At 43.2% G+C, this 72089-nt stretch overlaps 4 protein-coding genes across 6 annotated transcripts; 1 reads left to right on the forward strand and 3 right to left on the reverse strand.

Annotated features, from left to right (window-relative positions):
* Positions 1-1386: 1386 nt before the first annotated feature.
* Positions 1387-4853, reverse strand: LOC308088822 (proliferating cell nuclear antigen). The gene is made up of 6 exons (XM_080433405.1): positions 4429-4853; positions 3379-3476; positions 3171-3238; positions 2509-2703; positions 2281-2404; positions 1387-2149 (listed from the first exon to the last, which is right to left on the reverse strand). Exons 1-6 carry the CDS (start codon positions 4647-4649, stop codon positions 2073-2075), a joined length of 783 nt encoding a protein of 260 aa, XP_080289531.1. The 5' UTR covers positions 4650-4853; the 3' UTR covers positions 1387-2072.
* A 1396-nt stretch (positions 4854-6249) lies between these two features.
* LOC308088710 (putative aminopeptidase W07G4.4) lies at positions 6250-11945 on the reverse strand. Its single transcript, XM_080433267.1, has 16 exons — positions 11858-11945; positions 10489-10530; positions 10283-10373; positions 9680-9828; positions 9433-9541; positions 9211-9338; positions 9017-9116; positions 8781-8856; positions 8610-8695; positions 8379-8483; positions 8051-8126; positions 7701-7819; positions 7506-7589; positions 7292-7349; positions 6957-7138; positions 6250-6829 (listed from the first exon to the last, which is right to left on the reverse strand). The coding sequence occupies exons 1-16, from the start codon at positions 11866-11868 to the stop codon at positions 6698-6700; spliced, it is 1548 nt and encodes a 515-aa protein (XP_080289393.1). The 5' UTR covers positions 11869-11945; the 3' UTR covers positions 6250-6697.
* Positions 11946-12693: 748 nt separating this feature from the next.
* Positions 12694-18132, forward strand: fahd2a (fumarylacetoacetate hydrolase domain containing 2A). Of its 3 annotated transcripts, none has more exons than XM_080433862.1 (8): positions 12694-12783; positions 13415-13677; positions 14311-14527; positions 15532-15591; positions 15720-15882; positions 16858-16966; positions 17185-17272; positions 17788-18132. In XM_080433862.1, exons 2-8 carry the CDS (start codon positions 13415-13417, stop codon positions 17848-17850), a joined length of 963 nt encoding a protein of 320 aa, XP_080289988.1. In that variant the 5' UTR covers positions 12694-12783; the 3' UTR covers positions 17851-18132. The 3 variants fall into 3 exon arrangements, with proteins under 3 accessions (XP_080289988.1, XP_080289989.1, XP_080289987.1); XM_080433863.1 differs by having other exon boundaries at positions 12695-12749; XM_080433861.1 differs by having other exon boundaries at positions 12699-12745.
* Positions 18133-18261: 129 nt separating this feature from the next.
* On the reverse strand, positions 18262-58481 carry gpat2 (glycerol-3-phosphate acyltransferase 2, mitochondrial; the record flags this gene model as incomplete). The annotated part of the gene is made up of 22 exons (XM_080433528.1): positions 18262-19184; positions 20142-20197; positions 20953-21021; positions 21516-21636; positions 21869-21991; positions 22078-22155; positions 22837-23021; positions 24397-24500; positions 24616-24776; positions 25397-25467; positions 31884-32002; positions 33320-33402; positions 34408-34506; positions 35506-35685; positions 38671-38770; positions 38914-39047; positions 48311-48410; positions 49110-49223; positions 55572-55682; positions 56677-56846; positions 57483-57593; positions 58464-58481. The coding sequence occupies 22 exons, from the start codon at positions 58479-58481 to the stop codon at positions 19068-19070; spliced, it is 2424 nt and encodes an 807-aa protein (XP_080289654.1). The 3' UTR covers positions 18262-19067.
* Positions 58482-72089: the final 13608 nt, after the last annotated feature.

Genomic DNA, 72089 nt, shown 5'->3' on the forward strand with positions numbered 1-72089 from the left:
AATATCGAGGCAGCTTTAAGAGCGTAAATGTAATGACCTTCTCTTTTCTTTATCGGCCCCCTCCACAGATGACAGCTCTATCTCTCCTCCTTCTGCCCCTTACTCTGAATGTGAAGTCTCCCTCGCCTCACGGGAAGAATCTCTTAGATGAATTCAAGTTTAAAATACATGTCAGAAATTGCTTCAATAGACCCATGCCCACTACTTGTGTCATCATTTCACAGAGGCATATTTCATTAGTGGTAGTAGTAGCCTGCCAAGATTGAACCTAAGCAATAGAACAGTGGTTCTCAAAGTGTGGTCCAGGGACCCACAGGGGTCTAAAAATGTTTAACACCACAAATCTTGAATGGCCAAAAATATTTGCAGATGGGGGTCCGTGGCCAAATACACATTCATTTAGGGGTCCTTGATAAACTGTATTTAAAATGATTAAAAGAAAAACTATCAATGAAACCCCTCTTTTAGTACTATATGGGAAACCAGCTCAGCACTTACACAGGAGTTTTGAGATCCTAAGTGAAGCTGTGATTACACTGGTGGGCAGTCTGCTTTGAGGTCATCTGTTCTGCAAATGTGATCCGCTTTCAAACTGTATTTAACTTTCATTTTAGCAGGCAGATGAATTAATAAAACAATGTATTGTTGTATTTCTTATTAAGGGTTCAAAGTGCTTCTCTGTGGGTTTAGGGGCCAGAGAATAAATACATCATAGGCAGAGAAAAAGACAACAAATCAAGGAGTGAATAATACAGAGGGCAAATGGCAGAAAAGACAGCCCGCTTGATGCAATACCTAACAAATGCATTTCCTTTAAGTGAAACATTAGAGGTAAGGTACACCCATTCAACCTCTGCTCTGTGCTTGCCCTATTTAAAGCAGGGGGGAAGAGTCCTTACCACAGATGGACATGCCTGCCTATCAGATTATGGTTTTGCAAATCCCTGACTGTTCAGCTATACATCCTATAGAGGCCAGCCAGAAGATCAACTAGCATTTAATGTTTGCCATTTCATTTACTGTCCACTGAACTACATTACACAAACACACACCTTTGCTACCACACTGGAATTAGAATTCCCTTTCTCAACCAGATTAAAATCCGACTCATGAAATATAATGGGTTTAGAACTAACTGAGATGCCCTGGTCTAGAAAATGCCATTATGCTCAAATGTGTTACTTAAAACACTTTCCATGTGGGCACAAAATAATGAATTTAATCCTTGAACAATTTCCTATCAAACACCATGTTTATATTGCACTAGTGCTGAGCTATGGCCTGGCACATTAAGTATGAGAGCACCACCTTGTGGTTATATATGGCAATTAAAGCTGCTTCACTCAGATTACTTTTAATCAACAAAACCCACAATACATATCCTGAAACAATCCAAATTATTTATTTGATCACTTTTTCAATGAATAGAAAACAAAAGAACTGCAGTTGGATGATGTGAGACAACACAAAGTATTTACAGATATATCTACAAGTAGGAATGGGCGATATGAAATTGAATATTCATTAACAGGGAAGAGGAGGGGAAAACAGGAGGAGTGAACAAGTGCTTAAAACCTGATTTATACTTGGATCCATGCAGGTGTAGCTCACCAAAAATAGCAGATCTAAATTGAGCTTGTAGATTTGCCATTTGGGACACCCAATCACCAAGCTTGTACATCTGCCATTTTCAGTATGGGACACACATGCACAACCAAGTATAACTCAGGCTTAAGATTCCCCCAGGGCTGTGCATTTGACAACCAACCATTCTGAACAATACACTTTTGAGTTAAATCACAAAAGCTCAAACAATACGATGCTTTGGTTTGGCAAAAAAAAGCTAAGCCTAAAATAAGTGCCTGTGATCCCCCACGAGCTAACTCCTGACTGTATCGTTCACAATGCTGATTATATGACGTGGGTATACAGCACGACTCCCATGCAACATCTGCTCATGTGACGAAGAACCAAAGCAAACAGATGTCAAGTGAACATGCTGAGCGTTCTTTGCTGAAATCCCTCGGCCCTGCTCCCTCCACTGTCCCCTTTTGGCGAGCTGTAAACCACATTTAAGAAGCCTCTTCGTCGATCTTGGGTGCCAGGTAATACTTGACGTGGCCCATGTCGGCTATCTTGTATTCCACCACTGGAAACGGAAAATAAAATGTACAAATAAGTTGAATGGTGAAAAAATGCAATGAGGGGGGATTAATCCCAACACTGAATAAGGTGTGGTAAAGCTACAGCAAACAGTAGGTGTTAAACGGACATGCTTACCCAGGGGGATATCTGCAGACATGCTGAGAATGACTGTCTTGGACAGAGGTGTGGCCTTTGTGAAGAAGTTCAGGTAGTTCAGAGCAAAGATAAGCTGGACAGGTTCATTCATCTCAATGGTCACCTAAAAACAGGACAAAGGGAAAAAAAGGTTCCATATCTGAGTTCAGAACGGCTACAGTTAACCCATCAACCTTGCTGTGTGAATGCGAAGCCAGTGAGACTCACTGCCTCTTCCTCCTTGTCCACATTGCTGGTCTGGGACAGCTTGACGTTTCCGGTGCCCAACTCTCCAGTGGCAGAGAACTTGACTCCGTCCTTGGCACAGGAGATCATGACGGCGTCACCGATCTGCGACAGGTCACGGCAGATACGGGCAAACTCTCCCGAGGGCATCTTCACCACACAGCTGTATTCCTGCTCCTAGAGGGTTAACACAGAAAGGTACAGGGATTAAAGCAAAAACACATCTAATGACTGAAATATGTGTTTCCAACCAAGCCCCAATCTGTGATTTGTGAAACGGCATGAAAGAAGTCCTTCACACTAGTGCTGCGCTTCCTAATCAATTTGCACAATAACTAAAATTGTTATGTTTAGGTATTATTCATCTTGCTGTTCTGCATATAGCCAACCAGTTGAAGAAATCACAGATTGAGACGTTAACCGTTGCTTTCATTTATCCGAGACCATTTTTTTGGAAGATGCTTTTCTGAGCATGTATTCTATTGCTAGTTTGAACTATTCTAATACTCTTTAATCTAAATAAAAATGACTGAAATCAGTCATGGTGACTGAGAACTTTAATCCATGCAGATAGATGCATATGGTGGATGAGAAAAGCCGGTCTGTCCACATATGCTTTATGAACAATGAGACAAAATACTTACTGGAATTCCTAACTGTTCTACATCCAGGTCCATCAATTTCATCTCATAATCTGAGACTTTCTCCTGGTCTGAAAGAACATAGTGAATGGGAGTGTAAGTAACCAGAACATCACTTAATTCCAGTTGACAAATCAAGTAGTAGAGTAGACACTACATATTGTTAAGACAAATCAATAATAATGTGGTTTACGAGTTGTCAATGACTCACTGAGTGTCTCGAACACAAGGGCAAGTGTGTCTGCATTGTCTTCTGCTCGGAGGGTGATGATATCTTCATTCCCTGCACACTTCAAGATTTTGGACATACTGTATGGGAGAAGAGGGCAAATATTAGGAATGCATGCCAAGTAATCTACTCTACCAGCAAACAGTTTTACAATAAATAAACATGCAACAAGACAAACAGCATATAGAAACTATAAAACTGTAAGTAAATTAAAAAAAAGGCATTGCTATGGGCAATGTAGGACAAGCAAAGCCAGACTTGACATAAAAGTGCTGACATGTGAAAATATAATCAAAACGAATCCATAAGAGAGCGTTAGTAGTGTAGTACTAATAGCAAAAACACAACTACTGCCAACTGTGCCAAGTCAATTCAAATCCACTGACAACATGGCGTTAATGGAAGTTCCCGCAACAAAGCAACAATTCGCGCCATCGTCGCTGCAATGAATTTGGCGCTCAAGTGACGTCACCTAGTAATGTTTTGGCGCCCCGCGCGCGTATTGTGCTGCAAATATGACCATGGGTTAAAACAAATCGCACATTAAAAGAAGTGGATTAGACCTCAGTCAAGTGAATAAACTATTTACCCCCTCAACAACATTCTTTAACGCAATGTCGGGGAAATAGATCTGTAATGTTCAGTTACTGAACTTCAGTAACCAACATCCATTGCGGTTATACATATGGATGAAAACAGGACAAGCCCGGGCAACTCTGCCCGAGCAAGATGGAGTTTTCTTTGTAAGATTCACTTTCAGACCAAACTTGGACGAGACATAATATAATGATTGTTGTCTAAACGTCTTCTTTAATACACAATCGACTCAAAGTAGCATTTAATACAAGCTTTTACCCATTAGAAAACTGACTTAACCCGTAACATAAAACGACAACTTGGCAGCCAAGCGCTAGCGTTTATCAACTAAATAATATAGCTAGTCGTTAACTGTTCTGTGTTCTACAAAGTGACTCGTGCTACTTTTCGGTGGCTGTCAAATCTTTCTACGTTAATGTGTCGATTGTGCCCCACCTGCTGAGGTTGACCCCCATGGCGAGGTTCCTGTCGCAGCGGTACGAGTCGAAGCCATCGCTCCGGAGCGTCAGCTGCACCAGAGAGACGTGAGACGAGTCCATGCTCTGCAGGGAGATGCCGGACGAGCTGACATCCCAGCACGCCTCTGTGATCAGGTCCTTCAGAGCCTCCAGCACCTTCTTCAGGATGGAGCCCTGCACCAAGCGAGCCTCAAACATGGTCTCTCAAAGTTGTGTTGTTGTGTCGACCGTGAAAGAAATTAAAGTTGTCTGTTGATGATCCTCCGAACAGCGGCTTCAAAGTTACAGCTGGTCTAGATACGTTTGGTAAAGAGAGACGTCTCTGTGTTGTATTAGAGAAGAGAGAGCGCTAAAGCTACCTGCGTCAGACTCTTCTGAAGAGAGAAATAAGAAGACGTTTGGCGCGCGTTAACGTGTGTTTTTAGTGATTCTCATTCTGCGTCATTCCGTCATTTCCGCCATTCCGTCATTTCCGTCAGTGTTGCCAGGTTTTATGAGACAAATAAGCAACCAGGTCTAGGAAAGAAAGCCCAAAAGAAGCAACTTAACTTAAGGCCACATGAGCGCTTTATAAACCGATATGCTGTCGGTTATTTTCAAAAGCTATTGCACTAAAATGTGGAATATTTGGATTTTTTTTTGGGAAACATTCTAACAACACAAATGCTACCAAAACCACACATTTTTACAAGAAACTTTACAGAAAAAGAAGCCCAAATTCGCTTATAATTAATGAAGCGACATGGCAACACTAATTTCCGTGTTTAGTTTGTAGATGCCATAGCCGGGGCGGGGGACGCTCATTCACGCTCTGATTGGCTAGTTGGTTTGGAATTCATTGACGTTATAAGGAATTGCCATTGGCCAGCTAAAATAATGCATGAAAGTAGGCCGTCGGCCATCACGCTTGCACCCGGCATGCTACGTATCCAATCACATTGCTTCTGTTCATCCCGGCTATGGGATCCAAACGATTGAGTTCTCCCTTCGTTAACAGGATAACTCATAGATATCTATGGGATAACTGGGCACTAGGGACATCTGGGCAGCTCGATATAAAATTTGCTATTTTGTGTCCAAAATGTAAAAATATTATAACATATATATTTGGATTTAAAAAAAAAGTAAAGTATACATGATTAGAACATGCTTAAACACTCGACAATTAAGGCCTAATATTTCTACAATTGCTATAAATAGCTGCGAAACTTCTATATCCAGTCATTTTGGGGCATAAACAAGAAGTTGAAGGATAAAATTAAGCCTGATAATGATGTGCCGTGCATGGTCCCTTGCAATTTTTTCATAAGTCTGCCATGAAGTTGTGCGTGCAATATCAGTTATGCTGTCATTGCAGACAATCATATGCATATTATTTGTGATATACATAGGTCAGTGTTGTTTAACTTAAACCTGCAAGTTTCCAGCATGTTAATTTCCCTGTCTGGCCTTAACATATTTACTTTGATTTGTGTACAACAGTGATACATTTCCTGATGAATATTAACTATTTCATTGCTATAATAAAAACTGCAGTTCTCTACTCACAGTATTAAGCTAATGGTACATTCTTCAACACAATATATTTTTGTAATATCTATGCTTTAATTGTGTATACTGCTTCAACTAATGGATAAGGGAAAAAAATCCATTTCCACTACACAGATGTGACCTGTAGGAATTATGATTTTGTTGTTGTTTTTATATCCCCAAATGTAACATATATTTATTTGACTGATGAAAATGAGCTTTTTAATAATTTTCAAACTTTGGTCCAAGGTGTCATAAAAAAAACACGTTTTGAAAATGTATTTTATTGATCAAAGAGGCATTTATTTTTATCTGACTGGCACACAACATTAATCACACAACCAAGTCCTCGGTTCACACGTAAAAAAAGGATGGCATTTTTTAATACCGCCATTTCACCCCTGAGTATATCAATACAGGCCACTCAAGTTAGAAATGGGAACACAGAACACTGGACACAAGTGGTGTAGATTGGACGGACGTTGCAGAATCTTATCAAAATAACTCAATGAATAAACTACTTTCTCACAGAACAATGTTACTCTGAGGTATTCTGGAATGTTGAGACAAAAAGGAAAAATGCATATTTGTATCCTGTGTGTTGAGCATGATGTCATTTCTGTTGGGACGGCTGTGCAATTTTTGTTGTGACTAAGCATACAAGAGAAACAATTTGAACATTTATGTTGGTACGCCGACAGAAAATGTCCAACTAGTTACTTAGACAGGATGTAGTGGGTAGCCATGGCAAGGATGGGAGCGCCTGTGGGCACTCCGGGGAAAGGACCACTGGACCCAGCAATATCGACATGGGAGTATGGCAGAGGGTTGGCAGAGTCAACACCAAACTAAATTCAAAGAGATAATAAAAAGAACATGGGTTATGATTTTACTGGTCACTTTTTGTAATCTTGCCATCATACTGTACATGTGGCAGTTAAAAATCTTCTGTAAGTCTTAGAATAATCTGCGTACCTTATCAAGCCCAGAGGCCATGATGAGGAAAGCTGCTGGGGTCTGGTGTCCTCGGGGAGTACCAGAGGATGGCAGGTTGTTGCTCTGGAGAATATCCTCATACTCAGACTTCCCTTTGTGGGCCTCGTAGTCCTCTCGCCTAATGTTGGACACTTCAAACACGTCCCCCAAAACTTCTCCAGCTACACATGAGACACCAGACACAGGTTATTAAAAACAAATCAACGGATGAGATTCAAGTTGAGGTGTGATTCATACAAAAATAAACTGGGAATTTCTGATGAGGTTCCTTTGGCACTTTGTGACGTGACCTAGAGTGTTGTTGTCCCTTTTACCTTTCTGCCACTGCGCAGCGTTTCCCGAGCGATGGGCTGGGCCGTTATCCATGATAATCTACACAAGGACAGATTCAAAAGATCAACAGCCTGCACACATAATGTCTGAATAATTTAATTCTTTACATTTGAATGCTCAGATGTTTGAATTGATCAACACAGAGGCGAGTGCCCATTTAAGTTGCAGTAGCGTTTGCGTCTCAGCAGTACTCACAGAGTAGTTGGGTCCCATGGCCCGGATGGCATGGCCAGTCAGAGTAGCGATAGTAAACAGCTGGGGAGATACCTCACGCACGGCCTGCAGAGAAGAAATGAGAATATTGTGAAGAGGAGGAACGCCGGTGTATGAACAGGAAGGAGGACAACTGGGATAGGTATGGGAATCTACAGTAAAACACTATGTTCTGACCTTCTCCTTCATCTCACATAGAAGGTCCACCATCACCATGCGTCCCTCTGCATCAGTGTTGCCCACTCTCACTCTGCGACCAGCACGGGACACCACTAGCTCGTCAGCCACGTAGCAGTCTGAGTATACACACACACACACAAACACACACACACAGATTAGTGTCCTGAGGGAAGGAGCTACATAATACATAACTCACTGAGAGGGACAAAGATGTGTAGGAAACCAGAAATAGCCAATCTATAAGCTTACAACGCATTGCGCTGCGACACGTTGTACGTTTGTAGACCTGCTATTTTTCAGTCACAGACAAACAGTATAAATCAGGCTTAAGAGTGAACTACACTAACCTGAACCCACACTGTTCCTCACCATCGCCAAGGAGCCCACCACTTTCAGATGCTGTGGCCTCAGCTTGGCCAGGATCTAATGAGAGAGAGAGGGGAGGGAGGTGTTGTTGTACTACTTTGGACACTTTATAAAGTAATACTGGAATGAAGGCAGCTAGGTTGTGAACCCTTACTACTGGTTGTCATAATACATTAAGGAGTTCTACAAGCCCAAAACATGCGACACGTCGGGGTAGGTTTGAAGCCTGGGCTTGAGTTTGCCAACCAAAAAGGAGCAGTGGTAGTACTACTCGATTTTGTCCCTTATCCAATTGATTGATCCGTTTACCTGGAAGAAACCAGCGACGGCAGCGGCTCCACACTTGTCCCTGTGCATCCCAGCCATGAAACCTCCAGCTTTGATGTCTGCTCCACCAGTGTCATAAGTGATACCCTGGAAACATGACAAAGGGACTGTCTGTCACCTATCCAGACATTACGGTCACTAATAAGTGCACACTTAATTGAAGAGGTACTGTACATGTAAAACTTATTAATGTAATTAGAGGTCCCTTCTCACCTTGCCCACCAGCATCAGAGTTTTTTGGATGGGTCCCTCTCCAGAGTACTGGAGCTTGATTACTCTGGCCTGGTGACGAGGTACAGCTGTATGGGAAATACGCAACACAATTATGGATACGTCTTCGAACGTTAGAGATATTTCCCTGCCAGTCTAACTTGATTCTCCTACCATTGGCACAGCGGTTGACTGCAGCCAGACAGGGGTACTCCTTCTCCAGGACACGTACATCTTTCAACACTTCCACCTAGAAAACAGTCAACAGAGCAATTGGTCTCACTAATTCCACAGGTAATTCTAACAAAGCAGTAACTTATCATGATATGATATACAGCAATGCATCAAACCACTGCTACTGAGCTACTTTACTGCCTATAAGCTGTATATAAAGTAAAATAAATAAATACCTGCACAGGGCTGTCCTTGAAGAGTTCCTGGACATACTCTGCCACACGGGGAGCAGCCATACGCTCAGGGTCGGAGCCACCAATGTCACGGTACACCAGTCTGAAGGAGGGCGGTGAAGACAGGTACAGCATGAGCGAATGAGCAAGAGAATGTCAAAGGGTCCTGCCCGGGTCAGATTTTGTGCTGTGCTCACCTCCCACTCTCCATTGCATTGGCCATTTCCACCAGTTTTGGCCCCAGGGCCTGCTGTGTTACCCACAGGCCCAGAACGCACACCTTGTATGGGCTGGGCTTCATGTTGGCCTCCCTCACCTCCAGGGGCTTCAAGCGGGGGGAGATAACAAGAGGATTTATTCATTCATTTGTTTATTACACTTTCATCTACTCACACTGTGATGACAACATGTTTTCTCACCATGTAGAGCGCGTGAAGTGCCCCAAGGGCTGCCACCAGAGTGCTCTTCTCGTAGTCACCGTGAGGAGGACAGACCAGCAAGGGCCGCTGCATACCTGCTTTCATGGCCCTAAGGGGAGACAAGAGAGAGTGAGACAGCACGGAACCAACCAGATGTAGTGAGGGTGGATGAGGTGGGGTATATGTATATGGACTTTCAGTACAAATGTTGACCGTTTCCATCACTGTTCAAGGTGCTAAGACTGACCGCTTGATGCCGTTGACGGCGGCATCACTGAAGCGCCTGACATCATCGTAGTCACGGTTCACCGGGCCGGTGGAGGCAAACACCAGCCGATTACCAGGGGCACCAGGTACCTTCAACAGCACCACCTCCTCCCCAAGACCAGTGTCTACCTAGAGTGATAGGCAGAGGGAGAGAGAGAGAGAGAAGACAGCACCGAGACAGTGAAACATTACAGTTTGTGTTAGGGTTGGGTGATATGACTTCAAATGAATATCACGATTATTTCAAACATTTTCCTCGATTACGATTATTGAACGATTATAAAAAATACCAAAAAAAATAGTAAATGATAAAACAAAAAAATCTATTAGAACGTTTTTGGGTCGATCTGTTGATACTGTATATAGGGGGGGTGGATGAGGTGGGGATATGGATTTTCAGTATAAATGTTGACCGTTTCCATCACTGTTCAAGGTGCTGAGGAAAATAAAATGCAAAAAAATCTTGCTTCTCCATTATCCGGTTGGAAGTCGGTTATTGGTTTCGATACATTTTCGCTTAATTGCCCAGCACTAGTTTGTGTGTCGGAGAGAGAGAGAGAGAGAAAGGCAGAGATCAACTTACAGAGCTGTAGTCCAGCAGTGGTGCTTTCAGACATTCCAGCTGTGGGGGCAGCGTGTCATGGCTCTGGGCCACCAAGACAATGCCATCGAAACTAGTGAGAAGAGGAAAAGCGCTGTCTGTTAAAGAGGCACAAAGAAAACTGAAGTGAAAATGCTTTGTGTGCAAAACCCCCCCCCCCCCACAAAAAAAAAACATTATGTACTCACTTCTGGTCTTTACAGTCAGTGGTCCACTCAATGGGTTGGATGCTGAATAAAGTAATGAACAGGGTTATCACAACATCATAATTATCAAGTAGTAAAGGCCCAATCCAATTGCCCTGAACTTAACATTTGGGTTATATTCACAACGTTCTCAGAGTTTGATTTGTAAATGGAAAAATATAGCTATTTGAACTTTCTTACTCAATTATCTAAATCAAAATATAGGTCAGTTTACTCAGATGTTTAGAAACATTACCTGATGTTTGATAGATGGAATCTCTTGAGATCTTATTATTAGCCTGTGCTACAGTTTATCCCTACTAAATAATGCAGGGCTAGAGATAACACACTGGGGCAAAGTCTGGGGCTATGACAGGACCTTTGAGACGTTTACTTTACTTAACTATATGAGGTCACTGAGTTTTCCTTCTTGATGCAAGAGGATCATACTTGGCTTTCATACAGAGGGGTTGGTTACAATGTGTTCTTAAAAGGCAATGAATATCATGCAAAATTAATCCATTCACACTGTAGGCCTACTCAAACAGAATCAATATGCAAAGTAAACATCATCTCTTTACATATTATTAGGGTGTTCACGGTTCACGTTATGCCACCAAAGCCGCATTTATATTTTGTCAAATTATTTCGCCTATTACATGCTTACTGTATATACAGCACACCGCCTTCAGGCGTTTGGGCGTGTTGCCATGGTACCTCGAGGTTTTGGATGGGACAATAATTTACTTTGATTGTTTGGCAAATCCACTCTGTCATCACTTTTCTTCCATGAGAGGTTCGCATTTTGCACTGTGAGAAACCTCAGAAATGAGCGAAACCAAAACTGAAACAATGGCGAAAAAACATCAACTTGTTTTTGAATAAAGGGCATCACGCACTGCCTTCTTCGTGTCAATTTACCCAATAATAGCAAAAGTATTCAAATGAACATCAAACTAACTAGTGCAGTGACTTGCTATTCGTTCGAATTGTCAGCCCGTTCTGAGGAACCCAATGTACAACGACGATCATGCAAGGAACGGGATGTCCAAGACAGCAGATTTTCCCCCCCTACATCTATAGTTTGATTGCATAACGGTTTAAAGTCATTTCATCACGTGATCATATTAGGTGCACATAAATGAATGTCTTCAAAAATCAAATAAAAACACAAAAAGTGTTAAGCATTAGCATAGATTCATGATCTCCATCTGTGCTGTAACAAAACAATACTGGACCAAATATAAATTTGGCAAGTCATTAAAGCGATTGGTCCTCATTCATTCGTGCACACACATTGCAACATACAGATCAGAAAATACTTATTGATCGTAATTTCGAAAGAATGACTTATTAAATGGATGAAGATTACCTGGTGCACATTATTGTCCTCCTCCTCCGACGTCTTCAGAGAGAAAGAGACAGCTGACCACCGGTTCCACAAATACTCCTCCCATTGGTCACATGACTTGAGATCATTGTTCACGCCATGTTGTTGGGAATTGTAGTTTTATCAAAACTGCTTCGAACGAGCAAGTACAATCCTGGGAAATAGTTTTCACAAAACGACTTATTTTCATGGTATGCATGGTCATGGATACCAGCCAGACGTGAGCGTTGGCTGCAATTCCTTTCTAGCCATGGCCCATGGATCACACGACGGTCGTCTGTCACGACCGTCATGGATGAACTTCAACCTGGACTTTGCACGTTCTTCATTTACGGCCCGTACATCTATATAAACGTTCAAATTTAAAATATAAAGTGCTTACCCCATAGCCACGGATGTTAAAATGATGTTCGGGTCCACAGAAGTACCCATTTCTTCCGTATTGTTCAATAAAAAACATTTTGATCGGATCGGTGGCCATTTTCTCATAGTTATCACAGTGCAGTACACCTCCCAACCAATGGGTTCGCGAATTTGAAAGCGGATATGTTAATACGGATAAAATGGCCACCGATCGGAATAAAATGCTTTTTTATTGAACAATAAGGAAGATACACGTACTTTTGAGGGTCCGAACAGAATTGTAACATCCACGACCATGGGGTAAGCACTTTATATTTGAAATCTGAACGTTTATGTAGTGTACGGGCCGTTAATGGAGAATGTGCAAACACCAGGTTGAAGTTCATGTTTCAGGGCTGCTCCCTTTCATAACTTTGAAGCCGACCCGAATGCGACCATGAACTACAAACCCAAACCCGGAAGCAGGTTAATGGTTAGTGGTTAGGGGAGTCACGTCCAAAGGGCATGGTAGGTAAGAACACTTCTCACATGATTCTTGATAGCAGGTTAGTGGTCATATTTTGCACTATACAAAATTGCACAAATTAAAAATAATTGTCATAAAACACCTCTAGACGCCAACTGCAGATAGAGGCAGAACGCAGGCAGGCAGTCGTTATTCTTTTTGTTCGTTTTTGTTTTTAACTTTTCTTTCAGAAAATGTGATCTCTTGTCTTCACCAGCAGACCGTTTTCTTATCGTGATCATGAGTCATAAATCATAAGCAAGTATAGGGTAGTTTCAGCTACTGATAATTGCACAAACAAGGTGTCAGATATGACATATATTTGGACACGTACCCTTTCAACAGATTGTGGGCAGTTAACTGACCCATACTGTTTTATATCGAGACCCCAAAGAGAATATGCTCAGATGTAACATAGAAGACCACATTTTACAATTTGTCTTTTTAGTCAAAGGCTACTATGATGTCTAGCTACCTTTATTATTGTATGTCTTTATGAATTGAATACACAGGACCACAATGCCCTATAGGGCTTTCTGTGTTATCCTTTTAACAATCATTGTAAATAGTACCTCTGTACTAATTGCAAACATTGCAAACAGTTAAAGTATTCTATCAATCAATCTTCACCCTCCTTTCTCGCAGTAGTTTGACTCTTTTGTTCTCAACAGATGATACTTCCTCCTCGCTCCTTGTTGATCTTGAGGAGTTTCTCCAGTAAGTTACCAGTAAACCCAGGGAGACGTGGATTGTGCAGTGCAGCAATGCGGTTGGTGCAGTTTCATCATCACGGAGATGAAGGGGGGATAAGAGTGGGAATTGAACAAGGTGAGGGTCTCGGAGTAGTGGACTTGAAGGCTTTTGACCCCTCCATGCCCTCAACCATGAGACAGCTGCTGGAGATGGGTGACAAAGGGCTGGAGGGTGCACACAGGTACAGTATTTAACATGTCAGAATGGTACTGCCACATCAGGCCATACTTCTTAAAAGAAGTACAACAAGTATCATAGTATCACAAAACGTCCCGATGCATTGCATTGTGAGCTTGTAGATCGGCTATTTTAGCTAGTTTCGAACATCTTTTAGAAGAATTAGAAACATTTGAAAACATTACAAAGGGTTTGAAGGTCTGCTCTACATAAGGACTTAAAGGAGGAGTTCACCCCAAAAATGACTTATTTTCTATCAATTGCACACCCTATGAAGCCTTGAATCCATGGATTCTTTTTTGTTTTTGTCGCATTCCTAAGCTAATAATTTGATTCCCGTCTCCTACCGGCTAATGTATCCGGTAGGAGACACAAAGTAGATTATTTGTGTCTCCTACCGGAAATACACACGGTCATCAAATTATTGTTTTAGGAATGCCACAAAAACAAAAATAAATCCATGAAATCAAGGCTTCATGGGGTGTGTAATTGTTAGAAAATAAGTAATTTTTTGGGTGAACTCCTCCTTTAAGGGTTTATTGAACCCCATTCTCAATCCCACCATAGATCTCCATCCTATGTGCGGACAGCACCAATTAACATCTTCCTACATTCTCCTCTGCTCCCCCCCTCCCAGGGCCCTGTCCTCTGGTCAGTGTGTGGTGGCACGGTCAGACATCAAGCTGCTGTCTCCTGTGCTGGCCCCAGAGAAGGTCATATGTGTGGGTATGAACTACCGCGACCACTGCTTGGAACAGAACGCCCCCATCCCCGAAGAACCAATCATCTTCAGCAAGTTCCCCAGTGCCATCACCGGACCGTACTGTGACATCACTCTACCATCAGAGAGCCAGGTGAGGCACAGACATGAAACTAATAATACACGGTCAAATCCTGAGTGTTCATTTAATTCTGACAGTGTGATACTATGATACTTTACCAAATAGACCCATAATGGTCCATTTGGTTCCATTTGTACACCCTCAGTCAGATTAATGTTGCGTTCACACTAGCGGAGACAAAAGCTACAAAACGTCCAAGCATGGCCAGTTACATTGCTGCAGAGTTCCCTGTGCTGTAAATAGCACAGGCAGGGAACTGGTTACCAGCCAGAATGAGTTTTTCTTCCTTTTACGGAACAGAGCATGAATTGTAGGGAGAGTGAAGGGGAGTGGAAATGATGAAAAACATGACTGTTTGACACTCTACTGCATCATTGATGATCATCTGAAAAGAGCTGAAAAGAGTTGAAGCCAGAGTTAATTGTGACAGGCCATACCTGCCAACACTAGGCTGTGAAATGTTTCTGGTGTATCAGCAAATGTTAGAAAGGTTAAGGTTGGGGTGCCCGATAGCGGAGTGGTTGGCATATACGTGTAGGCTCTGATGCCTGACAGTGAGTCCCCAGTTTCACTCCCAGCCATGGTGGACTATTTGCTACATGTCACTCCACTACTCTCTCCTTGTTTCCCGTCTCTCTCCACTGATACTATCAATAAAGCCAGAACATTTTACTTTCAAAAAGTAAGGGGAAGGTCTCAGACCAAGTGGACTGAATTTTTGTTGTATAGTACTTCTTGACTTGGGAACTGTTTCATCCATTTTAACTTGTGTCTTTGAGCAAGCGCAATGACGAGCTACAAAGGCCAGGCAGGGTTGAACTTGTTTGCGTATGCATTGCACATCGGGAGATTAGCGGCAGCAATAACAAATTCGGAGCACAGCAAGAGAAAGGGTTAAAAAGTGAGAATCCTACTAGAATTGTGAGTGTTGTGACAGGTCTACCCCTGCCTATACCTTTAGATGTACAGTATGTTGCAGAGGTTAAGTTGTCAAACTGTGTGCTGTCTGATTGAAGGAGGTGGACTGGGAGGTGGAGCTAGCCTTTGTGATTGGACGAAGGGGTAAACACATCAAGGTGAAGCATCACATCAACCACAGAAATATAGAAAGTAAAATACGACAAACAGGACATTTGAAACCCACAGATAACCCATTCTGACACATTGCCATCTGCCCTAATCTGGGCATCTGAATCTTATTCAGGAGGAAGACGCTCTATCATACGTGGCAGGGTTCACTGTAGCCAATGACGTCAGCGCACGTGATTGGCAAATGAAGCGCAATGGGAAGCAGTGGCTGCTGGGAAAAACATTTGACAGCTTCTGTCCACTCGGCCCTGCCTTAGTGACCACTGATTCTGTGAAAGGTGAGAGGGACAGCAAATGACACCAGCTGACAAATGGGGGAGATATTTTAAAGTTACTGTTGCTGTAAAGGAATTATTAGTTTATTACTATTATACCATTTCAGCACTGTTGGGCAGAAACCTTGTATTTCCAAAACTACTACAGGCAATTACTTCAGGAAATGGAAAAAGCACCTGTGTCCCAATGGGTCCAATGTAGTATTATTTAGACATAAGCTCTTTTTAATCCTTGTCATTGGTTAAATATTTACAAAACCCACATACACTTTAAGTTCCAGTTCAGACAAAGCAATCTCTGATCAACAAATGTTCATGTCAAGTATTTTTCTCACTCAAAAATAAATTACTCATCCATAAAGGAGCTCTATAGTACTGTACCTCAAACTTGGCTCTATATTTGCCTTCATGATCTATTAATTATTACAATATGCCACGCTTGTACTGTAGGCTCAACCCCTCATTAATATGCTAATATGACATGCCCCTGGAATCATGTCGAATTCAAACTTTTTCAGTAGGCTACATTGATTCAATCTAAATATCTGAGTACCAGCAGTGTGTTCTGACTTTTCTCCTCAACTTACCAGCAACACACAAATGCAAAATAGTATAGATCTACAAGCATGTCATGCAAATGTACATGTGCATGTAAAAGGACCGCAATGGAAATCAAATAAGCCATTGAGTTAATAGCGTTTTTATCCTTTTGATAGTGGTGGACCAAAGTATTTTTTTAACATGTTTACATTATCATTAAAGATGTCAAAAAACTAAACTGTGTAGATCAGCTATTTATATTTTTTTGTGTGACATTGTCGTATGATTAAGTATAGAATAGGGCGTTAATTTATGAAAAAGTATGAAACAGATGCAAGGTTTCTGCCTGACAGCAACACTTTGTTTCTCGGATGATCAGTACAGCTAATTTATAGCATTCGTTGAGGACTTTAATGGAACAAATTACTGTGCTTCCAGATCCCCACAACTTGGGCATTCGCTGTTTAGTTAATGGAGACACGGTCCAAAACAGCAGCACTGATCAGATGATCTTCAAGACAGAGGAACTGGTTGCGTGGGTCTCAAAGTAAGTCAAGTTGGTATTCAATCACTGCTCACAGTATCTATACATTTAGATTTAACTTTGTTACAGAGCATAGCTTCTGTGACTGAGGACTTCGCCATTTATGCCTGTTTGTCTCCTGTTAGATTTGTGACTATAACTGTGTCCTGTGTTAGATTCATGACCGTAACTCTGATTGTCTCCCGTTAGATTTGTGATCTTAACTCAGTTTCCTCTGATAGATTTGTGACCTTAACTCCAGGTGATGTTTTCCTCACGGGCACCCCTCCAGGTGTGGGTGTGTTCAGAAATCCTCCCGTCTTTCTCAAGGTGAGGATGATCAGACCTTTTGTTTTAGAACTAGATGCATTGATCAGACATTTTATAACCCGTTCATCATGATGAACATGAGACTTGAACCGGGAACACATGACACCTTCATATGCGTTTCCGGTTCAAATCTGCTGCCGAGACAATCAAACGAATCAATGGGGAAATCAACCGTAACAGTAAACGGGTATGCCACCTTCTGGAAACCCGGGACTAAGGTTATGCACAGAGCCTATAACCCTGCCAATGCAAGGTACCAAAACTTGATCACGCTGATTGGCACGTCGTCAACACAATATCCCTTGCAATGCTGGGCAAGCTGGCAATAGGGTTTTTATATAGTACTGTAATAAAGTTGTATGGTAATAAAGTACAAAATGGTAAATGCCCATCACAACATACAGTATCTGAACCCAAACAGACAGCTTGAAATAGTGTAATGCATTACCCAGTAGTCAAAAACATAAATTAAATTTCCTTGACTATATTTGATGATCATTTCACCCTTGTTTCAGAGAGGCGACGTGGTGGAGTGTCAGATAGACCAGCTTGGATCTATACTGAACAAAGTGGTCTAACACGTGACAAGAGAGTGAACCCTGCTCCCTTCCATCAAGTCACCGTGGACTGATTGCTAACTAAGATCCCTCTAGCCAAATGAATTTCTTTACTGGTTTATAAGTTTACTGATAGCCTCTTGAAAAAAGGACCATCACAGACATTTAATCATGTCAGTGAAAATCTATTGCAGATGTTATAATGGGTTGCTTTTATGTTTGTGTGCTGGGATGTAAGCTAGAAGTGAAGTATTTGTAATATTGTATGAACTCATTGAATGAGTCCTCCGGGCTTTCACGAACCACCTTCATTCATTTGGCCATCAGATCTGCATCTCTTAAAAGTATCCAACTACACTGGCCAGCCACCCACTACTGTTACTGTGATTGAAAATGGGATAAACTCTGCAAGTGTATGGATTTTTGCCTTATTTTATAATAAAAATTATATTAGATTGTCAAATGTGTATAGATATGAATGTTTTTTAAATTGTACAAAGTTACAAACTTTTCCTTGTATACTTAATATTTGGCTTGCAGAAGAAAAAGTATAACGTCTTACTTTTAAAGACTTACGGTATCTTGCTGCCTTGGAGGAACTTTGGACCCCAACTGTGTCCATCTTGGCTGTAATTCAAGCACAGCTCATTGCTCATAATTCATCGACCTGCTATCCTACCTCAGGGCCTAAAGCATTTGTCTATGCTAATTAGCTTTTTAAAATTGACCTTAATAAGATGACTACCTTGGATAAATTCCACCACTGAAGGACCCATTGCATATAATAGTCAGACATACACAAGAATATTTTAACATTTTTATCCATGTAAGCCTCTGGATCTAAAACAAAGTCAGCGATGAAGGCAACCACATCACATATCACACCCAATTGTCACAGTATTGTTAAACTGTTTTGGATCATAACAAAAAAAGAATTGTGTGTTTGCATCACAACCAATAAAAAAGGAACATTCTCGACCAAGGAAATGCTATACTTTGCAATTCTCTAAAACCAACACAGGGTGGCACTAGTGCTTCAAACATACTAAAAACCTAAACACTAATGCCTCAAAAAATAAAAGTCAACCTGAACAGATTCTGAAAAGGAAAAACAACATGCAACATGACAACTAAATATACATAGAGACTGCTGCTGAATGCTATTAACACAAAATTATAATGGTCAACAGGAAATACAAGTTTTAAAGGCACGGATTTTTTCCTTCTCTCAACACATGTCAGTCGTAGATATATTGTGAGATGAAGCAATGCAGTTTCTTTTGGTTGTCTGCCAGCTGGAAGCAGGGGCTGACTGCCAGGAACACGCCGTTTCTTTGCTGCTCCTCCACAATGACCTGCGGACACAGACACACATGTAATATAAATAGGAGGACACATTGATATGATGTCAACAAGGCTAAAACAACTAAGAACTTACAACAGACAATACAGCACTGTTAAAATGAAAGAAAGTAAGTAGAAAACTGTTAATTGACAGTAGTGGTTCTCACATTGGGGACTTGGGAGTGAGACTCTTAACTTGAGATCATCCCATCATCTTTTGCCTTTGTTGGCTGTATAAAAACTGCAAGCAGCTTTCCCTAATTCCCTTCTGACATGTGGAACTCCTAAAGCCCGGGAGCCTCGAGCACAAACATCGATTGATGTAAAATGGTATAGAGAAGGGAGATAATGCGACAGCCCGTATATGAAGCGGCTAAATATAGTGAAGCCTGCTCTATTTTTGCAGGGAATGATTGCCAAACCACAGAGTGCTACTGTATACAGTGCAGAGGGTGAACTGAATGAGTGCCAAACTGTCTCCAGTGACTTATAAAGTGCTGCAGCACCCATGCATGGAGTATTGATCTACTTGAACAAGAAGAAGAAGAAGAAAAACAAAGTGTTGCAATAGTAGCAATCGTGGGCTTTAGTTGATAAGACTTGTGCCATTGCTCTCTAGATTCACCTTTGATCTTAACACTTCTGCCAACAAACTGGCCAGACCAGAACCAGTGGGCCTGGGTCGGCTTAATTTATTGCCTGATAACTCCAAATTGGATGGGGATGGAGTATCAAGATACTTTTAATTAAAACATATTACATTGAGGAAGTAGTAATTATTGTCAATTACAGGCTTTAGTTGGGTTTGGGCTCACAAAAGCTTGGTACACCTGGGGTCTGGTTGGTGCCTGAATAGAAACTATGAACTGAGGCTGAAATTCTCCAGCTAACGCGGTGCTCCAATTCTGTTCAGAGTCAGAGCTACATTTAGACACACAAAAAACAACACACAGGCGGCTGTCACTTACCCCCAAGTCTATTAGCGTTCTCACTGCAGTGCGTGCCACTTCCTCGGAGCAGCTCTCTATGAAATGTGGCACAAAGACTCGCATACATCAAAACCACAGACAGCTTTTCAATATGCTTTTTAAACACCACCTCCAGATAATACTAAAGCCATTACCAGTCTGATGGATGGCATTTTATGCAGCGTAATACTGAAGAGCGTGGTTCCTCTTTGCCTTATTACATATGGCTCTTTTCCACCACAAGAATTAAGCAAACTGCACTGTGCTGTGTATCATATTTTCTGGATTTGTTTCCATGAAAGGTTCTCAGAACCTAATTTACCTGCTCAGAAGGTGGTACTAACCCTGAGTGCAGGGAACCCAGAACTTAAAATTGTTCAAAAATAGGCAATCTACAAGCTCACAATGTGTTACGATGCGACGCATCTTGAGCTTGTAGATTGTCTATTGTCTATTTTCATCCCTGAAGGAGGAGCCCTTCAGGGATGGTTCCGGTTATAATGGAAACTCTTCAAAAAGCGATCAGAGAACTTCAAAGGTTCTATAAAGTTTCAGGTTATGGAAGGTTCTGGGTTACCCTTCGTAGTCGAATAGAGCCATTACAGAGGAAGGCAGTGTGAGATTTGAAGTGTGGGAGTATACAGTGGGTCTGTTCCTGTCTCTGGTGATAGTTGGCAGAACTTGGCACGCACATGGACTGAACCAGTAGGAAGAGGCATAATGAAAAGCTTTTACATTTAGGCCATTAAGAACATAAGAAAAGCGTGTGTGTGTGGGAGAGACTTGGTGGGATGCCGACAATAGCACTCACCATAGTGCCATCTGTCCTTATGCGCCATGTTGCACAGATGCGAGTGTATTTGAGCAACACAGACAGCCTCTGTATGAAGAAAAGCATTGTTCAGTTCAACCAAAAAAAAGAAAAATTTACCTGGCAAATGGAGCCAGTTACTCCATTCCAAAGGGAAATGGGTATTGCATGCTTGGTCTACCATGACATGTAACTGGTACCTCAAGTTAATAATATATCTATAATGGTCGATCTATAATGGTCTAGCAGTATAGTCTTATAGACTAGTGGTCATTAATAATCATGAAAGGTGGTTGAGCTGAAACAAAATGGGAAAATGGCTTGGATGGAGAGATCACAAGTATCAAGGACACAGGAGGACACAAATACATATTCATTATGAGTTCATATAGGGCACAAGCTGTTTTAATACTCTCAACAGTAATGTCTCCCATCTACAAAATTGACACTAATTTAACTGATCTTTTTACTCTAGAAACAATGAATACAGTATATTTTACTGAGTATATATTGTACATGTATAGCACTTATTCCCTAGGCTGTAGATGCACGCACACACACACCTGGCAGAGGAGTACGGAGGAGGTCCAGTCCCTGTGTGGCCAAGCGCAGTGCCCTCAGATGCCCAGATAGCAAACTACAGAGGAAGAGGAGCATCTCTGGACACTGGGATGGCTGGCTCAACTAGAGGGACAAAAACAATGTCAGGAGGTTGACGGGAGGAGGGGGTTTGATGAGATAAAGCTGGATGCACTGAGAACGACAGAGAAATACGGACTGGAAGTCAGGATGATTTACAGTACACGTCGGTCAACTGTACAAAGACAGGAGATTACATGTGGGACTAAGGCTGTGAGTTTAGATTGTGTGTGTGTGTGTGTGTGTGTGTGTGTGTGTGTGTGTGTCTCTTCTGTACCTTGTAGAAACGTGACTCTCCATCCTCAGAGTCAGACTCATCATGGTACGGGTCATCAGAGGTGCTCCAGGACAGGGTGCCCAGTTTCTTGTAGGCATCACAGGCAGGAGCATCCCTGAGAACCTGGCCACACCATACACGAGAAAAAAAAGTTAGGGTAGGGAGGTTATATGAAAGTGTTACGGGCGTGCGTTGGTGTGCGCTTTTACCTCCTCCATGATCAGGACGCCACAGCGTACCAGGCTGTCCACTGCCTCCACAGCAAAACCGTTCGCAGATCGACAAGGCTGGAGAGGAGAGAGAGAGAGAGAGCGAGAGCGAGAGAGACAATGAGAGAGCTATTGGGTGAGCTCAGTTCTACTTCTAAATGCTTAATGCTCTGATTCGCCTCGGGGACAACAGGGAGTTAGCGAGGCCAAATAGCTTTGACGCATCACACATCTGAGAATTGCTGAGGGAGGACAGCTGCCAGACAGCATTAAATGTGTAGCGGAGATGTTGGTTAAAATGAGAGGAGGAGAGATAGCAGGCCGCAGGGCCAGAGGTAAGAAAGGTATTAGCCGGTGAGAAATTGGAAGCTAGACGCGGCTGCAAGGAATAAAAGACTCGACGAATGGAGAAGAAGGCAGCAGTGAGCAAAGGGGGCAAGGAATAGTATTTATGGCTTGGATTAAGAGCCCTTGATGTCAGATGGAACACACTTGCGCTCTTTCTCACACACACACACACACACACACACACACACACACACACACACACACACACACACACACACACACACACACACACACACACACACACACACACACACACACACACACCTCACTGTCTGAGTTAGAAGCGGCGGTGCAAGATGAATGGTTGTTCGGCTCCATTAAATGTCCACTGAATAAGATACGCTGGATGGACTCTGGTGTGTGCGCGCGCGTGTACGTGCATGTTTATGTGTGATGTGAATTGATGCTCACCGGCATAAAGCCCGGAGGCAAGAGGTGGCAGAGCTGCAGGGCTCGCTCAGTTAGCTCCGTCTGACACAGAGCCACATCAAACTCCGCGTCAGCTTTGGCCTCGTCACCACTCGCCTCAGCACTCCTCACCCCGCTGCCGATGCCACTGCCAGCCACGTCACACAGCATTGCTGACACCGAGCACGCTGGGAACACACGCATAAGCTGGTTAATCATTTAGTTGGATAATGGTGCAGAAACACATCACTTAGACAGGCCTTTTCGACAATGCAATTATCATGTCTAAGGATTATTTCTATAGACTCTGCCCTTAAGACAGAGCAAGGTACATTGACAAATGGAGCATTGTAGGGATAAAAATGTGTCTTCTGGCCTCAAGTAGCCTATGTAGGCCTGCATACCAGCATGGACTTAGACTAGATGTATGGGTGAAATGGGCAAAGCAGCATGTTAATAAACACAAAATACAGATAATTAAAATGCTACTAGACAGCTTATATCACTTCTTATCCACTGAATCAGAGTCAACTTTATTGTCACATCACAGGTTTACAGATTTAAAGCAGTGGTTAACAGTCGTTTTTATGCAAGCTCCAGTGTTAGTTGTTTTTACTAGCTAATGTATCTAACCATAATCCACTGCCCAAGAATATTACCCAAAAATGCCAATAAATCATTAAAACTGTTGTCCTAGCCTGGTTATCTGACTGAAGCTAGAGAAGCAGTCCACTCAATGAGTGGGCGGCTGGAGCCAGGCCTCCTTTTGTCTCACATTTCATGGCCTGAATGCACCTTTTCCTCCTCATTGTGGCGGTTAAATGAATCTCACAGGAGAATTTTTAAGAAAAACTACTCATGCATTACAGCATACTGTAGTTTTGCTGAATTGGGATAATTGAAGGGTTAACAGGGCCAAGGGACTAGAGAAGTTTCTAGGAAGTTTTCCAAATTAATTGTTCAAAATCTTGTTTGGTTTAGTTCCTCTCTATGCACTTTCTTTATGTACGTTATGTACATCAGTGTAATTTTGTAACACTTCTTCTTACATTCACTGCAATGAAATATCACTCTTATAATATGAACCGCTTTCTAATAATCAGCATCAGCCCAGAAGAAACATGTTTGGTCGACCCATATTGGATAATACAATCCCAGTCCGTCATACACAGACTGGGGTGAATCGAGGATCTACCAGCTAGCAAAGCATCACAGTGACTGCATATCCAATGGGAGATTGGCTTCATAGTGCTGTTGATTACTTTTTCTCTTTGCTGTCAATAGCAAGCATGCTCTGCTGAGTATTCCCAACAGTGCTGAGACCTCAGCATATTGCTCAGGCTGTCGAGTGCTAATGGAAAGAAATATTTCTTACAACCAAAGAGTTGTCACATCAAAAAACAAGCCTTTATTAGTCTGACTGTCAGCGAAAGTAGCTCTGACCAGCGCTTCCTCACACGCGTCAGTTTGAGCTGCCAGCTAAAAACAGCACAGTACAACTCAGGAGGGGAGTGGGCATTGAGGCTCAGATACAAAATGTTCAAGACATGGGTGGTCACTTACCGCCAACAGCCTCCAATATGAAGGTGTGTGTGAGAATGTGGGTATGTTGAGAGAGACTCAAGGTGGCAGAGAGGGAAGGGCGAAGGATGATGAATGGGTCTTTTCTAGGAGTGTTGGAGGAAAACAGGGTTAGCAATGAGGAGGTTATGTTTGGTTGGCATCTCTGAACAGTCCCCCCCCCCCCCCCTACAGTTTTGCCTTCATAAGCTGAAGACCAACCTGGAGGGTATGCCTGCGATGATGAGGTGAGGGGTCAGGAGGCGAAGAGAATGGTAGACCACCTCCACCAAACTACCCCCGAACCCCACATCCATATCCCTCAACAGGACCTCCTCTATCAGCCAGACCACATCACGGCAGAGGGCAGATAGATACACACCCTGGAGAACAAGGATGAGTGATGGAGGAGGGAGAACATTTCACTCAAAATGTAAAAAAACAAACATTGAAAACTAAACAAGCAAAATAATAAAAACAATGTCACTGACAGGTTATATCCAATTTATTTTCTACATGTTGAAAGCAAACAACTGAAGAAAAAACCAAAATTGTCAATATAAATGCTTTTGAGGGGGTAATCAGCATGCATTATTGAAACTAATACGGGAATATAATACCTGTAGAGGGATGAGAAAAAGTAATAACCAAAGAAGTGATACAGAAAATAAGTGGCGATAACACGGCAGGCGTAGATTAGATGAAGATGAGAGAGCATAGCTCAGGAAAACACTGACGCATGCTGACACAATATGGAAACCATTTTGTTTTTATGGGCCGACTGGAGTATTTATGGGTGCTTTGTTTATGCTGAAGTGCTTATTGAGGGAACAACAAGAATCTCTGACATTACCATGTGTGCCATCACCATCTGATTATGTACCCACTGCACGAGCGCACGCACACACACACACACACACACACACACACACACACACACACACACACACACACACACACACACACACACACACACACACACACACACACACAGTACACATACCTTGCGGTGTTTGTGCAGCAGAAGACCAGACATCACACTGGTGGACATCACAGCCATGCAGGAAGTTGTGGCTACACAAAGCGTGAACAAAGCAGAAACAAACGGCAAACGTCTCATCAAGATAGATACCTTTATTGATCCCGCAGGGGAAATTCAGGCAACAGAGACAGCACAGCAGTAAAAGTTACAGATACAGGGCTTAGAGGTACAGTACGTACAGAAGAATAACATCAGAATAAAGACACCCTCAAACAAACATTAATACAAGTACACAGACGAGAAGCCACTGTCAATAAATAATACGTATACATATGTATACACTCTATACAATCATCCTGCCTGATGCAGAACAAGAGAGTAGCAAGCCTATAGTTCAGTCAGACAACTCTTAGATTGGATTAGAATATATATTTATTAGCAATATATATTTGCAAGCTTGAGCATGGTATAGAAACAAGAGGAAGCATAGTTTGGCGTCAGGCCTCTGAATCCATTCATTCCCTGTAAGGATAACATTTTAATGAATGTTACATGCCAATTAGCATTTACAGGGAATGAATTAAACCCCCAAGGGGATCTAGAAACAGAGCCTACAGGTGGATGCCGGGGAGGCGGGTGGGATGACTTCATGGGCAGCAGCAGGTAAGCAGCGGTAGCAGGATCTCAGCAACAGCAGCAGCAGTAGCGACACACGTCAGCTCAGCAAGACAGGGCAGCCAGAGTGAGCAGGTAACAACGCAGTACCTATAACCACCCGATCAGGAGGAAAGTGCATGTGACTAGTCACCTGATCGGTTGCCCCAATCCCTTGAGTTGCCTGGCCTGAACTAGCTCCGTAAACTGCGCCTCATTTCAGTCAGACAACTCTTAGATTGGATTAGAATATATATTTATTAGCAATATATATTTGCAAGCTTGAGCATGGTATAGAAACAAGAGGAAGCATAGTTTGGCGTCAGGCCTCTGAATCCATTCATTCCCTGTAAGGATAACATTTTAATGAATGTTACATGCCAATTAGCATTTACAGGGAATGAATTAAACCCCCAAAACAGCAAGAACCCCCAAAACGGCTTGGGAGCACAGGGCCTGACGCCAGACCAACCATCTGTGAGAATGGTGGAGCTCCATGACTTGTTTCTTACTAACATGATAGTGTTCCTCACATTTAATTTTTTAAGTTTTAACTTAAACAAATGCAGCATGCAACCATGTGTTCAACAAGCCTGATGAATCCAGGTACCTGTTGATCCTGAAACCAGGAGTCCTAGACGGTATCCTAACACTACAGTGTCCACTGCTGTACCGCACCACGAGTAGGATTCGAAAAGGACATTCTATATTCATTTCTTTTTCAAAGAAATCTGCTATATATATATATATATATATATCGTATATATATAAATGAGGTCATCCTATGATGAATGATAACTATTGTTTATCATCCATAATAAATAAAGTGTACTGACTATGTGTGTAAAGACGTGCTATCTTTACTTAACATCTGAATCAGTACCCAACGATACCTGAGCAGCAATTACTAATAGACTGAGCTTGATATGATTAGCCTGACTACGTAGCCATAGAAAAACTTTTTAGCGCTATAGGAATAAACCAACATTTTTTTTTTAGCACCATGACATCACCACTAAACTAAATCCCCAGCAATCCACCCGAGTTGTAATTAAAGCGTCAATAATACGCATGCAGCATTTATTGAATTAGCGATAGAACAGCGTGAGCACTCATACTCATGAGCTTTTAGCCTGCAGAATGTAATCCTTAACCAATATCTACGTAAGCTCCTGAGGACCATTGCCCCCGAGATTTAAGAAAAGCATAGACAAGCAGCGCTGTAGATGTAGCTGCATCAATACGGAGGTTGGAGAAAGCCCACAGCTTGAGCCGATCTCTCGCAGCTTGCAGAGAACCAGTTCAAGTTTAGGCCTACAGATGGAGAGACAAACACAATGTTATTGCAATTCTGGATTAGCCCGGCCATCCTATGACCAGTTTAACCCATTTTGGGTTCATGTTGCCATTTACCGTATAGCAACATGCATTTGTATTTTTTTTTTTTTTTTGAATAACTATTTGAAATTTTCCAGAACTTAGTCAAAATTTAGAAGGCGATTTTAGAATCGGCCTCGGTCTAAATTGGTTAAGCGCCCTGTGGCGCATATTAGCAATTAGCCTCATAGCAGTTGATGCAGAAAGAATACGGTATACAACTTAAATTATAGCTTGCAGAGCTTGACGCAGATTGTTAGACATGTGAATAATATTAACTAACGCCGATATCCCTCTCCATCCATAGCCTAATAGATTTAGCACGAAATGCCATCTGTTGCAAGTCTGGATCGGCCCAATAGAGCCAGACGCCAGAGGTTGGCAGAATTGATTTAGCAGAGTTTAGCAGCAAGGCTAGGCAGCTCAGTAGATGATGCAGCATAGGTGCCGAGAAGACATTGAGAAGCCCACATCTCAAGCACAGTAGATGATGCAGCATAGTGCTGAGAACATTGAGAAGCCCACATCTCAAGCAGCTCTCTCACGCTGCCTTGAGAGCTCACAGTGCCGCCAAGAGCGTAGGTAGCTCAACCTGGAATCTAGAACCAGAAGCAGAATTATTCTTGCAATTACCATGATGAGCCACCCTGGACGAGATGACGCCGTTATAGACCGCTGGGACAGGAATTTACTTCCTGAAGCCACTCACACATCCACGGTGAAGCGTGCGTGCTTCACTGTGGATGAGTGGGGACGCATGCTGCACATCAATGCACGAGTGTGGCCTCAATCCTGACACAGTCAGTCGCACACCGCAAGCTGCTGGTTGCACTGCAACACTCGTCACCAGTGATGAACACACCGTGATGTGGTGCTAAATATGCCGTGAGCATCCCACTCTGGCGGATACCGCAGCGCCTCTTATACGGGGACAAATACTTCCAGTCACCCAGCTTTTGATAAGCATGAGACAAGCAAAGCCCATCAACATAGTGTAACTATTGATAACAGGAGCAGCCAGGATCGGAGTCCCTCTTTTATCCGTCCTGCGAGATATGTCGCGGCGAAATATATATATTTTATTTAATCGATGCGCACCAGCCAATCATGGACAATGACTGATATCTTGACTCTACTGAAGCCCCACTATCTATCCTGTTGCAATAACTTTACTTCTGTAATCTTGATGCTCATAACATGACAACATCACTTGGCAGCCAACTTTTTTATATACCATGTACCTCCCACGTGGAAGCAAGCATGCAGTGTTTAGCTTGTGCTACGACGATCCAGAGCTATCTACATAAGTAAGCATGCTGAGTTTAGCTTGTGCTACAACCAATTTGATAGCTTTACGCATGGGAAGCAAAACATGCTGTGTTTAGCTTGTGCTACCAACAATCCAAGCTTCCACATGAGAAGCAAACATGCTGAATTAGCTTTTGCTACGAACAATCCAAGCTTCCGCGTGGGAAGCAAACCATGCTATGCTAGCCTGTGTTACAAACAATCCAGAGCTATCCACGTAGCGAGCCTGCTGAGATAGCTTGTGCTAAGACAATTCGAGCTTCCACGTGGGAAGCAAACCATGCTATGCTAGCCTGTGCTACAAACAATCCAGAGCTATCCACGTAGCGAGCCTGCTGAGATAGCTTGTGCTAAGACAATTCGAGCTTCCAAGTGGGAAGCAAACCATGCTATGCTAGCCTGTGCTACAAACAATCCAGAGCTATCCACGTAGCAAGGCATGCTGAGATAGCTTGTGCTAACAATTCGGCCTCCACGTTGGCAAAACATGCTGTGCTAGCCTGTGCTACAACACTCTAATCTTCCACATAGAAGCAAACATGCTGAGCTAGCCTGTGCTACAAACAATCTAAAGCTTCCACATAAGCAAACATGCTGTGCTAACCTGTGCTACGACAATCTAAAGCTTCCACAAAGAAGCAAACGTACTGTGTTAGCCTGTGCTACAACGTCTCTACCATCTCTTATCCAAGTGTATGCAGCAAAATGAGAATCCCTTTAGCTCATCCTGATCCTTAACAAGTGTAATTTAGCAATACAAGAGCATAACAACGATAGAATGCTACCAATAACGTCTAATCTGCACTGCAAGTTCATTTGTTTATTTCATCGTAATATGAACGGCCTACTTCACCTCCACCACATATTAGAGCAATTGAACTGCTACATGAATTGACAACGTCTGGTGCCATTTTCCTACTCTGCAAATAGATGCCAGACATAGCTACACGAGAGATAAACTATAGCCACCATCAGCACCATAAATAAAATTAACGCGATATAATGCCAGTCTGCACAACTACAGACTGCTTTAAGCATAGAATGATCTATGCACATCCTTACAACATGCTCGCAGCCTTCTGATAAAGATACTGCTAAATGATGATTGGAATCCGAATGGACCCGTAACCTATGATATTTAACACCAACTAGACTTGCACATTTATTAATCCTACGCTGTGATACTTAGTATTATTGCTGTTTAACACGTATTTGCAAGTCACAAGCAAGTTCATAACGTATAATAATTTTATCAATATAATGCTTTAGTTGCTGTGGCTTACTGAGATTACTTAACATCTTATGCCATCCAGCCTGATTGAAATTTATTTTACCACGCAGACTACATAAAATAATAAATATAGCTTATGCCACGATTGGCACGTGAATAAAATCTCTGCCTGTATCATAACCACTGATCTGACGCCGGAGGCTTGAGCAGAGACTACAATTCCCAGGTTACACCAGAAAAGTCAACCAATCATAGAGTCAGACAGCATGACTACGGAACAAAACGTATCCCTTTATCCCATAACGTAATAGTTCATCCGTTCCAGCCCTACGCCAAAACAGAACCTCCTATAGATAACTGCTAAATCAATTTCAATGAATTCTAGCAGCATTAACAACTACTTCTTGAACGCTACTCACAAGTTAGCTTCCCATCTCTCCTTCGCATGGGTAGAGAAGTGTTCGGTCATCAACTATAAGCCTCAAACAACATCCGGTGGACGATCTCTTCAGAATAAGAGTACCATCTAAAGCCACTGAACTAACCATGATACATTAAACTATAAATTAAGCAAGATGCAGCCAGCTGAGCATATCCGTGTTTTAACCAGTACATAAAGATATTAATCTGAACATTAGAGCCAGAACAAGCAAAGCAAATCACAAAGTGAAGCCATGCCCTCTCTCTACCAAGCAGTAGCACTTACCAGCCATATCAGTGCGCACAGATCGGTGACGTCATCTCTTGAGAGAGAAGTAAACAACCAGGTCTAGAAACCCAATCTTGAGATAAAGTGAACTACTTTGAACAAATGCACGCTAAACTGGGGACCATAACAGAACCCCAAGCCCATCGTTGCTTACGATAAGAAAACATAGCAACTTAAGCAACACTGTTGGTGAATTACCGTCAACCCAGTGCCATAGAGAGAGTTCTGACACTAGCGTCGACTCCCATTGTAAGAATGGAATGCGGAAGTGCTCCGTCTAACTCAATGAGGCAGTCCCATTGTTTGGAACTATAGCCCGGAATGCGGAAGTGCTCCGTCTAACTCAATGTTTGGAACTACAGCCCAAGGAGCCCGTTTTGCGGCGGAATCAAGCGTGTCGTTACTCTATTTCTACACTCTAGTTGACCATACTGATATCGATCAATGACGAACGCTACTGCTTTTGAGCTGAGCGTTTAGCAAGAGATTTAGCCATAATTTAATTTAGTTTTTTACTTAAGTAAGAAAGTAATACCACGATTAGAACCAGTAGCACGCAGCTGAGTAGCTATGATTACAACCATCAACCAAGGAACAACGACGCCGTATGACCACCTACATGAACAATATGAGACTATTCATGGTCAGCAGCATACGTAGGTACCCAGCTGTTTTTGGACTACCAGAGTCGATCTCTTTGGCCGGGGGAACCCGGGATGCCCCCAGGGGGAGGGACGCGATCCCGGTGTCCGGAGGAGGAGGACATGGTGAGGAGTACGAACGACCAGAAGATGAGTTTATATGACTTCATGGGCAGCAGCAGGTAAGCAGCGGTAGCAGGATCTCAGCAACAGCAGCAGCAGTAGCGACACACGTCAGCTCAGCAAGACAGGGCAGCCAGAGTGAGCAGGTAACAACGCAGTACCTATAACCACCCGATCAGGAGGAAAGTGCATGTGACTAGTCACCTGATCGGTTGCCCCAATCCCTTGAGTTGCCTGGCCTGAACTAGCTCCGTAAACTGCGCCTCATTTATGACATCAGCACAAACCACAGGTAACGTTACAGATGACAACAGAGTGTATGTTATAATAGTCACAGAGCGCCGCAATGCTACAGAGTCACAGAAAGTAAATTGCCGTTGCCATATTCGTGCATCGTTATACATTCTGAACAAGCAAGGGAAGAAGAATTTGTGATTCAGCTGATGTACGTAATCCCAGACTTACAGTAGATGAGGTGGAGGATGAGGGCGATGCCGAGGTCACGCTCCGATTGGACGAGTTCTGGTGCACAGCGAGGGGGCAGTAACCACGATGTCAGCCTCTGACCGAAAATGGAATCGGTGCTTTAATGAAGCAGATAAACCAAGTGGGAGGACAAAGCACAATTAGGAGAATAATGGGCTCATTCCCACCCTCTCTTTTATAATTTAGCAACTGTACCATCCATGAAGGACAGCTAGGCCTGATCATTAAGATTTAGCTGTCATGCCGTTGGAAATGTATTGTAGGTAACTGTCATTCATCTTCAGTGGACGTTTGCTGCATGACTCAGTGACAGTAACGAAACCTAGATTGTTTCTACACTAAGTTATTTTGCTTAAGTTTGTACCCGAGTTCTTGGAGTTCAATATTTTTCATATAGTCCAGTTTGGTTTCGCATTGCAGCAATTCAAGTGCAGCATTTGCTGAGAGCCCATTAAGTATCATTATTAGAGCCAAGTGGATGACTAAGACCATATTTCTGTGGAAACAATGTGATGTGCAGGTTTCAAACAGGAAACACTCTAGAGAGAGCACTTTGGGTGTTGAAGGAGCTCATTATCAGCTTCAGTTATAAATGGAAATGTGCAAAACACATCGGTCTGTGGTCTATCACAGGTAGAGCTAAAATTATACTGCATGTACGTGAACTATTATTTATGCACCGTCAATGTGTCTGTATGTGAGAAAGAAAGGGTGTGAGAAAAAAAAAATTAAATGTAAAGAAAGGGCCCAGTTAGGTGCGTGTGTGGGCCTCTTTGAGTATTCTGATAAAATATCTTAATTAGGCAGGTCCTTGTGCAGATGTGTCATCTATTTTCAGTGGAATCAGCTCCCCCTCTACCCTGCTGAATGTGTCATCATCGAAAGAAACAAAACAAGCCTCAAAAGAAGAACCTATGTAGGCTGACACAAAGGGAGCCAGTGAATGTGGCACGGACACAATGAGCACGTCTTTTCATAATGTAGGCCAGGCACAAAGCACTTAATGGCTCATGCGTGGGTAACGGTCCCAGCTAACAACTCCACTGTCGTTCTCTTCCTGTCCATCACCCACTGTCATTTCCTTTGAGCTTCCCACTCTTGCGGCGGAATTCCAGCTTGAAACGCAGTGCATAAGCCTAGTGGAGATTGACAGCTTGGGAAGATGTTTCCTGTTGGATTATCTGTTTCACTGGCACTGACTGTGTAATGTCACTGCTAATTGGACCGAGTCTAAGAGGATGGGAACGCTCAGATTTATCAGGGACATGTTGCATCGATTGAAAGTTTAAGCTGTTAAGTTCATCAACAAAGTTAAGGCAAAAGTAACTTTCACAGATTTTGATGATAAAACACAATCCAATGCCTGCACGCCTAATCCCACTTTGAAAGGTTGACACACACACACAGTTTACTACCTGTTGGTGAGGATGACAGGTAGCAACAGGTCCTGTAGAGGGCGCCATCTATCCACTCTGCACCGTCCTGTCTCACATATCTCCTGCACACACGCGCGCACACACACACACACACACACACACACACACACACACACACACACACACACACACACACACACACACACACACACACACACACACACACACACACACACACACACACACACACACACACACACACACACACACACACACACACACACACACACACACAATGTAGAATAGATCATATCTAAGTATGGCCACAAGCGGCAAATAATGAGGTCTAAGCACAGAATTGAAGAAATGGAAAAAAAAACAATGTTGTTGTTCACAGTGAGATTTGAACTACTCCCTTGTACATCGTACAAGGGAGTATTATCACAAAATGAAATAAATTAATGGTTTGGAAATCTGATGCATGTTACAGCTCTGTAATCCTAATACCCAAGAATATCTTCTGCCACTAAATTAGAATTGACAGAAGCCTTGAAAGAACAAATCTTGGCATAAACAAATCTTTCATGCTTTCAAGGTCCATAATAAAATATCTGCCATCATCCGCAAGATAACCTGATTGGTTTAATGCAGTGCAACGTCTGAGTTGCTTGGACCCTTAATAATATATGATATCTGCAAGTCAGGGAATATTGAAGCTCCAATAAGCAAAGGTGGTGTTTTAATGTGTCTATGAAAAGTTTCACTGAATCAGGTTAACACGCTGGACTAGTTAGAATTTACACTTTCTTGCCTCTACTGAGGTTAATTGGTTATCAATGCCACAGTCCACTCCCATCTACTGACACTGTCCATTAACGCTAATCTGAAGTTAAACCTGCGTAACCCTTAATTCTCCAGTAACTCCAATCTTTTTCTGTGGAAAAGGCAATTACTGAACTCCAGCCTTTACATTAAAAGATCTTTCCTAAACATTGTAGGTAAAAGGCTGATTTACTGGGTGCAGTTAAATAGGCCACATCAATCTAGGGGCTTTAATCTGTGTGTGTATAACGAGTCGTTAAACGATTAAGAGGTGCTTAATATTCTGCTTTAGTTCCGTGGTGCACCTTGAGAGAGAAAGGCTGGGCGAAGTGGAGCCTCACGCTCCCCCTCCATCCTCCACACAGAGCAGAATATAGGGTCCGCAAAGCAGAGCTCAGGCCAATCTGTGGACAAATGGAACATGCGCGCGCACACACACCGACACACACACCGACACACCCACACCCACACACACACACACATAGATATCAGAGTGTTAAACGAGTCACCCGTAGTGATCATATCATAATAAGGCCCTGCCTTTAGGAAGTACATTACAGCAGCAATATCACTAATGAGCTGCATCTGCGATGAGCAGGAAGATAAAAGAGGTAGCGAGTGGCGTGCATGCTGCCTGTGTCTGTGTGCAACATGGTGTGTGCTGCTACTGCCGTGTGTCAGCAGCAGTGTGCAAAATGGAGAGGAGCGGGTATTATTATGGCAATTAACCCAAAGCAACACCCACTCTTCAATAACCCGCAGAAAATGTACACAGGGGGCTATTGGCAATCACCATCATCTTACAAATTAGAAAGCATGCCTAATGTTATCAGCCAACTCTGGCTTGGAGGGCACAATTCAATTCTCAATGCTGTATTTCTTTGCCCAGGCATTTTTAATTGTGATATATTCTGCGTGAAAATTTCTTCATTACTCCCCAAGGACATTAAAGGAGTAGCTCACTCAAAACATGACTTATTTTCTATCAATTACACACCCCATGAATCCTTGAATTCATGGAGATATTTTTTTTGTTTTTGTCACATTCTTGAGCCAATGATTTTTCACATTTAAAGTTTTTTTATTCAGCATATAGGGTAGGGTGTTCTTAGACAGGGCAAAATATACAGTACATATGCTTCTTTTTTCTTTTACGTAAGAAACCGGTGGAAACCAGCGGAGTCTCCTACTGAGTCTCCAATTGGCTCAGGAATGCGACAAAAACAAAAATAGATCCATGAATTCAAGGCTTCATGGGGTGTGTAATAGATAGAAAATAAGTCTTTTTTTAGTGAACTACTCCTTTAAGGTTATAAATGGCTCCTTTTAAGAGGTGGGTGTGCATTCTGTGTTCTTTGCAAGAGTGATTACATTAGTGTATGTGTATTAGTGTGTACACACACCTGAAAGTTAGCTTTCGGTACACGGTCGTATGCGATGCCCACGGGGACCAGAGAGACGTCAGACACAGCTCCCTCTGTGATTATTTGGCTGATGAGCGCCAGCCACTGGCCACCTCGACCTGACTGCCGCGACACACCCATGCTCAACGCCTGGCCTTCACGGAGCAGCTCGCACACCAGCTGAGGACAAATGAATACAGATGTGAACAAAACAGCTGATTTGTACATCTGCTTAATATGCATTATAGACTGCTGTGACTACACGTTACCATCTTGTGGATATAACGTCACTGCCCGAACACAAATCACTGGTATTATTAACAGAAGTTAAACCTAGTGGTATTTGGCCGCGTATTGCAAGACCTCAATGTGTGTTATGTGCAGTCCACACGATGGTCACATATTTCACCATAACACCGCCATTTTGGAGGATAGAGGCGGCGAGGAGGCAGAAATTTGAGCATTGGGATCTGACCCTAGTTTTCGTGTCTTGTCAACACTGTCTTGTCAACACACACAGGATTTTGCAGAGCAGGACGTGGGAGGAGTGGAGTTACAATAGAGGACAGGGACGATAAAGAGGACCGGTGAAGGGACACTTCCAAAGATCCAGAGATACTTCCTTGGCCTCAAGTACTGTTTTCCTCTTTATTGAGAAAATTCAATTACTATTGAACAGTAGCTGAGCAGGCCTACACTCAATAAACAATAAAGGTCTATTAACAGTGAAATACAGCCAATAAACAACCTGCTTTCTCACGCAGAGCCAATGTGCTTACTCACATAAATGGCCACTGGAAAGGAAAGAGGGAGAGAGAGAGAGGGGGGGGAGAGAGAGAGAGAGAGAAAGTGTGAGAGAGAGAGAGAGAGAGAGAGAGTGAGAGAGAAAGGTCTCGCCTCACACATAAACAACGTGCTTACACTCCACCAGGGCTACGGTGCCTCAGATTAATGTCAGCGAGGGCTATTTTATTGAGCTGTATGGCATGATATTGATCTTAATAAAGCCAGTAACTCGCTAAATGAAAAGTACTTTATTTGCCAAACAGAGTACAACGTGCATGAAAGAACCCTCCCCAGTCAGATACAGATATAATGCACAGGTGATTGTAAAAGGAAAGCGGAAAAAAAGGGGGAAACAAACAGGGGGAAATAGTGTTAGTGTGAAGCGAAGTGAGAATTGATCTGAGGTAATGGCGTCAAAGACAGGGAACGAGGAGAGGGACCGTAATATCACTCCAAGGAAATCTACAAAAGAAACACACCAGCAAATTACCTTTCCATGAAGATAAGAGTGAAGCCACCTGCCTGGGCCTGCCTACCACACATAAGCTGCCTACGCTCCCCAACGCCCCCACTCCCCCCCATCCATTTCTCCCCTCCTTCTTTACCAGAGTTTCATTACTCACAGCATTTGGCTCCCAAACGTCCCAAAACCAAGTGTGCTGGTATTATCACTGTCGGGCAGAAAACTTGTATCTCCATATTTCACCCGTTTGTGTTTTTTTCATAAATGAATGTCCTATTTTATACTTCATCATATGTCTCGACAGTGTCTCGCTAAAGTAGCTGTCTGCAGGTTTTATAATTAGTTATCCAATGAAAAGTATTAAAGGAGCACTTCACCCCTGGAAGAAGTTTTCGGTCTTTTAATGAAGTTTAGGAGTCAAGAAACAAGATCCTGGGTTTTTTTTGTGAATAATCTGTGTTTTTAGATATCTAGTAATCTTCGCAATATTCGTGACGTTATTTGCATCATGAGAGATTGGTCTCATTCCTTTCCGCACTACATGTCTCGGCGTGTCTCAGTCAGACCATCTCAAAAGACAGCCCCAATGGGGTGTCCGTAACACTTTGTTCAACCTTCTTTCGCCACTCGGCCACTCCCATTAGCTGCGGCCAGCGGCCCTTGCAGAGTGAGACATTACTTTACCTGAGTTATCTTCTGATAGTTGTACTTGAATGTTGACATGAAATAATAATCCTGTGTAGTGTTTCATAAGCGCAAGCTTGAAAAAAAAAATACAGCGTGGAGTAGCAGCGCTGGTAAACAAACACCGTCACGAAAGGCTAGGATCATAATACCAAGGATGTGACAGTGATGTCAATACTATGCGACACGGAAGTGAAACTGCATGAAGATACTTATATGTCCCAGTGATATGACATCACTAACGAATCCTTGGACATAATATATAACTAGATGAACGTTTGCGAGGACAGCCAGTGTTGCCAGATATTGTGAGAGAAATAAGCAGCCAGGTCTATGAAAACAAGCCCAAAAGAAAAATAACTATGCCAAGAGCACTTTACCTAGACATGGGATATTATATATTTGAAAATTGCTGATCTACAAGCTCACAACGCTTCGCAACCCATTGTGAGCTTGTAGATCTGCTATTTACAAAAAAATCTTGAGGGGGAAAAAGTCCAAAATGTGGATTTTTTGCAAAATATTTTTATTTGCTTTTCAAAATGTGGAATATTTTTGACACATATTTGTTAGGGGCTCCCTGCCACAAATTATAATTTCAGATGGGGGTCTGTGGAAAAATACATGAACATGTTTGAGAACCACTGGTTTAAACAGCAATCAAAACATTTGGAAACAAGCCCAAATATCAACTACATTTTAGAAAGAAGCCGCTTATAATAAGCAGACATGGCGACACTGGCATGCTGTTTGGCTGTTATTGTTGGAGATCACACCCACATGGAACCTCCCCTGCCACAAGGCACCAAAGCATTCTGGGAGTTGAAGTTATAGGCAGTGATACGCTGTGGTCCCCCTGTGGTCCCCCCTGTGGTCACCCCTGGAACTTCTTCCAGGGGTGAAGTGCTCCTTTAACAAGAGCTTATGACTAGATAATAACCACTTTTCGATCCATTGGAACACAGGTTCTTTTTTATATTTCCTGAAAAGCAACAGTTTTGGAGGTGTCCCCCCCGACAGCAACAATATGCAGGTGCGAATGGACAGCGACGTGGGATGGAACGAGGGGGGGGAGAAAGCAGGTGGGTCTCATTCTGACTGAGCAAGCCCCAATGAGGGTGAAAACGGTATGCTCACGAGAGCCGCGAAAAGGTTTATAATGCAGTACCCACGTGCACACGTGAGGTTGAGCACACGTCACATGGCCTGTGGGAGTCAGTGTCGGGACTTACGGTCGTCATGACTGGAGAGTACAGGCTGTCCATCTGGGCATCCTGCTCGGTGAGTACGCCAGGTGGGAGGAGGATCACTCCAAGCTTCTGCAGGATCAACCTGTGGGAGGAACAGCGAACATTAGCTGACAACATGCAACGGCTGGCCTTCCACGTCATCTCGTGTTACCTCCATGCAACTTGCATAACAGCTCGTCTGTGCATGCGTGTACTGGATGTGTGCATGCAAGTGCACAACTGTACCGTAGCCAGGAGCAGTTAATCTGCAGGGGACAGAGTGTGTAGGGGACTCTCAGATTGTGGCAGAAGAGAACCAGAGAGATCAGAACGTAGTCCATAATGCTCTGATGCACATACACATACACCAGCAGGGAGCCCTGGGAAAGAGACGAAACATACAGAGTTTTAGATAATTCTATTCACGGCCACTTATCATGGTGAATGCTGCCAGACTGCGTAGAGGTGCATGAGCAAGACGAGAATGGAAGCTCTCACACACAAAACATATTGCTGTGGTTCAACGTTTGATCAATATCGATCATCATGGCCCACAAAGCGCATCTAACTTAATAACAGCCAAATGGAACGCTGAAAAGTACATTTATATGTTAAACAGAGATGCCACTGCAGGAGGGCTGAAAGTGGCAAGGAAAGCTGCATTAAAGATCTACACAGTATGCATCACTGAATGTTAGAGTGTATAACCAGACCAAGAATACATCTTCAGGGGGGTTTTATTCCAAGCGAGAGCGTTCTCTTATTATGTGTTTGACCTTTCACATTGTAAACTTTCTTTTGGAAGACAGGTTGCTTTGTTTTCTGAAGAGATCTGGGAATTTGTAGCAGATTTCACCACACAATTTAAAATTACATTTAAACTTATAATGGCTTTTGTAAATGATAACATTGCTAATAAAACTGCCAATTTATGCATTAGAGGTGCAAGATTTTACTGTGCAACATTTAATGGGTTGAGAATCCTGCCATTTCTTTCAAGAGAAAATGATCTCAAATCTATTTTTCTCTGACAAAGATGATCCCTTAATCTCATTTAAAGATGTTTGAAAAAGATTCACAGTATGTGGAATAAACAAGAACTTCAATGTGTTTGATTTGACCACATTTACACGTCTAAGCAGTGATACACAGTCACAGATGCAACACATACCTGTAGTAGTGAGGTGCCAGCCAACGGAAATAAGTAACTAAAACAAAAGGTCGCTGCATCGTGATGTACTGTAATATTCATTAGGACATAATTAAAACACTTATGTTTCTGCTGCTGAAACGTCTCCAAGGAACCATTACCTTATCGTGGTGGAGAGGTTTGTGTGCCCCAATGAGCCATGTTGGAGCCTGGTGCTCTTGGTAGGGTTTCCCATGGCAAATTGATCTCGGGGGAGGGGCTCGACTAAAGGATGGTTCAAGATGACCCCATTAAGAATGAGGAAGAAGACAGGATACACTGCCCGGGGGAAGCCCAGGGCCCTTTTCTGGAGCCAGGCCCAGGAGTAGTGTTTGACAGACGGGGTTCTCTCATAATTCCAACCTCCCATTATTCCGACGTCCCAATAGTCCAACAAACGTTAGATTAGTGTGAGGTTAGGTTTAGGGAATGGGGCCGGTCGGACCAGAATAATAGACTGTCGGAATAATGACATGGCACCCGACAAACAGCACCTGGTGGCCAGGCTAGCCACGGAGCATGGCCAGGCACAGCCTGAAAAAGACATCTGGCCACTAGTCAGTCACGTGGGTCCACCACCCACGGGAAGAACCGTGGGGGTCAGGTATGCTACCGGACAGGTGGCTGTGACCAGACCTGGGCAGCAGAGGCTGATTTGGGGATATGGAATGTAATTTTGCTGAGGGGGGAAGGAGCCTGAACTTGTGCGGGAGGTGGAGCGCTACCAAGTAGACCTGGTGAGAATTGTCTCCATGCACAGCAGGGCTTCTGGAACAAACTCCTTGACAGGGGTTGGACCTTATTTTTCTCTAGAGTTGCCCAAGGTGTGAGGTGCCTGGCGGGTGTGGGGATACTCTTGAGTCCCTCGTTGAGTGCCGCTACATTGGACTTTACCCCAGTGGACGAGAGGGTCGCCTCCGTACGCCTAGGGGTTGGAGGAGGGAAAACTCTGACTGTTGTCTGTGCTTATGCACCGAACAGCAGGTCAGAGTACTCAGCCTTCTTGGATACCCTAAATGGGGTCTTGCATGGGGTTCCAGTTGGGGACTCTATAGTCGGACTAGGAGACTTCAAAGCACACGTGGGCAATGACAAAAATACTGCACAAACAAGGGGTGTGATTGGGAGGAACGGTCTCCCTGATCTGAAGCCGAGTGGTGCCTAGCCATGGACTGACCATAACCAACACCATGATCAAACACAAGCATGCTCATACAGTAAGAGCACATTTTGTGTAGACTGGTCCTAGGGATGGTATTGAAACCACATGCCTCCTCTGATACACATGGAATCGCCTGCCACTACCTTTTGCTTGCCAATGAGGATTCAACACCCTAGTCAGGATCTCCTCACTGGTCAGTAGGAAATCTAGGAATACATTGAGGACTCTAGCAGGAGCACTCATCCAATGTCCCTTCGACTATACATGCACCTCATGGTACCATAGCACCACAAAGGCCTTAAAAACAAGGCTCCAGACAGCCCAAAACAAACTGGTCAGGCTACTGCTTGGCCTCACACCACCTACAACTCATCTAACCCCTGCTCACTTTGCTAGGGTGGGATGGCTCAGGACAGAGTACAGCAACTTGCAATGGTCCTGGTCTACAAGATACACTACACCACAAAGAGAGACACCCATGTACCTGTCAAAAATGTCAACGACGTCCACAAACACAACACCAGAGGGAGCACCACAAATCACGTTCAACCCAGATTTGGCTCAAACAAGGGGTTAAATCCGTTCTACTGCTATGCCACCAAAATGAGGTATGCCCTACCAACAGTAGGGCAAAGTGTGAATCCTTACTCTCCTCAAAACTGCTCTAAAAGAGGACTTACAGGTGGCTGCAATTCGGAACTGGCCCCTGTAAAAAGTCCAAGCCTATCACCAGAAATATTTTTCTTTTTGATTACTACTCGTTTCTATGATGTTTTTGCATAGTATTGTATTTATCTGTCATTAAATGTTTCAATGAATTGAATACACAGGATCCCAATGGAAACAAGCCCTAGTGCTTTCTTGGGTTTAATCCTTTAAGCATCCTTTTGTATAGAACTGTACTTTCTGTGCTTTTTTGGCAAACTGTTAAGTATCCTGCTACTCAAACAGAGAGGTGTCCCTTTTGGAACCTCAACCTCTTAGGAACAACTCACGGCCAAAGCACTGCTCCACTTCTCTCCCAACTTGCTACAAAAATCGCTCATGCAAAAGTATATAAAGACTTCTATTTTATTTTCCACCTTCACATGTGTCTCCTTTTATAATAATCATAAAGTGCTCTATATTTCAGCTCGCAATTTACTTCCGCCAGGTCTTTTTTAAACAGCCAATCATCTGCGACACGGTGCGCACCCTTTGACGGGAGGGAGAGAGAGAGAGGGGTGAGAGAGAGAGGGAGGGAGGGAGGGAGGGGGGAGAGAGAGAGGGAGGGAGGAGAGAGAGAGAGCGAGAGCGTGGGAGGGAGGGGTACAGAGAGACAGAGATAGAGAGAGAGAGAGAGAGAGAGAAGGACAGGGGAAAGAGGGAGAGAGGGGGAAAGAGGGAGGGAGGGCGAGAGAGAGAGAGAACAGAACAGCCTCGCACAACTTCTCCGTGCTGTGTGTGTGTGTGTGCGTGAGAGAGGGGGAAAGAGGGAGGGAGGGCGAGAGAGAGAGAGAGAGAGAGAGAGAGGGGGAGAGAGAGAGGACAGAACAGCCTCACGCTGTTGCCTTACACAACTTCTCCGTGCTGTGTGTGGGCGAGAGAGAGAGAGAGAGAGAGAGAGGGGGAGAGAGAGAGAGGACAGAACAGCCTCGCACAACTTCTCCGTGCTGTGTGTGTGTGTGTGTGTGTGTGTGTGTGTGTGTGTGTGTGTGTGTGTGTGTGTGTGTGTGTGTGTGTGTGTGAGAGAGGGGGAAAGAGGGAGGGAGGGCGAGAGAGAGAGAGAGAGAGAGGGGGAGATAGAGAGGACAGAACAGCCTCGCGCTGTTGCTTTACACAACTTCTCCGTGCTGTGTGTGTGTGTGTGTGTGTGTGCTGCACAACTTCTCCGTGCTGTGTGTGTGTGTGTGTGTGTGTGTGTGTGTGTGTGTGTGTGTGTGTGTGTGTGTGTGTGTGTGTGTGTGTGAAATGCACTGCAATCCTTTCGTGCAAAGGTGGTAGCACGTCGCGTTTAATAGTAGAGCGGATAGTAGGAACAATCGTTCACTTTGTGATACAAGCGTGAAAATTGGCATGAACATTCCTTTAGGTCAACTCTTTGACTTTTTTAATCGAGCCACTCAAAAATCCAAGATGGCGGCCATTTTTCAAGATGGCCGATACCTTAGTGGGCAGTTAAGTGATATGATGGTTTATTTGGTGATACAAGCATGAAAATTGGCATGAGCAGTCTCTGTGGGTCACTTGACAATAGGCCACCCACAGCTACTTGAAATTTCAAGATGGCGGCCATTTTTCAAGATGGCCAACACTTTAGTGGAGCATTTAAGTTATATAATGGTTCATTTGGTGATACAAGCATGAAAATTGGCATGAGCAGTCTCTGTGGGTCACTTGACAATAAGCCACCCACAGCTACTTGAAATGTCAAGATGGCGGCCATTTTTCAAGATGGCCACCACCTTAGTGGACTAGTTAAGCTTAAGAAATCATTTAGTTGGTGATACAAGCATGAAAATTGCCATGAGCCGTCTCAAAAGGTCATTTGACAAGAAACCGCCCACAGCCACTTGAAATTTCAAGATGTCAATCTTTAAATGATACCTTTTCTCATAGAAATGTATTGGGTTCCTCAAAAAGCTCTGTCAAGAGAGGTTGTTTGACTGTGTTTTGTCTGACTCCTCGCCCACGACCTGTCCAGTTTGGTAAGACCTGTCAGGAGTTGCCTCCCACCGGCATAGCTCTCAGGGTTCACTGAGGTAGGCCTAAACAAGCTCCCTTACCACGACAAGGTAACAGTCACAAGGGAGGATATACAAGGGAGGATATATATATATATATATATATATATATATATATATATATATATATATATATATATATATATATATATATATAACAGCCATTACATGTGTCAAATAAATACTAAGGGGTGGGGAAACAAAAAATAAGATGAATAAATTAGCACAGTTGTGGTGCTGATAAGCACAGTTGTGGTGCTGAACGGACAGTGCTCCAAAATTATGAGTAATGGCTAATACTGAATGGCAATAGCCACGGAACCATGACAAACGATACTAAGGAACTAAACTGAAAATGTGCTTCACTGTTAGATATGGCAGTGGAAGGCAGTGGAAGCAATGTTACAAAGTAACAACTGAAAATTACACAGTAATAGACTAGATAAAAAGTAAAACATGATGCGTCGATGTGACGAGGGGAAGCCGAGCCATAGGCCTCCACTTGAAAACACAGAGGACAACAGGGAATAACTCTGGCAAAATAAACATGCAAATAGGTTCTAGCAGGGGCAACTACATAGGCATGTGAAACTGAGTCCATATCTGAAGCAGTTACACCTTCCAGTACATGCCTTGGAGCACCCACATTTGGTCAACTCCCAACAACTCTCCGCAATAGGTGGAAGTGGAGTCCAGAAGACTTTCCACTTCTCGTCCTGTTCCACCCATCCCCAGTCAGATGGGCTCGGCATTTGTGGATGTCGCTTCAATGCCTGTCCCCACACGTATCCAGCCTCATAAGAAGCATGTTTGGCATGCTCTTTGAGTGCTGCTTGAGTTGGTGGGATCAAGTCATATTGTCTTTGCTTTCTGGCAAAGAGATCAAGCCTGGCCTCGTTCACAGTTGTGACATCGCTGGACCGGTCATACATTAGATCTTCTTGGCCTCTTGACATGGATATCTTTGGTATCTTCAGTGTCTTCAGCAGATGTAGATGCTCTCTTTTGGGCCCTTTCCAGCTCTGTGTTGTTGAACCTAAGTTTACAGCTTGAATTATATTTTGCTCTGTTTCTTGTCGATGTGCTTTCTATGCCATCACCTTCATCTAGTCGGGTTGGACTAAGTAAGATAGGCAGAGCATTGATCTTATGAAATAATGGAACATTTCTTGCAATGGTATCATAACCAGTACGATCGTGCTCTCTGTTGAATAAACTCGGCTGAATGAGTTTTTCCTTGGTGACCTGCTGACAAATTAAACATCTGTCCCAGTTAGTTTTCACAACTTATGATGGCTTCTGCCATGTCTGCAGCATAGGCAGAGGCCGAGGGTTTATCCTTTTACCACCTTTTACCAAGCACTTTGATGTATGGGATACAACTAAGTTCGTGCCTTAACCCTACACTTAGTTCGATCGTTCATCCAATGCCATTTAAATCCTGAGCGATCTGTACACCATCCGGTTAACTAAAACCCCATTAACCTTGGCTCGGCTCTCCCGTGCTGGCACAACCTGTCAATTCAGGTGCGGCTATCTAACTGTTTTGGGGTAAATTAGACAGCATTTGGGATACCAACTTTCAATTAGCTGACATTGAACCCCACTCTGAGTTTAACAGCAGTGATATATCACCAGTGTGCCCTGGTAGTGCAGATATTCACTCTTATCTAATCTATCTATGATCAACAAATCAACACAACTATATTGTGATGTGTTAAAAGTTGTTCTTTAGCATAATAATAATAATCGTATAATCGTCCTTAAAGAAAAGAAAACATAAATTTCTATGAGAAAATGTATCTTTTGAGGATCCAGGGGGCGGCCATCTTGAAAATAGAAATGTAAAGTGGCTGGGAGTGTTTTCTTGTCAAGCAACCCTTAGAGACTGCTCATGCCAAATTTAATGCTTGCATCACCAAATAAACCATTATATAACTTAATTGCTCCACTAAAGTGTTGGCCATCTTGAAAAATGGCCGCCATCTTGAAATTTCAAGTAGCTGTGGGTGGCCTATTGTCAAGTGACCCACAGAGACTGCTCATGCCAATGTTCATGCTTGTATCACCAAATAAACCATTATATAACTTAATTGCTCCACTAAAGTGTTGGCCATCTTGAAAAATGGCCGCCATCTTGAAATTTCAAGTAGCTGTGGGTGGCCTATTGTCAAGTGACCCACAGAGACTGCTCATGCCAATTTTCATGCTTGTATCACCAAATAAACCATCATATCACTTAACTGCCCACTAAGATGTCGGCCATCTTGAAAAATGGCCGCCATCTTTGATTTTCAAGTGGCTCGATTAAAAAAATCGATAAATGACCTCTAAAGATGATCTGTACCAAGTTTCACGCTTGTATCACCAAGTGAACGATTCTCCCAAAATATTGCTTTTAGCCGCTGCACTATAAGTAAATCTCTCCACCAGACACACACACGTTCACCGTGTCGAGTCTCCGAAAATCTGTACAAGCTAACGATGCGGCCGTTTCCCAATCTCGCCCCAAAACACGGTCGCCCCGGATCGCACCGAACGGTCTGGAGTGAGCAATCTGCGCCTAATTGTCTCGCCCCTAAACACGGTCGCCCCCCATCGCAACGAACGGTCTGTGGTGGGCCCATGCATTCTCCACTGTTGAACGTGCACCCTTTAAGTGCATATCTGCTTGCACATAATTATATTGTTGTTGTTAAGTTGAAATAATAGTTGTACAAGTTGTAATAACAGTGTTGTATAATTATAAGGAATGAGTATATATATATATATATATATATATATATATATATATATATATATATATATATACATATATACATATATATACACATATATATATATATTGTGCACACACACAATTCGTTTGCATCTTTCCCTTTCGTTTTTTCTCCCTTTGTACTCCATTAATCTCAGAGCTAGACCACACTAGGTCTCCAGGGACCCCCAAGGGTCTCCAGGGACCCCTGTCATGTTTCGCAGGGGTCCGAAGGGGTCTGTGATGTTTTGCACGGGTCAGAAGGGGTCCGCGATGTTTCGTGGGGGTCTCAAGACTCCCAGGGGGTCTATGTGGGACCGAGGTGGGTCCCCACTAGGTTGCCCATGTGGGCTTTAGGTGGGTTCTACCTGGGCCCTAGGTGGGCCCCAACTAGGCAAGTCTATGTGGGACCGAGGTGGGTCCCAACTGGGACTGGGCCCTAGGTGGAACCCAACTAGGCTATTCTATGTGGGACCAAACCTTATTCGACAGACAGGGGGACAGACACACAGGGACAGCGAAAGAGAGGCGCACAGGACACTCAGCGTTGCCATGTCCTCTGATTATAAGCGAATTTGCCTTACTTTTCACCAGTGTTGCCATGTCCGAATATTATAAGTGACTTCGGCCTACTTTCACACAATACTCTCGCTCACACTGTGAGGTGGCTGTAAGTTGGATCTGCGATGCGAAGTGTACGACACGTCACGCTAGATGTGAGGGCCGCGCAGCGGCCCGAACTTCTAGTTCAATCAATCAGTCTCCATGGTGGTGGCCAGGAATGTTACCCCTGCGGCACCCGAGAGCCGGCTATTATATTCAGATATCTTGTGTGCAAGTGGACATTTTTGTCAAATGGTGGCGCTAGAGGAGAGACCATTGGGTAAAAAAAAAATCAGACCTCTTGGGTGCATGAAGGTGCACAGCAAAATCCATAGAAATCCAGCCAGTATAGTTTTCAAAATATGTTTTTTTTTACCACAGTGGTGGACGGGATACATTTTGAAACCCACCAACCACTGCTGCCTGTCACCAAAGAAAGTGACTGTTGAAATGAAGTTAATGTTTTGAATATGTATTCACTCATTCACATATAATTTCTTATTGTCCCACTGTTTTATTTGCCTACAGAGTCGATGCCTAGAGAGATTGACTGATTGACTTGAATTCAGGTATGAGTCATCAAACCAGTCTAAAATCATCACACCGCTACAGAACATTAAGATTGTTATCAATGGCCGCATAAATTTACCTTTTGAATTATGTTTTGGAAATTAGAAGGTGCAAACAAACTACTGCAGTCATTCATGCCTAAATTATAGCTCTTTAAGTGGAGAAAATGCCTCCAAGTTCATTTAAAAACTCAAACTGTATAAAACTGTGTGCACATGTACTAATTTAGCCATGCATGTAATTAAAGTCAACTATAGGTCACTCCTGACTGCTCACAAAAATATACTGAAATGTTACAATGATACCTATTTAACCTCTCTTAGTCAAAGTCTGTGGATGTTTATTGGCTGGAAAAGTTAAAGCCAAAAGCAAGGTTTGTGCTTAAACTTCCTAAGCAGTCATTTCTAACGAGTATGGAACCAAAACATCAACAATGCACTGCTGAACAATTACTTGTGCAATTCTGTGTATTGAGGAGGGAGATATAGGTTTGCCTCGCTTCCAGTCCCAATTATAGCAGTATTTAGCACAGATAGTACTTTGAATGGAAAACTACAAGGCTTTGTGGGCCCTGCCTTATTTATGTGCATCCGTCTTATTTTTTTACTTTGGGATGTGCACATGTTGAGTGTGTATACCTTTTGTGTCTCTCTGTGCAAAGCTGCCAGGTGGTTGAGATTAACCTGAACACTGCAGAACACTGAGCCGAGAATCTTCAACATCACCCAGCCCACAAATCTGAAAAGGGGAAAAAAGAGAGAGAGGCGTTGGAGGGGGGGGGGGGGGGTTGGAAGGTAGGAGTGGATAGGATGGGAGAGATGGATGACTAGATGGATAGAGAGAGAGTGAAGAGAGCAGGAGGGCAGAATATATAAAACTACACTCGGGGGGTAATGGAGAGATGTAATGCAGATGGAAACAGAAAGCAAATTGAACAGTGGAAGGAAGTAAAAACGGAAGGAAAGAAGTGGCAACGTGTGATGGACGGAGGGACAGAAAAGATGGATGGCTATAAGAAAGGAACTCGTGCTGCTGGAGGAGAACAAGATGGAGAGCAATAAAGTGAACGTGTGTGAGGGGGGTGCAGAGAGCGATGTAAACAGAAGCAATGAAGGGGGTGGGAGAGAGACAGAGAAAGCGAGTAAGCGAAGAAAGGAGCGGTGAAAAAGACAAGTGCAGGGGAGATTTTCAAGGATGCATTCCAAAGACTTTTAAAAAAAATGGGAGGGAGAAAAGACTTGAATCTCAATAGACAGGTTTAGATTTAGATTCCATTTCACTGGCGATTCACAGAATTCCAGTACCAAACACCGGGTGATTAACCTCCCACCACTAAAAAAAAAAAAAAAAAAAGGCTGGAGGACCCAGACAGGCACAAAACTATAACTAAAACTATAAGTCATACACAAAAACATACACACGCACACACACACACACCGCAAGAGGCGTGGGGAGATGCAGGTGTTAATGAGGGGCAGATAGGTTGAGAGGCAGCTCTGTCGTTCTGGTTCCTCTTCCACCTCTGGCAACGCAGCAAGAGCCTCCCGCACCCTGAAACACATGGACACAGGGGGGATTTAGCATGGCACAAGGCTGCCTTTGTGAAGGCACAGATGTACTCTTAAGCACCTTCCTCCGTCCTCCGCTTCAGAGTAGGACAACAATGAAAACAACACCACCACCACTGTGGCCTGTCACACAGAGGTTAAACTCACTCTTCTTTCCCTTTATTTGAACTGAATTTAACATAACACTACTCAAGGCTCTGGCCTCAGTGACAGGAACATATGGAACCAGACTAGACTGTCAAATGTCCCCACCCCGAATCCTCACGCTACCCTTCATTCCCTATATCTCTGTCTGCATCGCTTATCACACCTCCTTCCCATTCTCCCTCTCTCTCTCATTATGGTGGGAACTGAAAGTTTCGGTATCTCTGCCTATCGCTTGTTTAGACTTGTCTGGTCTCTCTGCCCTTCTTTTAAAGTGATATTTAACTTTGGCAGAACCTTGTGTTGTATTATAGCTACCGTGGCATGATACAAACATTGTCTGGCTACATTGTACAGTAGCTTCTGTTCTGTGTGATTGAGGTATCGAAAGTAGGGACTTTTAGTACATAAACTAACACAATAAAAGCCCATTATGTCTATATATAATATATATCAATATATTAGGGATGCCGCCGAAAATGTGATTGATTTGATAATATTCGTGGCAGTCTCCAAATTCGATTTTAATATTTCGATTTTACATTCATAATATAACAATGTTTATGGTTAATTTACAGCCAAAATATAGGCCACTGCAAGCTTGTACATGTGCTATTTTTAAAGAATTATTTATAATTATGATTTTTTTTTAACACAAATTATCCTCTGGGGGTCCCTGGCACAAAACATTTTCAGATGGGGGGTCCGCGCCCAAATACATATCATGTTGGGAGTCCTTGGTACAAAAAACTTTGAGAACTACTGATTTAGAAGCCATTTAATCGACCTCAGGTCTTAATGGGCTAAACATAGACAGGGGAGTTCTGTGAAGCATTGAGCATGTGTGGTCTGTTTCCATCATGTCCGCGAGGCCTTGAGGTGGGTGGGCTCGACAACTTGAGTGCAATTACTGCAGATCTTCTCTGCGATTCTGCCCACCAAGAGACGGGCAACGTTAAATGTAGTCAAGCAATCTTAATGTGGGTGGGCTCCAGCAGTCTAGGGCATTTCTCCCATGGCTGTATACTTGATCTTGTATTGAATAGATCCAGAAGTTTACCACTGTATGCTAGGGGTGTGCCGCGATATACCGCGATACGTTTTCGTGTATTGTTTTGGCGTTTTTTAATCTTTTTTTGCAATAACAATAATGCAAAAACAGAAGTATTTGTTTGCAGCCGAAAGCGTGGCCGAGATTATGTTCTCGCCCCTGTCCGTCTCTCCGTGTGTGTGTCCCTCCGTCCGTTTGTCTGTGTACAGCCAATCTCCGGCGCCATTGGCCCGATCGGTGTGATACTGTGCACACACACTCCCTGGAGGCCATAACAGAACCTCTGCCCCATTTTTGCAACACATTGATATTACTATAGATTTTGTCCAAACATAACACAAATCGGTACACATTATCTAAATTATATAGTCATGCGATCAAGACGGATCTGTCAGATGTTTCATATTCCATCCTGATTGGCTAAGATTGGCTTCTAAAGTTTGCAGGAGTGGCCTGTTTTGAACAAAATGCCTGAAATCATGAACGCAGTGTCCGATTGCCTTGAAACATTGCTGGCCCACAATAAGCTACCTGCCCTGGCGGAGATCTGTGCTCCGAGGAGCACACATTTCTAGTTAGGACCTGTATTCAGTTACTTTAATTTATTTATTTTTCTTCCCACTCCTACAACTGTGGAGTTTGGGAGCGTGGGGTCAGGGATGGAGTGGTGTGTGTGTGTGTGTGTGTGTGTGTGTGTGTGTGTGCGTGTGTGTGTGTGTGTGTGTTGGCCGGTGTCAGCACTTGATAAATTCGTTCAGAGACCCTTATCTCAGGAGAGGGTATAAGATAAAGGATAACCGGAAGGACAAAACGTACAGGGTCCTGCAGCAAGTCTTGGTTAAGGAGACAAGCTTAGAAATAGTGTGCTTTTTAATCTCCGCCAGATCATGAGCCAAACGCATGATGTGTGCGTGTGTGTGTGTGCGCACACATGTCGGGGGAATGAGAGAATGGAACATGGAGAATAGAAAGTGCAGAGCCAGGGAAAATTCAATTAGAAAAGAGAGTAATAATAAAAAATCACAAGAGAGAAGGTAAGATTCAGAGCACGAAGAAAGCGTGCATGCACGCGCGCACGCACGCACGCACGCACGCACGCACGCACGCACGCACGCAAAATAGAGAAAATGGGTAAAAATTAGGAGAAACAGCACCTGGTGGAAGATTTAGGAATAGAGTGGGGAAAGCCAAAAAGCTCAGAGGAAGCTGGCCTCAAGTACTGACTGCACATGGAAGCAACACCGTTATTAGACCCTGCCTTCTTTACATATACAGATAATCAACTACAATGCAATATAATTGTATTTCTGCAGCCGAAGGGAGGAGCAAATTGGCATAGTTACACTTCATAGCCTCGCGGTCCAGTATACCATAGCCTGGAGGGACGGTGGGTATGAGATTATGAATCCACAAAAATAGTCGTCGTCACTGACCGATTTGAAATATAGGAATTTAGTTCCTTAATTGGCATGCTGCCAGCGCGCAGAAGAAATATGACGCTGATCGGTGACGTGTTGTGATATTAGCTGCGGACAAACAATTTAAAGAACAATATTAGAGCTATTGAAACAGGAACCAAGTAGTTATATGATATAAACGAACATAAAAATGTACCTGAAACTCAGAGGTTGTGAAACCTATCATAGTGGGGAATGATTCATCGGGGAGTGATTTGAAGTGTAGAAATGCAATCTGTATGATTTTATTGGAAAACCAGAGCATGAGTTACTGATGTGATCGGTATGATTTGATAGGAACCAGAGTATGATTTGTATGAAAATCACTGGACACCCTAGACCAGCCTAGAAAGTTAGAGAGATGGTATAAATATAATTGCCAAATAGAGAAGTATGGAGATTCCTCATCTGGATGCCGAAGGCAGCTCTCTGGCTACTCTGTAACCTCTAGCGAGGACCTTGGTTCCTCTTTCCTAAAATTGTAATTATTTCGAAACTGTTTATTATAGCAGTACTACAGAGGAAGAGCTGCCAAGGCAGCTGAAAGGAAATTATAGCAGCACTGGCCATCTGCTCTGGTTTCCTCAAAAATGGATAATGGTATTGTCTTCTTTTTTTTATCCCTGATTTGACTTTTACTATATGATCTACTGTAGATCTAGAGTAGACAATCACTTGCTAAGCAAAACTGCCTGCAATAAAAGCATATCTACCAATTCTATTTCACGACTATCATTATTTTTTTCATCAAGGAATTTCATATCTCTGATAGATGAATGTTACTCCGCTGTGTATAGTAAGTCCTACAGTACATGCTTGGAGTTGTATCTTTATTACAGGTTACAGAACGGGGCATTTAGGGAGTAAGCAGGAAAGGTATCAGGAATATGAAGATGATTATACGTCAGGCAAGTCAACATCAGCTTTAAGATATCCTTAGTATTTTTTTTTATTTTTATAATTTTTATCCCACGATTTTGTAACCCTTATTTTTCACCCGGTGCCAATTGTCTAAGTGATCCTGGGCGCTACACTCCCCTCACCAGACTATGGAGGTCAGGGCCGAGCTCATGCTTCCTTCAATGCATGAGAGCCAACTGACCTTCTTGTCACCTGACAGGGAGGAGTTTCCCTGGTTGGACGTAGTGCGTGGAAGGAACACGTTATTCCAACCAGTTCCCTTCCCCTCCATCAGGCGCCCCGGCTGTCATGGGGGAGGCGGTATAGCGACCAGGATTACTACATGTTTTTGTGAGGGTATTAACTACCCTGAGAGACACGGGGAGAACATGCAAACTCCACACAGAGTAGGCCCTTTCGCCAACCCCACCTAGGGTATGGGCGTTGATGACGCGGAGGAGAAGACACGCCCCCAGCGCCCCCAGCGTCCCCAGCGGGAATCGAACCCAGGACCTTCTAGCTGTGAGGCGACAGCGCTACCGACTGCGCCACCGTGCCCTCTTTATCCTTAGTATTTTAGTAGTATAGAATACTCTAAAGTGGGTGACACACTGCGCGCGTGCGTGCGTGCGACGTGAAAAGTCAGCACACACAACACCGTGCAGAAAAGCGTGCAAAGAGGCATGCCCGCAAAGCCACCCCTGCTCCCAATACCGATTTTACATGCCCGGTCTGCAACCGCAACTGTGGATCCAGGATCGGACTATTCAGCCACCAGAAGACTCACAAATGTGAAGATGTCATCATCGGACACGATGGACAACCACAAACGTGTGTGTGTGTGTGTGTGTGTGTGTGTGTGTGTGTGTGTGTGTGTGTGTGTGTGTGTGTGTGTGTGTGTGTGTGTGTGTGTGTGTGTGTGTGTGTGTGTGTGTGTCCTGCAACAAACGCATTTTGTTACCAGGGGTGGACAACTTTGTAGATGGTGAGGGCCACTAAATTTCCACTCACTCTGGGGGGCCACATTGTTTATCGGCACTCTCGCCAGTAGTACCCCATTACTCAAAAATAATAATAATAAGGGATATTAACAATTATCATTTATTGTAACTTTGTTTTTATTTAGCATTTAGTAATGCATCAACTTAAATACAGTTGTACTGCTAAACAAAAATTCACATTCCTGAGTATGCCTTTCAGAGTATTGCTGTAACCTTGGCTTAAAAATATACAAAAATGAACACCAGAATTATAATTAATAAGGCTTCTATTAAAATAAACGAGAGTGCGCTCTACTGGTGGACGGTGAGGGCCGCATGCGGCCCGTGGGCCGCCAGTTGCCCATCCCTGTATGTAGACCATGTAATGAAAGCCCTATTCAGACAGGATTAATATTACCTGGGGACCGACGTCTGTATTGTGTGGCACCTTCATACGGGTTATAGTCAGTTGACATTATCCATTATCTTCAAACGGAACCAAACGAACCCTTACGGTTCACTATTGTTCCATTCTAGTTAACGTTTACATGGACATTTATTCACTCTGATTGAAGTCCTTTTGATAAGTGTAATATTAGACTCCACGAACTGTCATGCTATTTTCATGCTACAGAGATTAGCTGAATTTGCATCCAAAAGGCTGTCAAAACGTCAGGGAAAGGGGCTATAAAAGGCTGATATGAAAAATGCAGGGCAGAGGTTTTCCATGGCCTCTAGGGAGTGTGTGTTCAAAGTTTCATGCCGGTGCAGTTATAGGTATGAACGCAAATCGGCCTGTTATAGTGCCACCATGAGGCTGATTTTAAACATTTTGGGTGGCATTTCTTCCTCGGCCTAGTGGGAATGTGCGTGCAAAATTTCACAAACTGTATTTTGCCTGGTGGCGCTATAACAGGCCGATCTGAAAAACATCCAGGGAGTGTGTGTGCACAGTTTCGCTTCGATAGGTGTTTGACCCCCTGCTGTTTTACCCCCTGCCGGAGACAGTTACCCCCCGGTTTTTCAGCAAACAGGGGGGGTCATCTGATAATAATAGTCCTGTGCGAATCGGCATGTCAGTAATTTGGGGTTAGTTTTGGTTTTAGCATGGGTTTTGTTTATGGCTTTTATTTTCTGCTATTTTCCTGGTGGAGAATTGTGGAGGCTGTGTAGGAAATTATGAATAAAAGTTTTTGGGTGCAAATTGGGCTCTTCTCACTACACAATTGTGTACTTCAATCAGTATTTCAATATCTCTCATGCTGGAATTCCAGTCTTGGCACCAAGATTATTTATAATGCAAATATTATCTGAATGATAGTTCAACAATCAGAATAACAATGCCATAGGCTCATGTAGCCTAAGCACTTGAATTGTAAGAAATGGGTCCAACAGGAAAATATTAGCCTCTCATAACCAACACTTATTCCGATAACTTCTCTCTGGTTGGAATAACTTCTTTCTGCATACTGTATGTATGCCCCAGGTGGAGGGAATGGTGACACATTAATCTCAGTAAATTCATGTAAAATACAGACTTTACTTATCCTGTGCGAATGCGGCACACAAAACACAGAAATCGGAGGGCTACATAGAGAACACCACTCCCATGCGAATAGGACATTTGAGACCTGCTTTGCCACAAAATGAGTAATGGAATCACTACTTCCGGTTTCTAGCTCATGGAGCACAGCAGCAACAGATGAAGATGATTGACAATATTTTGTGCGCACACGCACACGCACACGCACACGCACACGCACACGCACACACACACACCCCCACCCACCCACCCCTACCTGTTGCTTTTGCAGATTCTCTCCAGTCTGTTAGTGACTGGACTCGGGTAGACCTTACATCCATTCACGAACAGCATACAGCACACCCTCCGCACCAGCCAGCCACGGTACCTTACATACAAAACATGGACTGTAGTTAGAAAATGTGTGTTTCACCCTCTGTTTTTTTTTGTGTTGCATTCACACCCTTTGTGAAAAAGTCTATCATAGTAAGAATTGAAAATGACACTGTAGGCTCCAACTGGGGCCTGTGTCTAAACACAGTACTTTCATTTATGTGAATTAAAGCACTGGTTCTCAACATGGGGTCTGGGGACCCCTAGGACTCCTTGGGGGGTTTCCAGGAAGTTCGCAGCTAAAATATGCATAGCTAGGATCCAACTGGACACTTATGTAATGCTGAGCGTTGTATCTCTGGGACTGTAAAATCTTGTGTTAATTTAACTGTGTACATATGGAAACAATGCGGGTCCATTTGGTTCCATTTGTAGACTCTCAGAGTTAACATTCCCTGCCATTGACGAAGATCTTCGTCATTTCAAATCCAACACTTGACTGCCATTGACGGAGATCTCAGTCAATTAAAAAATATATATATATTTTTTTAGAAATTACCCTAGAGGGCGCTCTTTCGCAACCTCTGAATGATCCCTTGACTGCGAGAGAAGGAATGGACGGACATGGCGTCATCCCAAAAAGATTCACTTCCGTCCACTCCTATGTTATGAGATGTAGAAAGACACATCTAGCTCGGATTTCTTTCTTTTTTTGATGAAAACGAGCCATATTCAACTGCCGATTACAACAGAATGGACGGAAATGTTTTTGTTCCGGTGGATAGACGAGACCCTCCCCCCAGACTGCACGGATGTCGTGGCTTCCGTGGCTCTCAGTGGATCGTCAAAATATGGTAAAAGAATCTGGCAGGAGCGGATTAATTAATTAATTAATACCTGGCAGAGAATGTGTTAAATTAACACAGAGGATCTTTTTTATCAAATGGGGCTCCGTGGCCTAATGCATATCAAACTGGGGTCCTTGAAATTATTATTTATTTATTTAAGAATCTCAACTTGTATTGTACAGGCTAACATCATCAACATACCTTGTGTGGGTCTCGTTGATGCCAAGAAGGTTCTGGAAGCCAAGGGAAGGGGGGGTGTGACCGGACTTTTTGTCCTGAGCCATGACGTGAGTGGGACAGACGCAGACAGACACACACAGAGACAGACACAGAGGCAGACATTCTCCATCAGACGTGGCCCATGACACCAGCTCAGATTACACGCTGTCACACAGAATCACATTAATCACATGAAAGATGCCATTATAACATTAGAGGCCCCTGTAGGATGCAGTCTTAATGGGGCCGTCTATTAAGGCATCTCTGGATCTGCCAAATGTGCTTTAGTGTGACAGGTCAGCCCACCCTATGAGGGCGTTTATCTCAGAATCTGCAGTTCTATGTAACCTGATAATGTGGACTCCACTCATACATTGCCTCCACACCCAATTAGGCCAATCAGGACGGCGAGTCATAGAGCTACCAGACTGTACAAAAACAAATAGGTCCCTTGGATGCTATCACCTGTCATTACCCTTTTATTACTGCCTACCATTCTACCCACTGCAGCTTCCCTTGTGGAACCTCCAATCTAACCGCCTTTAAGTGGCGTCTACCAAAGCGTTTTTCCCAAAACTCAAGGCACCATCCTAAAAACGCTTGATGCCCAGAGTTTAAATACTCTGACCGCCCAGATAAAAGCACCAGACGTGAACACCAGTGCAGAATAGATGCTCTGCACTTAGCCACGCAGCTGGTGTTTCCATTGAAAACTATTCAAAACATAAGCTGCGCTCAGGAAAAAAACATCTTGGTGGACATAGCCCCTATGATGCCCAGACTCTCACCAGACTGAGTGGGGTACACTGGTGGCAGCACTCGCCCACAGGGGGCCTGAACTTGGCCAGGAAGGGAACCACCACCTTCAGCTTCCTCTTGATCTTCAGTCCCCATGACAACTGAGGATGGGAAACACAAAAAAAAAATATATGTGTCAGGTATTACTTACAGTACATATTTTACATCACACATGGATACCATCATAACCTCAGTAATCCCCTGTGCCTAGTATTAGGCAAGTACAGAAGTGCACACTGTAGTACAGTACACAGGCCTGGTTATTTACATACCATATACCACCACACCAAGAGCCAACCACTGCTCAGTGTTGAATGAAATTACAAGTGTAAACACGGACAGTAATGACATCAGGTGGAATTATTATTGTGTGTGTGTGTGTGTGTGTGTGTGTGTGTGTGTGTGTGTGTGTGTGTGTGTGTGTGTGTGTGTGTGTGTGTGTGTGCTCGCGCGCGCATGCAAGTATGTACAGTACAGGTGTGCGTGAGTCTCTATCTGTCCGTGAGATAAAGTGCTGTGCTTGAAAATGGCATCGATTACGGTGCTCAGGTGTGAATTGGCCTCATGAATCCTCCAGACGTCGGTAATGGTTTTTTTCCCCCACGCTTGAGCAATTGTGATAAATTGCAAACAAAACAGAGTAGCTGAATCTGAATTGATACCTGGTGAGACACATTACCATAACCTTTGATCAACGATAAATTAAATCATCCTCAGTCATTTCAATGATGAATGGGGGGGAGAGGGGGCAAGAGAAAGTAGGTGAACACCCGTAAGGAGAGGGAGTGAGAAAGTCCCAAGCTGAACCTGAAATCTATCAGCTCTACTACAGTGGATTTTAGGTTCAGTTTGGGACTTACCAAAACAGCCCCAGGAGAACAGGTAGGAATCTCTACCCCAAAAGTAGATGAGCATTAAGAGAATTAGACTAATTTGAACTGAATATCGTTCTGCTATATACCATGACATACCTTGAACTTCAGCGACATGAGATTCGCTCAAACACCATTAATAAACCTGGTTCAGAGGGCCTCTGCCCCAAGACCTAACGCTCTCCATCATAGGGTAATCTCCTCTGCAACCCGTCTCCTTGCTCTTCCCTTTTCGTCTGACAGGCCTGCTTTTCGTTTTTAGCAAAGGTTTTGCTTTCTCTGCCCCTTTTTTCTGCCTTTTTCCCTAAAGGTTTTAGTTTTGACAGCATTCCGGGTGTAAATTCGGCTCATCTCTGCACACAGCTTCAATACAGCATGACAGTCCATGGACTCTAATATTACATTAAATAATAATCGGAATGATAGGTCAGTCAGAATAAAAATGCCTCACCTCAATTTGCACTGCTCCAATATGGTTTTATCATCAAGTAATTTTCAATCGGTATTCAGGTTGTAAACCTTTATTAGCCCATAATAACCAACACTTATTCTGATCATTTCTCATTCTCTCTGGTTAGAATAACTTTCAGCACGTTTTCCCCAACATGGGGGTTAATGGTGATTGGTGACAAATGAAAGCATTATAAAAATATGTTGTATCAGTCATAGTGTGATCGATAGAAGATGAATATGCCAAACTAGGCCTATTCGGAAATACCTAATTTACAGCATGCGCACGGCAGTGTACACAAGGCTCGCGCATATGCGATCAAACCCGAACGCCTGTTGTAGTCTAATAGTTTAATTGGAACTTTCCAGATGCGCATTATGCAAACTTTCAGGTGCGTAATTTCATACGCTTGTTCTAGCCCAGGGGTCAGGAAGGGAATATACGACCCATCTATCAGTCCCATAATCTGGGAGATGCGATGTGCTGCCTGCCTCGGACATTCTGGCAAAAAACGCCTCTGGTACAGTTGGTTAATTGGCTCGTTCACCATGGCCACACAAAACATGGGCTAAACACATCTTATTGATAGCGCGTTTATGATCCCAAATTCTGCACAACTCCCTTTGAGCTCTTGGTCACCTCCGCTGAGACAATATAGTGAGTGGTCAACTTGCTCCATTAATGTGTAGAATTTCCTGAATGACCGTTGTGTGATTCGGAAATTTTCTTTAGTAGAAAGAAGAGCAGAAACTAAATCTGGACACGTGGGTCCATGTAGAAAATGTACGGAAAAAACTGGCTGAACCACTTTGGGTATGTCCCAAAATAAATGTATATTCTGATTAAATGCGCTGGGGACGGGCGGATCACTTTATTTAGTGTTAGTTGGAACAGAATGATTTCCATTAGACTGAATAAATTATGTTCATGTAAATGCTAACTCAGACACTCATTTGAGGTCGGATAATGGATAATGTCTGTAATTTCAAGTAAAATACAGACTTCACTTATCCCGTGCGAATATGACACAAAACACAGATGTCGGGGGTAAATTACCAGAGGTCCCCAGGTAATCCCATGCAAATAGGATCTCATCTCACTTCCAATTATTAGCACTCACCATAATTAAGTAAGTAAGTAGGTCGGAGAGGCTCATTGTCGTTATCAGCCGAGAAACACAGGATTCTATCCCCGTTACAATGCGCTAGACCCCTGGGAAATGTATTGCTGAGGTGAGTGCCACACCTACAGTACCATTAGCTCCCCTACTTACCGCACCAAAGCCGTGATACTCATACATTGAGTTGGCGGTGTCCGGAATCAAACCCATGACCTGAGCTACCCGGACACAAACCATCATGCACAACTTTCATCTGAGGGTTCCCCTATTGGACACTGAGTGCACATAACCTAGGATACTCATTTGCCTGCTTAGCCTGATAGATTTACTTTGTTGAACATGTGCAAGACAACCTAAGTCATTGACGGCTAAAACTGAGGCATCCAGATGGATCACTGAGTAAAAGTGCATACCACATAAATAAGGCTTAAGTCCTTCCCGCAAGGACTTCAGCCAAGGCTTTTTATTGCATGTATTGCATTTATTGCCAACCCAAGGCTTTTTATTGCATGTCACCCCCCCTCCCCCGCCTTTCCAGTCTCTCTGTTCACCGTCTCTGTCTGAAATTAAGCAAAAATGCCCAAAATAAATCTTAAAGACCATTACAGCTGGTAATAACCTACTCTACGACAACGCAACCGCTCCTCTCCTGAAGCAAGATCTCCCTGCTACATTACCGTGGTAACAAGGTATACAACCTCATACAACCTACTAGAACTCGGTGACCAAGATTTCCATCTCTTGGTATCAAGTCCAATGTCACCAGTGAAAATGTGTGCAAATCTTTGAATATATATATTTTTTAAAGCGAACATTTGTCCTCAAATCTTTTCTTCTGGGGAGTCTACAAATGTCTTCTAAATCCAGTTTTTTTTTTTAAACGTATGTTGCTATAACTAGTGTTTCTCAAACTATGTCTCAAAATATGTTGTTCCAGGGACCCCCAGAAGCAAAGATTTGAGTTAAAGATGTTTGCTTTAAAACAATATACTGTATATATTTAAAGATTTGCTCAAATTTTCACGATTTAAAAAAAATGTGCGCACTCGGTGCCACACTATGAGCTTGTATATAAACCACCTGTATAAAGGCATAGCACACTGGAGTACTTGACTCATTATGGCATCCGACCATATTACATACTGTATTACTACTGACCGAGACCACCTCAAATCGTACAGTAATTTACTGAGCGATTTGAGGTGGTTTCGGTCAAGCCTACTGTTCCTGATTCAGTGTGAGGGAAATAGTACTGGATGAACAAATCTTTTTAGTGAACTGTACTGTAAAGAATGATAATTCCCATCACTATTTGTTGTGCCACTTGATTGATTCATACTCGAGTGAGGGCGTCATGTCATGTGACAAAAGAACAGATCTACAAGCTTACAACACATTATGCTGGAGCACGTTGTGAGCTTGTCGGTCGGTTCTTTTTGTCACGTGACGTGTGGTATACATTAGGCTGAAATCACGAAGCCTGTTCGGTTACATATTTCATGTTTTGGAACATGTTTTTGATTAACAAAATCAATAGCTCAAAACAATGCATAGCCAAATATTTTTCCAGAACACTTGATAAATTCCAAACCTTTTCCAGGACTGGAAAACTATTCAAAATATTTCCAGGAATTTCATGACCATGGGAACCCAGCAACTCGTTATTCAAAGCATGACCATCCCTCCAGTATTTGGGATCTAAAATCTAGTCTCAACAAGACACAATGGTAGTTAAACTGGCGCAAAATGCATTTTTTCCCCCTCCTCTCCTTTCCAATTGGCCCCTCCGGCCCCCACTTTGAAAACCACTGTACTAAACAATGTTTGTCCCAATTATTTCCCCCCATTGTTGCTCATGTTAATGTTAAAATGTATGCTATTATAACCAGACAGGCTTATTGTAGGTTGTAATGTAGGGTTATTGGTCTTACAGCAGGTTTCTTCTGTTGAGTTGATGGGGGGACCATCACTGTGTTGAAGTCACCTCCTTGTTCCATGGTGGGCTGCCTCCACAGCTTTACACTCCTTCCTCACACACACCTACCAGCATAAATAAAAGGAGGTACAGTTTAGCGTGTTATTGCAGAGCAGTGATATGTGTGTTTGCATGTGTGTGTGTGCGTGAGCAGGTACATCATAAATATTGAGCTGCAGGGTAACATTGTCAGTTTTTCAGCAGGCAAACGTTTGGTGAGTGTACTTTATCTTTTATCGCTTTAATTTCAGCAAATACAAGACACACTTACACTCACGCACACACACACGCGCGCACACACACACACACACACACACACACACACACACACACACACACACACACACACACACACACACACACACACACACACACACACACACACACACACACACACACACACACACACACACACACACACACACACACACACACACACACACACACACACACACACACACACACCCCCCCCCTCTGCATTACATAAAAATCATTTAGTCCTCCAGTCCTGGCGGGGGAACGTTGCCACTGCTCACCCATCTATCACTCAGTGCCCAAAGCTACAATTACATCCATCCATCTACCCCCCCACCCCTCCTTCCCCCCTGCAATCTTCCCTCAAATTCATACCTCTTACCGTTTCCTTCATACTTTTCTCATTAACTCTCTCAGTGCCACGCCCCGAGATATCCCGAGTTTTTCCCGAGTACCCTCAGTGCCAGCACGAGAAATCCTGAGTTTTTACTTTTGACTGTGGTCGCGCTATTCTGTTTATTTTTCATGATCACTTTCGCTTCCTGACTCCTTCAGACTCATTGGGTTCCGGTTTCATGACGCAGATTCCGTTTCCGGTTCTAATTTTTTTCCCGCGGTCATTTTTGGCCAGAATAGGGAAAGTCACGTTTTTTCACACGGTATAAAAAACAAACGGAGAGGTCCACGTCTACTCTCTTTGGTCTGGGTGACGATCAGTCATCGTAGTCGTGTATCACATCGTAATTTAGCCCGATCAACGATTGTCAAAAATGTCAACATCCGGTTATGACCGGATGTGACGTGAGCCTGTTTGGGAGGGGGCGAGTGAGCCAGCGAGATCATCAATGTGTCGATTTGTTGCTCTCTACTGGTAGAACTGTATTATGGGTTTAAAAACCCAATCAGATCATTTATTTGAATGAAAAATTACAAAATTAAAAAATTAAAAAAACGCAAATTGCTGGCACTGGGGGAGTACTTTATGAAAATACTCTTGGCACTGAGAGAGTTAAGGAACAGAAGTTTCAGTTTCGACTTCACCCGGTCTCCTTTTTAGAAACTTGTTTGAAAATTGTTTAGAAACTATAGTTTCAAAGTTTGGTGCTTGCGTCTGCATGCAAGGTACTGTAAGTCTTTAAAGCATTGGGGTCAACAGGGATAATTGAGTGTTTGCAGTGACCTGGCAAAGGTGGAGTTGAGTGAAGCAGGGTTCACAGACATCAGAAAAAGAAACACGCCTATGGCTAATGATGTCTTCATGCCTTCTCAATAACCCCAGTGAACAACAACAGAGGATAAAAGGTATGTACGTCACAATGTAACATTATCTAACATACTGTAGCTAGACAGATACAGAGAGAGAAGTTAATTTGCCATGTGGTCACCCACAATTGAATTAACTACTTAAACCCTATATGCTTCGTTGACAGGGGTCCCCAGGGGTCTTTACTTTGCCCCCTCCTTTTAAAATAGCCTTTCTACAAGCAGATCTGCTGTTTTCGCTGAATTTTTGCCTATTTTCACCTATTATGACATGACCAGAATAGGGATTAAAAAGTGCAATATTAAAAAAACATAAAACACACATGCAGCAACCACATCCAACTATCTTCAAAACAGATAAATATGAAAGGGTCTATACATCATTAGCATGGTGGAGATATTCTGCTGTTATTGTTGCTGTGTGGTTTGCTGCTGGTAGCCTACTGTACTGTATGAATTCACATAGTTCTAGCCACAGTTCATGTGTGTAAGTGCAACTGTGTTCAAAGGGAAATTTCGTTGTTCGCGATGTCGTCCCTCCGTCTCTCTTCCCCATTAATTTGGCTAATTAAAACCAAGACACCCCCTCGCCGCACCCTGCCATGGGTAGCCTAATGCGCTAATTCAACGGGCTCAGGTTCCCAGATTCATTGCAGTTTTCCCATGGGAAACCCTGGACTTCGATTAGACAGTCTTGCCCATCCTGCCTGTCAGGAGCAGGAGTGCACGGAGGGAGGAAGAGGGGAAAGGAAGTGAGGGGAGTGTGTGTGTGTGTGTGTGTGTGTGTGTGTGGGGGGGGGGGATTAAAATGCAGGGCATCTGCATATATCATAGCAGAGGCTCTAATGGGGATATGTAATCTGTGCCTTGTGGGAATACAATACCACAGGGAAATGGTTACAGATTGCACATGCTAATAATTAGCTACCGCTCACTCATACTTCCCTATTTGTTAACAAGCAACATAACACATGCAGCTTCGGGCCGTGCGAGCGAGCGCGCGCACGCACACACGCACACACACACACACATTAACCTAGAATATAAGTTGTGTAATTCAAATCTAGGCCCCAAGCTACCTGTTATAGCGTGGGCTTCACTGATCCGTAAAGTCTTTCCCTAGCAGTTAATTTATTAATTAAACTTTAATTAATATGCCAGGGTTTGCTAAAGTGCTATCTCGGACCTAAGTAGGGCGGTGATTAGGAAGGATGGAAAATCACTGGCAGGTCAGGGGAGTGAATGTTGTTGCAGTGGGTTGGAGTGACAAAAGCCTGATCTACTGTATACTTCAGCACACAATACATGCAACGCGCTGTGAGCTTGTAGAGCGGCAATTTGCAGCATGCGACACCAGTGCGCAACCAAGAACAAATCAAGCCTACGTTTATCGGAGGGCTGATTGGGGGGGTCTTTAAAATCAACTTTTGATCTGTTTCAGTGGATGTTATGATGCCTACATATGTGGAGACTTTAGAGGGGATATAAAAAAATTCCAGCTCGGTCAAAGGTTTAACATGTGCTCACGGCCACCAACTCACGTATACAAGCCTCCCACCATGTCTGATCGGCATACAAGGCTTTTTAATTGTTAACTGGGGCCACTTATCTACTGAAGGGGGGGAAAACATAGCTGAACAAAATTGGTGTTGGCCTCTTAGTACAATAGAGCCCATTCATTTCGTTTTGCTATCTGGTGTAAACATACCTGGAACTATTCTCCAATGATGATGAATGCATAGCGGAGGCAGAGAATTTAGTTAAAAAGGGCCATTTTCTTAATCTGTACATCACAATAACAAGGAAGGTGGTATAAAAAGAGGAAAATCCGGTGCTGTGCACGCGTTGGCTCAGGCAGCTTGTCTTTGACATGCTAATGAGCTTTGTCAGACAAGCCAATTGGGAAGAAGGATTCTGCTGAGCAGGCAGACAGATAACGCCACAGGGACAGCAATGTGATAGGCATTTATTTACACTCAACGTGTAAGCCAAGGCTGTTTCCAAGCGAATGGCAGTGTAGTAAACACATGCATGCATATACGCACACACACACACACACACACACACACACACACACACATAACCAGGCACTCACACAAAGGTGTGGGCGTGCACATTCACCTAGAGCCATCAATTGTACCTCTAGGCCTTCTTTCACAGATGCACACACGTGCATAGAATGCAAGCGCATGTAACACAATTATAAGTGAATCAGTGTGTCATGGAGACGGTGGATTTACATTGATTTACACAAATAAAAGATCTTCAGGAGTTTCTCCTCTCTACTCACTTCCTGCTGGTGGCACAACACCAGTTTCAACCTTTTAGAACATTATTGAAGAAAGAAAAGACACAGATGAAGCCGTAGGAACACTCGGAGACATACAGCAGAAAAATAAAGTAGCGAAATCAACGACGACGACCGGCTGAGAAGTAGTGAGGAAGACTCGGATGGAGAAATGGACGGGGGCCTTGCTGAGGTATTGCGTGAGGGAATCGCCAATATAAAGAAAGAATTAGCGCGTAAGATAATGGACGAGAACCTCACGGGAATACTGCGTACGGGACTCGCTAATATCATTAAAGAACTAAAATCTGACAAGCAGGAAAGGCAGCAGGAGCTGTCGTCGTTTAAAGAAGAAGTGAAAAAGGAAATGAAGGAGGAAATCACAAGTTTTCGCAGGGAGATAGATACAAAGACACAGGTGGTGACGCTGATGGCTGGTGCAGACGAGGCACAAATGCACATTTCAGAAATGGGAGATTGGAAAGTGGGGGCAGATGGTGTGGTGACGGGGTTGGTGAACCGTGTGGAACAACTACAAACGGAGCTACTGGATATGCAGTCAAAAGCAAAGTGGTGCAACATACGTGTCTTCGGTCTCAGGGAAGGGACTGAAGGGACTTCAGTAGTGAAAAATATGGAACAATTGTTTCAAACTGAGCTTGTTCTACCTAAAGGTACCCAACTCCATATACCAAGGGGAATACCACGCCCGCACTCAGACACCCAACAACCCATCGGCCAACCCCTGATCCATTGTGATTAACTTTCTTCAATTTGAGACGAAAGAGATGGTGCTTAAAAAGGCCTGGGAAACAAAGATTCAAGTTGGAGACAAGCAACTGGGTTTCGACCACGACTACCCACAAAAGTTGTCCGTATAAGAAAATAAACCGTAGGTGATTCCAGAGCTGCGTTAGCCCGCCCCTTGTGGAAAAAAAAGAAGAAAAAAACAAAAAGATTGACTTCACAGAGTTTCCCGGTTTTGGCACTCAACGTCACTTTTTGCAAAACCGGGAATTCCTGGTTTTGGCACCCAATGTGTTAAGAGGAGGATGACTAGGCGCTGGGGAAGCCCAAGGATAGGATTAGAACTAGTTTGCCTAGGGTGGGGCCCCCGTTTAAGATGGGGTTTGCCCCCTCACCCTGTTAGGAGGGTTTAGGGGTCACGGAGGTCTTTACCCCGTGTTTGGAAGTCACGTTTTGTGTTGTTTCTTTTCTATGTGGAGACCCTTTGAACAAGAACAGCAGTACTAGAGAAGTGAAAAATATTTGAATTCACATTATAATTTGGATAAAGAGGGAGATTTTGAAAAATAAATTAAAGATAAAGAGGGGAGGTAGGGTATAGTGAGAGGAAGACTAGATAATGAACCAGGTGGTAAATACCTAGGCTCCCCCAGAGAGTGAGGACAAATAAAATAATAATAATTCAAGTCCTTGTGTGATATTACAGCCATGGCTGTATTGAAATGTTATGTTTTCTTGTTGATACCTTTTAAAAAAAACTTGTGACAAGGTCCGTCTCCTGTTGTTTGTTTTTATTTTATTTATACATGTGTGTAGTATGTGTGTGTGTGGAAAAACATAACAAAAAAAATACAATAATTGACTGATGGGGTAGATATTACATATTTCTATTATTTTTGGTCTGATTTAATCAACTTACTTCTGGTCCTGCATTATAGGAACACATTTAAACTCGTTATGTGAGATTTACAGTTTTCATTCCAAACTGAATCCCTCTGGATTACTTCTGAAAACTCTGCATGGGATCCTCCTCTTCATCCAGCCTTCTCTTTGTTTTACTAACCTTTCCTCTTCTCCCTGTTGTCTATTTTTGGCCATTTCTCAGCTGGACTATTTCCCCTATTACTACTATTACTGTACACTGTCCAGCATTGGCAAAAAAGTGCGGACAAATGTGTTATTTTAAAGTATAACTAGGGAAAAGTGACTATATCCCCAACTACAAATAGCCTTGACTTAAAAATAAACAATTTCCTTTAATCTCATTATTCTCTAAATGCCAGGTCACACATTGTAGCAGAGGATGTTGTCGCTATGACATATGTGCACATTATTTAGGACTAACTGTCCTAAATAATGTGCACATATGTCATAGCGACAACATCCTCAATGTGGGGCAAAATAGTTACATACGTCCAACAACAGCTTCTCTTCAGACCAGGGTTCCCAAATCTGAAAGAAAGCAGTCCAGTCTGTCTTTAGAATGACATATCTTCGCCTTCTAAGTCTAATCCACTTAATAACTCTGTCGGCGGAGGCAATGAAAGGTGCAATGCAGCCTAGATAAGAAAACATGACACAAAACCACCATGTCACGGGCTTCAGACCTCCATTACATGAATACAGGTGATATCTGAGTGGGTACATGGTCACTAATGAAGCACTGTCCTTAAAAAAAGGAAAACAAAACTGTCCAAAACAATTACTGACAGCACCCTAGCTTACACGATAAAGATTATTAATTATATCCATCAAAATTACAGTCCATCACAAGGCGATTGAGTGTGAGAGAGTGTGTGTGTGTGGGTGTGGGTGGGTGTGGGTGTGGGTGTGGGTGTGTGTGTGTGTGTGTGTGTGTGTGTGTGTGTGTGTGTGTGTGCGCGCGTGTGTGTACTTTCATGCTCCTGACAGCTTTATTGTGCAAAAGATGTTCCGGGGTAAATTGAACCAGCGCCAAACAAGGACAAGAGGGCAAAAAGAGGACAGAAATAGACAGACAAATGAGCATAAAAGGAGAGAGAGAGAGAGAGAGAGGTGACTTTTTACCCTGATGTTTGATGTTCTCTAATTAAGCATCATTAAAGCAGACAAGATAAACATAACAAAGACCCATGCCAGTGCCGCCCCCCGAAGCACCAACGCATCCACTCACAGTCCCTGAACACACGTGAGTGCACACACAAACACACGTTTGTAATACTATAATTGTGAGGACATCAACATTTTTTGGTAATTTTAACCCTGACCCTACAGCGACATGATGTGAGCTTGTAGCAATCAGCTATCTTTGGTGCGAGACACCATGCAACCTGCATGCAACCAAGGATAAATCAGGCTCCAAGCCTAACCCTAAACATCTTTTTTAACCAGGAAATTTGTCCTCATCATTTCTATTTATCAAATTCTTCTACACTTGTGGGGAGATTTGGCCCTAGTATAGTAATACAAGTACATAAACCCACACCCACCCACACACCCACAGCGAGACAGAAAGAGAGAAGATTGGAACCTCGGAAGGAGACAACAGATGCTTTTGGTCTGATAAGATCTGGGGATAATTGCACTGATCAGTCAGTCATCTGATCCTGTCAGACAAATAAGGGATTTATTCATCTTGGCCTTCACAGAACACGGGTTACGGGTTGCAATCAAATCCACACACTCCATCCTCCGTCTCCCTCTTGCTACAGTCTGTTATTTCTCTCTCCTCCTTCAGAGTTCTCCTTTCTCTCTGCCTTTCTCCACCTGTCTCTTGACAGCAATGATGTTTTATTAACTACCGGTGGCTACAAGATACTGGAGCTCATCAGCTCTGCTCTGCTCTGTTGCTTTGTAATTCAGCTATACTGGCCAGAGAGCTCCAATCCAAATACTTATGCTTAATTTATGAGCACTTCGTACTTTGCCATATGTCACACACCGAAAATAGCCCACAACACATCGCGATCGGTGTAAGACTATGTATAAATCAGAGTTTTATGGATGCCTTCACATTCAGGCAACTGTAACATCTGGCTCCAAGCAACACTATGAACAAAACAAAATGTGCAATGCTGCAATAATGTAATGCAAACATGAAAAGGTACAGTGCACACAAGTGTGTATATGAATCATTGCAAACAAAATCGAAAAAATCTCTATACAGAATGTATATTCAGAGACCTCAAAAAATGTCATGGACACATACAATGCGTGCTGTCTTATGTAACTGCCCTATTTGTTAATTGATTCATAAGTCGGTCCAAAAATATTCTTCAAGGGTTTGTAGCCCTTACGCAATGCTTGAGAGTTGATTGGGTAAACATACTGTACTGTGTATAAATGTGCCTGGTTGCTGCGTGCCACACAGACGTGCATGTTGGTGCAAACACAAGGGTCTGTCCCGGGTGACATTGACATGGAACATTGTGAGTTTGTTTGACCAGTGCTGGTCCACTGGCTCATAAAAAAACATAGTGTGTTAAAAGGTCACATTAAACAAATCACACTGATGTAAACAAAAGGGAGCATTCATCTTTGACTTTCAACACAGAGCTCCATCCACTCCTACACCGTCAGGAGATGGGCGGCATGCCCACGCATGCAAAACATAAACGAATGAGAGTGGAAGTGGATGTGATTTGATCCAATTTGAGGCGTGACAGACAGAAACAAGCCTGACGAAGTAGTGTGCACACGGGGAAAACCATGAGCATTAATTCAAATTTTAAGAGTGTAAAAATGAACTGTTCAGGGTCAATTTGTATGGTCTCAAAGTTAAATGAACACTCAGGACTTTCCTGTGTAGCCCCCTGCACGTCGACCTGGCTGAGAATAACAATATCTTTCCATGTGTTTGTGTGTTTTTATTGTAACAATAGAAACAGAACTGAGGACAGAGACAGGTTTATGGGAGGGGTTGGTGGTGGAGAATGAGAGAGGATGGCCAAAAATACTGTCTTATACTCCGACGGAACAGCTACTGCACTTGGTGTGTGTGTGTGTGTGTGTGTGTGTGTGTGTGTGTGTGTGTGTGTGTGTGTGTGTGTGTGTGTGTGTGTGTGTGTGTGTGTGTGTGTGTGTGTGTGTGTGTGTGTGTGTGTGTGTGTGTGTGTGTCTGTGGTGTGTGTGAGGGGCAGTAACAGAGATGAACAGCAGCACATTTTACCCTCACCCAGATTGTCCATGTGTTATTTTTGGACAACTTCAGTACAAATTTGGAGGTGTGCAATGCCGTGCATTGGGAGTCAAACTTGGTAGTTAGTTGGTTACATTACGCAAGGTGTTAGTTGAGCTCTTTTTCGGGACGATTAGATTAGTGATGGGGGAGAGCGTGACCTCCATAGAATTAACCATAATTTTTATGACGTGATGAAACTTTAAACTGAGAATAATGGGAGATCTTGTGAATCATGCTCTGCCGGTATCTCAACTCATGTCATGCTGCAGACACGTACGTGGACACACAAACGCAGGATGGCTGCCTCAGTCACAGACTTGTTGCTCAAACATACAACCCAAGGTGACAACACTTCATCCCACAGTCCACATAGCGCTGGATATATAACATCAGCACATGATCACAGGCATTATTTTCTCTCTCCGTCACACACACACACACACGCACCCACGCACGCACGCACACCCTTACTGACACTCCTAACTGAGTATGGTATGACAGATGTAGTGGGAGTTATGCAATTATGATGTCTGCTGGAATGAATGTGAGGGTCTGAGTTCAGCGGGAGATCAGGGCTGTGTGTGAGTCTTGAGTATCTCTGTGTGAGAGTGAGAGTGAGAGTGAGTGTGCATGTCTTATGATTGTCGTGATAGATGTACAGTGCATACAGAATAACTTCCGACCCTTTCAAGTTTTCCACATTTTATGTTTCAGACTGATCTGAAAATGTCCTCATCAAACTAGACGTAATACTATTCAATAGTGTTTTGTACATAAAAATAACTAGAAAAAGTGCCCCACAGAGCACAGGTCTCTGCCAGGCCTGGTAGGTTATTGTGGGCCAGCAATGTTCGGAATTCAGTCATTATAGAGGTGAGTGGAATTGCTGCATTCATGATTTGAGACATTTTGATGAAAGCGAACCACTCCTGCAAACTTCAGATACTAATGTTAGCCAATCAGGATGGAATATGAAAAATCGGACAGATCCGTCTTGATCACATGACTATAGAGATAATGTGTACCGATTTGAAAGAATCTGTATGAGTAATATCAAATTTTCTTTTTGCAAAAATCTGCCTGATGGTGGCGCTGTAAAAGGCCAATGTGAAAAGGGTGGCATTTCTTCCTTGACCTAGTGGCAATGTGCGTGTAAACTTTTACGGCAATCAGACGCTGCGTTGAGGATGAGGCATTTTGTTCAAAACGAGCCACTCCTGCAAACTTTAGATGCCAATCTCAGCCAATCAAGATGGAATAAGAAAAATCTGACAGATTCGTCTTGATCACATGACTATAGAGATACTGCCGAGATGCTTCTAAAACTTGATTGAAGTCTCCCTGTGCCTTGCTAAATACATATGGACATAAATTAGGAAGGACACACCTGTCTATATAAGGTCTCACAGTAGATTGTGTATGTAAAACCTTCCCCCATCAGTCAGGACTGCAGATTCACTCCCCAAAT

This window comes from Gymnoscopelus braueri (assembly GCF_963280865.1).
Source record: "Gymnoscopelus braueri genome assembly, chromosome: 7".
Lineage (NCBI taxonomy): Eukaryota > Metazoa > Chordata > Actinopteri > Myctophiformes > Myctophidae > Gymnoscopelus > Gymnoscopelus braueri.

What these genes read in the sequence shown, in the direction of transcription:
- LOC308088822 (XM_080433405.1), bottom strand. Translation starts at nt 4,649, where the DNA reads ATGTTTGAGGCTCGCTTGGTGCAGGGCTCCATCCTGAAGAAGGTGCTG. An exon ending in CCTTGTGTTCGAGACACTCA is followed by an intron (nt 3,239 to 3,378) that starts GTGAGTCATTGA and finishes ATGTTCTTTCAG; the next exon opens with ACCAGGAGAAAGTCTCAGAT. An exon ending in GTCTGCAGATATCCCCCTGG is followed by an intron (nt 2,150 to 2,280) that starts GTAAGCATGTCC and finishes TTCCGTTTCCAG; the next exon opens with TGGTGGAATACAAGATAGCC.
- LOC308088710 (XM_080433267.1), bottom strand. An exon ending in CACTGCTGGACTACAGCTCT is followed by an intron (nt 9,829 to 10,282) that starts GTAAGTTGATCT and finishes CTATCACTCTAG; the next exon opens with GTAGACACTGGTCTTGGGGA. An exon ending in GCCGTCAACGGCATCAAGCG is followed by an intron (nt 9,542 to 9,679) that starts GTCAGTCTTAGC and finishes GTCTCCCCTTAG; the next exon opens with GGCCATGAAAGCAGGTATGC.
- fahd2a (XM_080433861.1), top strand. An exon ending in CTCTACCATCAGAGAGCCAG is followed by an intron (nt 14,528 to 15,531) that starts GTGAGGCACAGA and finishes GTCTGATTGAAG; the next exon opens with GAGGTGGACTGGGAGGTGGA. An exon ending in GAAGGGGTAAACACATCAAG is followed by an intron (nt 15,592 to 15,719) that starts GTGAAGCATCAC and finishes AATCTTATTCAG; the next exon opens with GAGGAAGACGCTCTATCATA.